The sequence below is a fragment of the Molossus molossus genome, unplaced genomic scaffold, assembly GCF_014108415.1.
Source record: "Molossus molossus isolate mMolMol1 unplaced genomic scaffold, mMolMol1.p scaffold_m16_p_19, whole genome shotgun sequence".
NCBI lineage: Eukaryota > Metazoa > Chordata > Mammalia > Chiroptera > Molossidae > Molossus > Molossus molossus.
Window position 1 is genome coordinate 26,852,089 of NW_023425354.1, and position 71,419 is coordinate 26,923,507.

Sequence of the window (71,419 nt, forward strand, 5' to 3'; positions counted from 1 at the left end):
ACTGGGGATCAGGCCCGCAACCTGGGCATGTGCCCTGACTGGGAATTGAACCAGTGACCTCTTGGTGCATGGGTCGATGCTCAACCACTGAGACACATTAGCCGGGCCTTTCTTTTAAAAAAATATTTTTATTGATTTTTTTAGAGAGAAAGGAAGGGAGAGAGAATGAGAAACATCCATGTCTGCCTCCCATGTGCCCCCACGAGGGACTGAGCCTGCAACCCAGGCATGTACCCTGACTAGGAATTGAACCGGGACCTCTCAGTCCATGGGATGACACTCAATCCACTAAGCCACACCGGCCATGCTACCCTCCCCATTTTTATCTGCTATTTCTGTCCCTCAACCTCTTCCAAAGCACACTCTTATAAGACATCATTAACTTGGGCTTTGATTACACCTTAACCGTTAGGTCCCGTAGCTCTGTTCTCCGTTTGCAAGAAGACTTCCCTTATCTTTGTGTCCTCAAATTGCTTTCATGGATGGCTATCTCTTTCTCCATCAGAGTAGGAGACCCCTGAAAACAGACTCTCTCCCCCAGCAGTTTGAGAGTTCCCTGAGGGGGAGAGAGAGAATGTCTTCATTAATCTTGTAGATCTCTCAAAGGAAGGAGTTGTCTTCTATTTTTGTAATCCTGGTTCTATACTAGTTCTGCACTCTATGGGTGCTCAGTAAATGTTGATGGACTGAGTGAACAATAGACTTAGTCCCCTGGAGTGTCATATTCTTTCTTTCCACAGCAAGAAAGTAATAACATTAGACAGAGCAGGCTGGATCCCTTAATATGATTACCTGGGATTTGTGGGCTGGTGACTCCCCCAACTTTATTGGGTACATTCATCTCCACAGAATAGATATTCCCAGAGACCACTAACACTGCCGGCCACTAATTGCCCCGACCCTGTTAATCATAGCTGAAGCTGCTGTCTCCAGCCCGACATGGGGGAACCCTGCTGTGGCAGTGGGTTATACTGAGATAAGTATATTCTAAACCCAACTCAACAGTGTTGAACTTGTTCTGTATGGTATCTGTATTTAAGATAGCCTACCACGAGCCAATGTATGACCTTAGCAAGTTGTTTTTTAAAACCTTTTTAATAATATAAGAACCTGAGATATAATTCACGTAGCATACAATTCTCCCATTGGAAGTATAAATTCAGTGGTTTTTAGTAGTTCACAGAGTTGTGCAACCATCTCCACAGCACATTTCACTTTCCATTTCCCTCGATCCCTGGCCTTAGGAAAACACGAGTCACTTTTGTGTCTATAGAATATTTGCCTGTTCTGGGCATTTCATATAAATGGAATCATACAATAGATGGTTTTTTTGTGTCTGACTTCTTTCACTTAGCATGTTTTCAAGGCTCATCCATGTTAGGACATATATCAGTACTTCATTCCTTTTTATTGCTAAATAATATCCCATTGTATAAATATACCATTTTTATTTATCCATTCATAAACTGATGGACATTTAGGTTGTTTTCATTTTTATTTATTTTATTTTCTGTTATCCTCACCCGAGGACACTTTTCCATTTTTTTGTTCAGATAGAGTGGAAGGGAAAGAGAGGAAGAGAGAAACATCGATGTGAAAGGGCACATCCAGTGACTGCCACCCGCACGACCCAACCAGGGCTGGGGACAAACTGCAACCAAGGTACGTGCCCTTAGCGGGAACCGAACCGGGTCTCTCGGGACCGTAGGCCAATGCTGTAACCGCTGAGCCAAACCGGCCAGGGTAGTTGTTTCCATTTTCAGCAAGTGATTTCTTTCAACTTATTCGTCTATAAAAATTTGAACTACATTCTAAACTGTGAAGTACTACATGTATGTGAGGACATTATTTTCAGATTTATATGAGATAACTAAGGGGAGGACTGGGGCCAGTGTGGCTTCCCTGAGCGTGTGGCCTATTGTTGTTTATCTCAGGGGAATTAGGTATCATTTTGGGTTTGATCTCTATGTTAAGTCCATTTTGCTTTTTTCCTAGGTGATGGACTGTCTCACTTAGCCCCAGCCTATCATCAATATTTGTTGCGGGGAGACCAGGTTAGAGAATGCTTAGCTCAGAGTAATCCATTGCTACTGTAGAAAATCATAGGAGAACGATATTTAAACATTAAGGCAATTTCATTTCATCTCAGTTTTTAGCAAGGACAGGGAAAAGGGCTGAAGCTACAGGTGTTCTTAGGGGCCTAGGTTTACCGAATATCTCTCTAATTCTCCTTTTTCTGATTTTAGGTTAACTTTTCCCCACCATTCACACTCAGTGTGCTAGGATGACGTTTTCCTACTGCGCATCAAGTAAGTATGTTATGGTAATATAAAAATATTTTAATGTTAGACCAAGAGAAAATAAATTAGGAAGGAAAATTTGCCATAGAAGAAATTGTCTTCTATGTACATACAAAGATTTTAAAATCTAATTTAGATATAAATACTATTTTGCTCCCATAACTTCCTGCTATCTTTTTTCTTTTTTTAAATCTTCACCTGAGGATATTTTCCCATTTACCATCAGACAGAGTGGGAGAGAGGGAGAGAAAAATACATCAACTGGTTGCCTCCCGCATGACCTGACCAGGGCAGGGGACGAACCACAACCAAGACACGTACCCTTAACCAGAATCGAACTCACGACTCATTGGTCCACGGGCCGATGCTCTAACCGCTGAACCAAACCGGCCAGGGCTTGCAGATATTTTACAGCTATAAAACATGTGGGTGCCAGAGGTGTGGAGGGGAACGGCTGTGTGAGAAGTAGATTATGTAAGAATGATCATTTCCTTTACTACTAGTAGTTGCCTGGAGCATAATCCCCCTTCAAAGCCTTAGTAAGAGCAGCTGGGGATAATGAACAGTGGTTAAAGATGTTTTATTTCACATCCAGCGAAAAGAATCATTAACACCTCAACTTTTTCTTAATGGAGCCTTTGGAAGGGCTGCTGCTGCTGTTGACTATCATGGTAAACCCTCGGTGGAGGCGGGGGCAAAGGGTTGGTAAGTCACCAGAAAATGGTAGTCAGATTTGAATTGTGTGCAATACTGCTCCTCTCCAGGCACGTGCTTAATCAAGAGCTGACTAGTACAGAATGAGTGAAACTGCAATTCTTCACTGGAACGATCTGGGGAGCTACAGAAATTTTGCAGGAGGAAGGGTATGTGCTAGAAAACCTACACTATCATCTCCCCATTACATTTCTATTCTAGAGTTAGTCTTAATGTCACATCTGACTCTTAAGGGGTAAAAAGCTTATGAGCCCCAGAGACATCTTATTGAAATGATGATACAGAAGAAGTGATAGTATACGTAACTCCATCTTCATTTTTTTAAAAATTGATTTTAGAGAGAGAAGAAGGGAGAGGAAGAGAGAGATAGAAACATCAACAAGAGAAAGAACATCAATTGGCCGCCTCCTGCATGCTCCCCACTGGGGGTTTGGCCCACAACCTGGGCATGTGCTCCAATCGGGGGTCGAACCAGCGACCTCTTGGTGCATGGGTCAGTGCTCAACCACTGGGCCACAGTGGCCGGGCTCCATCTTCATTTTATCAAGGGAGAAATAAAGGCAAACAGCTGTGACTGGGACAACATAGTTCGGGGGCATAATTCCAATCATATCAGGGAAAACCCCAGAAGGAATGCAGCTCTAGTTGGCTCATCCTTATCCACCACATCACATTTCTCATCATTCAAAACTTTAAGTAAAAGTCTCTATAGTGACCTGCAGGTTGATTGCCTGGGAGTCATTTCTATTTGTTCAGTCTCTGAGCAAATAGAGAGAAACATGGGGAGAGAAACATGGAACTATACTTTCTTATAGTTCAATTAGTCTGGATGGAGAGAATTGAACTTAGTTCACAAAAGTGCCAAATTCCAGCCTGGCTGGTGTGGCTCAGTGGTTGAGCATCAACCCATGCACCAAAAGGTCACTGGTTCGATTCCTGGTCAGAGCCAGGATGTGGGCCCAATCCCCAGTGGGGAGCATGCAGGAGGTGGCCAATCAGTGTTCTCTCTCATTGATGTTTCTCTTTCTCTCTCTCTAAAAGTTAATAAAGAATTTTTTTTTTAAAGTGCCAAATTCCATACTGCCTGACCCCTTTCAAAAAATGCATGAAAAGTTAGAGCACAAAGTCAGGGTTCTAGATTTGTCAGACTCATGCTTCATCACCTCTTCTTCACCTCAAAATAACTGCCAGGAAACTATTCTGTTGACTAGTTAAGACAGGTAAGCAGAAATCATTGTTGAGGTCCATAATTCCCATAAACCTTTTTACTACACTTTTCTCACAAGCTTAAAAATAAAAGACCATAAATTCAAGGTTTATTTTAAATTACCGAAGTTTCTGAAAAAGAGGACTTTATTTTTAGTATTAAAGAAATTAACATTAGTTCTCATTGTTCTGACTCATCCATGCTGAAACTCACCAGCTTGGAAAGTTGCAAACCCATACAGTCTCCAATAGCTCCTACTAACTGCAAAAAAGGACTTACAACAATAAAATCTATGTGCATAGGAAAGATCCAAGAGTAGAAAATGCCAATCAGAGGCAGCCAGAGCAAAAGAAGGCTTTCTGTAATTGAAATAATATTTCATGTCCATGATTCAGGAATAAGATGCTTCTATTAGGAGCTGAGAAATCAAGATGAGAAACCTTTGCTATCCAAATTGGATGCCTGAGTTCTCTGCCATGACATTTTTGAATAGTCTAAATGCAATCAGCTGGAGATAGGCCTGAAGAGGAGGAGAAAGAAATTCTCAACCTCTGGTCAATCTCCAGCCCCAAGGGTAGGACTGAGGACCGAGTACAAATATACTCAAGGCCTGACCTTGAATAGCTGTAGGACAACTTGGAAAACTAATCACTTTGTACTTTAGTCAGGCCTGTTGTGAAGAGCCGGTCACTTCCATCCCAGGGCCCTTGCACCAGAGACCCTTGGGAGAAGGGGCTTCGTGGATAAGAGGCTGACACAGCTAGCCTTATATGATTAAAAAGGTGTTAACCCACCCAGATGGAAGTAACAGCCCTCCAGGGGTGGGGAACGCCTGGCCTGCGGGCTGTATAAGGCCTGCAAAATCAATACCAGTTAACATCGCACGCCTCACCAAATTAGCCTGACCAAACAGAGCAGGCTAATTTTTAAGTTGGTAATTTTGTCTGGCCTGCAAATGATGTTATAAATATCCAAAGGGCCCTTGGCAGAGAAAAGGTTCCACACCCCCGCTAGATTATTGACATGATTCTACCTTTAGGGCAGCAGAATTGAGTAAATCCCTAATTTCAGGGTAGGCAGGATCTTGTGTCATAACTCATAGTAGAAGCTATAGGTTCTACTCTGTAAAATCTATGTATATAGATCCAAGAGGCTCAAAGAGGCTCAGACACTTATAGACTGTGGCAGAACACATGGTCTTCAAAGATTTGCTTTTCTTTTGCTGAGAAACTCTTGTCACAAATTGGACAATTCAAATAAAGGGTCTGAACGAGCTGCTGCTCCAAGGTGTGATCAAAAATGTCATCAGCAAAGTCTGACTTGCAGGTGGCGCATTTCTTGACGGAGAGCTGGGAGGAAGAACAAAGAGGTCAGTAAAAACGTAAGCTGTGTGTGGCAGAGACTGTGTCTGTCTACTTTCCACTATCCTCAGCATCTAGCATAATGGTTGGCACATGGTAGGTGCTCAAGATATAGAGGACGAATGAACAAGTTCACATTTGGAGGGACTCACTGGGGCTTCCTCTAACCCCAGGACTGAAAGGACCTAATATTGCTGAGCAGTCAAATAGCTTCCAGCCTGGATGGGGCACTGGACATACCTTGTTTGGCTAGCTGCCTAGTGCACACCCCCTTCCTAATCCTGCTACTAAACTCAACTCACAATGGAGATCTTGAGCAGGATGTTGACGGATAAACTGTGCTTTCCTCTCCCACCTCAACAGGCTTGTCGTCCAGCTTTAGGCTCGGAACGAACTGACCCAGCTGACTTCCGGAGTTACCAAATGAACCACTTTCCTTATGGTTCCCCCATGAAATGGAGCAGGAAGGGACATTTTATCAAGGATTTGATGTGGTTACTCTCATGATTCAAAATACTTACCAGGCTGGGGGCAGAACTTTCTTGGATTCCTGAGGGTAAGAAAGAAAGATTTCATTCAATGAAAAAACATCATCCCTGGATCTCCAAATGTGTCCTCGCGGTTGTTTTCTGTAACCCTCATTGTTCCCTTTTCCCCACTGCCTCTGACTCTCTCTCTTTTATAAACCATTTACTTCTGATAGAGGGGATCTAGGTCAATGATAAGGGAAAAAAGGAAAAAATAATGACATGGCCTTTTCAATAGCCATGTATGTTACATAATCAAAAACAACCTATTTCCAGTGGGTGGAAACTGAGATTTTAATAAAAACAATAACAATTTCACAAGGGAACAGCCTGAGAATAGATTTTAAGACTGAATCCACATAGTTATTTTTCAAATAAAGGGCTTACAAATATTTTTAAAAGAAAAAATTAACTTGTACCCCCTGCCTGTGGCAAAGAACTGATTGTGACTCTTGAGAGAACGTGATTGCTTTGAACTGTCCAAAAAAGCAAATGAGGTCTCAGATCACTTTTGAAGACAAAAGAGGAAAAGTTCCCTGTTTGCAAGGACATCTGACCTCTGGTCCACGAGTGATGAGCGTGGTTCTCATTCCTGTTTCCTGTCCTCCAAAATACTCAGGGGTCTCTGTAGAGCACCTCCTGCTCCCCTCGGTCAGGCCATTGGATGGCTGCTGTTAACTCCCAGTACTGGCTGGCATCACCCGCCTCTTGTGCTTCCATTTCCAAACCTTAACTAGCTTCCTCAGCTTTGTATGTGTATATCTTCTACACGGAGACATTTCCCTGATTTATACATCTGGAATATAGCCACGGGACTCAATTTGTGTCTCTGCCTCTAGGAGAATGATCTGATTTGCGTCTTCTAGATTCAGATTTATTTCTCAATTAACACTTCTCGCCTGGCAATCTTTCTATTGGGTCCTCAGCTTCTGCCCAGCAAGTCTTAACAATGAGACTGGTCTTAATTAGCATCTCAGACACAGAAAAATTTAGTGGGGAAAGGGACGTAGGCAGGGTTCTTTCAGCTTGAATGGCAAAGTTGTCTTACCAGAATATGGGTTTCCGTAGACAAGTCCTGGGTTTTGTCCTGTACCTCCTTGGTCTGAAGCAGGTGCCTGACATGGCAGGGAGTCAAAGTCCAGACCCATGTAACTCATTAATCTGCTGTTCTCCCTCTTCAAAAGCTAAGGATAGAAGATTTATAGCAACATATTAAAAGAAAAGAACAAAGAATGGCCACAAAAAAACTGGCAAAAGGGTGCCCATTACAGGTAGTTCTTCTTTTAAAAAAACTTTTTTTTTTTTTGCATTTATCTTTAGATAGAATGGGAGGGAGAGAGAGAGAGAGAAACATCGATGTGAGAGAGACACATCGACTGGTCGCCACCCATACAACCCCAACCAGGGCAGGGGACAAACTGCAACTGAGGTACGTGCCCTTAGTGGGAACCGAACCTGGGACTCTCTGGTCCGTGGGCCAACGCTCTAACCGCTGAGCCAAACCAGCCAGGGCCATTTTATTTTCTTTATTGATATTATAGAAAGAGAGGAAGGGAGAGGGAGAGAGAGATAGAAACATTGATGGGAGAGAACATCGACTGGCTGCCTCCTGCATGCCCCCCACTGGGGATTGGGCCCACAACCTGGGCATGTGTCCTGACCGGGAATTGAACTGGCGACCTTTTGGTGCCTGGGTCAACGCTCAACCACTGAACCACACTGGCCAGGCCAGGTAGTTCTTAATTAACAGTGTTGCAGTGGAAGAGCCCAGGAAATGATAAATCATGATTCTTCAAAAGGAGAAGCAGCAGCCTCTGTACTTTGAAGACCTGAAGGTTCTTAGTATCTGAATTTAAATACATACCAAATTTTGTTTAGATTAATGTAAAAAGAATTTAAAATCTCTAAATACTTACCAACTGAAGGAGGTACAAAAATTGTATGCAGATATGAGGCTCTTAGGAGCTATGTTAAGATTGAAATTGTACTTTATTGAGAACAAAATGCTTCTTTTTAGTCTCCTTACTAGAACAATTTTCTTACACAATGTAAATATTCATCTGATATAATTTTCCCTTCTTCATGTTTTATCCTATGGATATACCAATAGAGAGAATGAGAGGGAGAAGGAAGAGAGGAAGGGAGGGGATGAGAGAGAGAATAAGCTACAAGGTGGACAGACAGCAATGAAAGTTCTTTAGCCCTGGAGGGTTTGGCTCAGCGGTTAGAGCATCGGCCTGCGGTCCACAGAGACCGGGTTTGGTTCCCGCTAAGGGCATGTACCTTGGCTGCAGTTTGTCCCCGGCTCTGGTTGGGTCATGCAGGTGGTGGCCACTCGATGTGTCCCTTTCACGTTGATGTTTCTCTCTCTCTCTTCCTCTCTCTCCCTCCCACTCTATCTGAATAAAAAATGGAAAAATGTCCTCGGGTGAGGATAAAAAAAAAAGATAATAATAATAAATAAAAGAAGTTCTTTAAAGAGAAAATTAGTATACTGCCCCTCCACATCTTAAGAGGACTTTACTATAGTTCTTAAAAAAGCTTTTAAATATTAGACCTTTTCCTTCTTGTGGTAAATTATGTGCACACTCCCTCTCTACCCGTGCCTGGCCCCATCAGACTATCCCAGGAAATTAGGGATTTCAAAGGCAAAGTATATACTTGTCTAAATCAAGAGGATGAGAACAACAGGGCCAGAAAAAGACCCCAAATGCCTTCTACAATACGGAAATACACTGGCCTAAATAGTAAAATCAAAAGTAGAAACGATCACTTGGAGGCATAGCCCATAGGGGTTACAGAGAGGGTGGAGATGGGGAACTGCTGGAGGTGTAGACCTAGAAGGAGTAGCTAAAACGCATGGACACCTACCCACACTTCAATGCTAGGTCCCAAGGGCATGAGAATGACTTCAAGTGCAACCATTTTATTTTATTTTTTATTTTTATTTTTTTTATCCTCACCCGAGGACATTTTTTTTTTTCCATTTTTTGTTCAGAAAGAGTGGGAGGGAGGGAGAGAGAAACATTGACGTGAAAGGGACACATCGAGTGGCTGCCACCCGCACAACCAACCAGGGCCGGGGACAAACTGCAACCAAGGTACGTGCCTTTGGTGGGAACCGAACCCAGGACTCTCTGGTCTGCGGGCCAATGCTCTAACCGCTGAGTCAAACCGGACAGGGCCAAGTGCAGCCATTTTAATTGCTCTCATCATCTCAACTAATCAATTAATAACAACTTGTGTTTAACACACAGCAGAAAATAAATATCGGTTGGACGAATAAATGAACCGCTGAATGAATGAATGAATGAATGAATGAATGAATGAATGCACGCACAGCATTTATTAGGAGCCTACCATGGGTCCAGCACTGTACAGACCACCACTTCTGCTCCTGGTTTGGCAGCAGAGAAAAAAGCAAAAGTTGTGTTGGTCTGGCTGGTGTGGCTCAGTGGTTGAGCATTGATCCATGCAACCAAAAGGTCGCTGGTTCGATTCTTGGTCAGGACACATGCCCAGGTTGTGGGCCCCATCCCCAGTGGGGGCATGCAGGAGGTGGCCAACCGATGTTCTCTCTCATCAATGTTTCTATCTCTCTCTCCCTCTCACTTCCTCTTTCTTAAAAATCAACAAAGGGAAAAAAAAAATTGTGCTGAATAAAAGGGGTTCCTCAGCTAGCATAAAAGACAACACTTACAACAGTAGTGAAGATAAAAGCAAAAGTGGTAAGTTAGATCTTTATCAGAGGTGTTCCTTTCAGGTTGACTACTGCCATGCCATAAGTTTGCCACACAACACAGAGAGGATCTGTGGTAGATTAGCAAACCAGATTACGTTCCTTTGTTTAGGAGCCACTGCCTCCCCACTGTCCCAGAAGAGGCTCTTTTATTTAACATGTCATCACCATACTCCGGGGTCAACCTGCTCCCTCCCCTTAAAATCTTGGGGGTTTCTACCCTCATTTACATACTTACATCATTTTCTCTTTCCATTCTCTCTTTCTCTCTCTGTAGAACATTACATATAATCTTGTTCTCACTCAGTTTTTTTGACAGGTCAAAGTTCTGGTCCTGTTAACAATAAAACAAATTAGGATTAGGATCACATATGGCAATCTGGATCCAAGGCGAGGTAAAACAAGGAGACCCCAGAGGCTCTGGCTTTCCGAAGTGTGGGGAGGGAGGAAGGGAACTGGGGTGGGGAGGAGTGGCACTATGGAGGGGATGCCACTAACAGAAAAGGGACGTAACAAAATGCCTGAAGGCCTGGGCTGGCATCCAGATGCTAGTTTCTTCTGGTTTAGCTAGGAGTATAAGTGACCAAAGAGAGAAAAAGTCATTTGGGGGGAAACATCAAGACTGATGTATCAGCCAGCTGGTGTGGCTCACTGGCTGAGTGTCGACCCATGCACCAAGAGGTCACAGGTTCGGTTCCTGGTCAGAGCACATACCCAAATTGTGAGCCTAATCCCTGGTGGGGGGTATGCAGGAGGTGGCCAATAGATGTTCTCTCTCATGGATGTTTCTATCTCTCTCTCCATCTCTCTTCTTCTCTCTCTAAAATCAATAAAGAGCCCTGGCCAGTTTTCCTCAGTGGTTAGAGCGTCGGCCTACAGTCCAGAGAGACCCGGGTTCGGTTCCCGCTAAGGGCGCGTACCTTGGTTGCAGTTTGTCCCTGGCCCTGGTTGGTCGTGCGGGTGGCAGCCACTCAATGTGTCCCTTTCACGTGGATGTTTCTCTCTCCCTCTCTCTCCCTTCCACTCTACCTGAACAAAAAATGGAAAATGTCCTCGGGTGAGGATAAAAAAAAAAATTAAAATCAACAAAGAAAAAAATATTTTTAAAAAGTCTGATTTATCAGAGTTAGGGATAGATGGAGCCTTGTTTAACCCCACCCAACCATGGAAACAATCATCTTTGTCTTTTCTGTTGTTTTTGTTAATCCTCACCCGAGGATATTTTTCCATTGATTTTTAGATAGAGTGAGAGGGAGGGAGACATAGAGAGAGGGAGAAACAGAGAAACAATGATGTGAGAGAGAGACATTGATTGGTTGCTTCCCACATGACTCTGACCAGGGCTGGGGATTGAACCTATAACCCAGGTACATGTCCTTGATTAAGAATCGAACCTGTAACCCTTCAGTCTGTGGGCCGAAGCTCTAACCAAACAGGACAGGGCTCACCTTTGTCTTGAATAAACATCTCAGTCAATGCAGCCTGAAACTCTCAGGGTTAGGCTGGCGTGACTCCCTCCCAGTGTGAGGACAGGCATCTGGACTCAAGTTACACTGAGGCAGAAAGAACCCTGGAAGGCATTATCCAAGGCTACCCGGAGCCCCCACTGGGATCTTGGGCTTCCCAGCATGATAGGTTGACCTGATTAGTTTCATGAACCCAAACTCCTAGGATGCTTCAGAGCTGTCATCTCCTACCTACCTACACGCACATTTGCATACCTCACAAAAACACTTATGCTAATCCTACTAATTGTGTTTTTTCCGCCAACATATTTTATTTGAACGTTGGTGCCTAAACTGCTGTGCACTTCTAGCGGACCCTGAGGTGGTGGTAACGTGAGAGGGGCTACCCGATGACAGTGCTGACCGCAGGCTCCTGCTCACTCTTCTGGTCCCACTTCACGTCCTCAAAAGGCGGAAATAAGAAAGGGCTTTCTGAATGTGTACAGAAACCTGCTCAATGGCTACAAAAATCTTCCCAGAGACCAGGGGCTGAGCTGGGGCCTATGTTGCTGGGGATTCCCAGGCTGGTTTCTGGCTGCACACTCTAGCCCTCCTCTTTTTAGCAGAAAGATATATTTCTCTTCTTAATAAGATATACAATCCTCTGGGTTGTCTAAGAACCAAACACCTTTGCAACCCTTGCTTCCTGGGCCCCTTATCTGTCACCACCAGTGCAGCAGCCCTCAGTTGCCTGATCTGTCTTTGTACTTCTCTAAGAAACAGGCTTCCCTGTCCTCTACCTTTGCCTTGAGCTGATCCACCTCTTGTACTAACTGCTCCTCCACCGCTGTTTTTTTGTTCCCACGCTCCTGAAGTATAAGATACATAGTCCTCATAGTTAGGGGCCTTTTGGATGCATGAGGAATAAAGAATTGCTATCAGCCAGGGAGCCCCTGGATCTTGCAAATCACTCCATGAAAATCAAGCAGTCTCATACCTGCCTTGAGAAGATTCAAACCTCTCCAGATTATTTAAAACACTTTGCTACATTAAGAGGCCACAAACTCAAATATGTCTATCGAGAGGAGCCAAGCAAGTAATATAATTGAATGAGGGAGCTGAATGCAATGAAACAGTGAAGACAGCAGACAAGTGGAGAACACGTGACCCACCTAAAGGGTGCAGCAGCTACTCAGCTCCAGATTGGGCTCAGATCCTCTCATTTTTCAATAGAAGATGGAATATAATTTTTAATGGGAAATATTCCCAATTTTAAGTATTGATAATTAATTCAGTTTTTTAAAAAGCACCATCTGGGCCAAATACAACATTTCTGTGGGCTAAACTTAACCTATGAGCTAGTGACTTACAAACTTTGTTCTACTCTTTATTATATTAGGCTAAAATATACAGTATTTTATATATAGTAGATACTCAATAATTGACTGAATAATGACTGACTGAATGATGTATGTATCATATGAGTTACAAACCTAGTAATTGGATAGCTCCAGACATCAAGATTTCTCATGCTCTTATATCAATTCAGAAAATGGGGCTCCCTAGGCACCTGTCATCATCACGAGGCCTCCTTCCCAACAATATATTATAGAAAATTATTAGTCAGTTAGGCTATCATTACCATTTTACTATAGCTCAGAATAATTAATGATCACTACTGCTAATGTTATATTAATTGTAACAAAATTTTTGACTGCTATAATATTTTCCAGTAGTAGAGCTCAACTTTATAATCATTTGATGCCTACGCAATAACACTTTAAGAAGGGGTTCCTAGCCCAAGACTCTATTTACTACTACAACCTGTCATGAGGCTTAACTTCCAATATTCTTTTTTGTTGTTGTTAATCCTCACCCAAGGATATTTTTCCATTGATGTTTTGATAGAGTCAGAGGGAGGGAGGCAGAGAAAGAGAGACAATGATGTGAGAGAGACACATTGATTGGTCACTTTCCACACTACCCTGACTGGGGCCGGGAATTGAACCTGCAACCCAGGTATGTGCCCCTGACTGAGAATCAAGTCCTCGACCCTTTGGTCCATGGGTCAAGGCTCTAACCACTGAGAAAAACTGGTCAGGGCACTTCCTTTTTCTTCTTAAATATGTTTTTATTGATTTTTTTTTAAGAAAGAAAGGCAGAAAGAGATAGAAACATCAATGTGAGAGAGAAACTTTGATTGGCTGCCTCCTGCATGCTCCCCACAGGGGACAGAGCCTGCAACCCAGATACGTGCCCTGACCAGGAATCCAACCAGGACCTCAGTCCATGGGACGACGCTCAATCCACTGAGCCACACCAGCGAGGCCCAATGTTCTTTTATCACTCATCACACATTAGAAATACCTACCTCTCTTAAACATTTTGTACATGGAAAATTCTCTATTCTGTGTAGAATGCAAAATGTCCAGAGGTAAGTGCTATTCTCATCCGCCTCATTTATCCTGTCCATCACCTGAGTATAGACCCTACCCCTTCCTTTCTGTAGGCTCCCTCCCACATAGCCAGCCAAAGACAGACATGCCATTAACTCTTGCTCTTTCTTCATTGCAGTAGCTTCTTTCTGCTTTAGATCTTCCAGTGTCTGCTTGAGCTTCTGCTGGTGCTCCCTCTGCACAAAAACAGATTTCAGTACCACTGTTAGAAACACGCACGCATGCACGCACGCGGGAACGGCCTGCCCAGCTAATGAGCAAGCAGGATGCAGAGAGAGAAGCAAGTCTTCTCTTATTAGTTTCTGAGAACAGCCATGAGATACCACATTTCAGATGGCTTCCTCTGAGAGCCAGTGATATCCAGGTACATGATAAAGAGAAGAAAGAACAATGTATATATTTTCTCCTAAATGACAAAAAATATTATTTTCTTTCATGACTCTACCTCTTCAGTTAAACTGACAAAGAGCTGGCCATTTTCCTTTTTCAGATATTCCAACTTCTCTGTCTTATCTTGATCTCTCTGAACAAGCTTCTCCATTTCTTTTTCTTGAGTTGACAGCTGGGCCTAAAGCAAAAAGAGCAAATACAACCAAGATATAAAAGAAGAAAAACTAACTAGGAATAATGCTTTTTAATGTGCAGTAACATAAAGAAATGTGTGTTGCATAACAACCTCCAACTGCCAAATCTCCTTTGGGACTTCTTCGCTTTTCAGCTCTACCTTGCACCCCGAGAATCTAAGACTCAACTGAGTAAAACTTGACAAACTACTCTTTAAAGCCTTGCCCGGCTGGTGTGGCTCAGTGGTTGAGTATGGACCCATGCACCAAGAGGTAGCCAGGTCGATTCCCAGTCAGGACACATGCCCAGGTTGTGGGCCAAATTCTCAGTGGGGACATGCAGAAGGTGGCCAGTCAATGTTCTCTCTCATCGATATTTCTATCTCTCTCTCCCTCTCCCTTCCCCTCTCTCTAAAATCAATAAAGGAAAAAAAATTTTTTTTAAATAAATAAGTAACATAAAAGCAATCAATAAAATAAAGCCCTTCTTTAAGGCACAGCTTCCTAAAAAGAGAGTTCTGATATCTGCTTTATATTCCAGGCTTCTGAGTAAGATTTTGCTTGAAAAGATTTTGTAGTTAAAAGAAAAATGTTTGACAACCATTGATATAGATGACAGTCATCCTTCTTAGGAGCACATTATAAATATAAACTAAACAAACTATTCAGTTCCTGTGGACTGGGACTATAAAAAAGGGTGGTGGTAGAGGGAGGGGTGTTAAGAATAGAAAACATACTCTGAAACTTTAGTCTGATGCTTTGAAAGGTACCCATTAGGCGTTCACTACAATGAAATGCATCTTCCTGGGCCACCAGAGTTGTGGTGGCAAAACTAAGAAAATATACTTGGGCAAAGATTTGCCATTACCCACCTGAAGCTGATCCACTCTGACTCCCATCTTCCCATTTTCTGAGGACATCTTCTGGTTTTGTTCTTTCAGTCTGCGGAGGTGGAGATGACTGTGTGAAATGCATGCTGATGCCTGCTGGCTCCCCCGGGCCTTACGTGATTTAAGGCAGCCTTGGCCCTAAGCCTGCAGATTTATTTTACAATCCACTAGTCTCTTCTTCAGTCCTGTTGTGGCTTCCTGACCTCAAAGCGCAGGTATTTTGATACTTAATGGTAATACTTGAATTCAGGTCATTTCTCTTTACCATTCTGACACTAATTCTCTAACCTAGAATCAAAGAGCTCATGACTCAAAGGGGAGAACCACACCTATCAATGTCATGATAGGAAGACGAAGTCTAACAAATCCTAGAAATCTAGTCTGGGCCGACCTACGGGTGCCTATAATACAGCAGTCACTCCCATCCCAGGATCACACTCACTGGAGCAGTTCTGCCTCCCAACGGTCCTTCTGCTCTTTCACTTTCTGTTCCAGCTTCTTGTTGATGCTCTTCAAGGTTTCCAGCTCCTCCTAGGGATGGAAATGTCAAAGGGACAGACCATTTCTAAGACAGTTTTAGTATTTCAGGCAGCTGACAAATATTTATTGAGCACATTTCAGGCATAACACGACACAACAGTGAATGAAATATCCAAGTAAAAGGGTTTTCATATTCAAATATTCTTCTTTTTTTTTCATCCTCACGCGAGGACATTTTTGCATTTATCTTCAGATAGAGTGGGAGGGAGAGAGGGAGGAAGACAGAGAGAGAAACATTGATGTGAGAGAGACACACTAAGTGGCTGCCACCCACACGACCCCAACAGGGGCTGGGGACACACTGCAACCGAGGTACATGCCCTTAGGGGGAACAAACCCAGGACTCTCTGGACCACAGGCTGACGCTCTAACTGCTGAGCCAAACCGGCCAGGGCTCAGATATTCTTAATATGTTCTTTCCATATTAAAAATGTATCTACTTTAATTTCTCTCGCACTGGAGCATATATTTGCCCATTAATTCATTAAACAAATATTTAATGAGCTCCTATTACACACCAGTTACTTTTCCAGCATTGCAGACACAGCAGTGGATAAAATAAAGTTGCTTTTCTCCTAGGAATGTTCTGTCCAATAAATTCAGAAAGCCACATATGTAATTAAAAAATGTTAGTAGTCACATTAAAGTAAAAAGAAACATGAAATTAATTTTACTAATAGTACATTGAACCCAATATATCTAAAATATTGTTTCAATATGTAAACAATTAAAAAGTTTTCCTTTTTTTCAGACTAAGTCTTCAAAATCCAGTATATATATTATGCTTATAGCATATCAAATATACCACATTTCACATGTGGCTAGTGCCCACCATATTTGTCCTAAACATTTCTTTTTCTTTCTCAATTTCATCCTGAACTGAATCAATTCTTGTGTGTAAATAACAACTATCTGCTTTTAGCTCCAAGATGTAAAACATTTTATAGATTTTTCTTAAACCTTTTTTTTTTCTATTTAAAAAACCGTAGTAACATAACATAAAATTTACTGTCTTAACCATTTTGAGTGTACAGTTCAACGGCATAAAGAACATTCAGCCCAGCTGGTGTGGCACAGTGGTTGAGCACTGACCATGTACCAAGAGGTCGCTGGTTTAATTCCCAGTCAAGGCACATGCCCAGATTGTGGGCCCATCCCCAGTGCGGGGCATGCAGTAGACGGCCAGTTGATGTTCTCTCTCATCGATGTTTCTCTCTCTCCCTCTCTCCTTCTCCCTCTCTAAAAATAAATAAATAAAATAAAGTTATAAACAAACAAACAAACAAACAACAAAAAATTCACATTGTTGTACATCCATCTCCACAACTTTTTCATATTGCAAACTGAAGCTCTGGACCCATTAAATCCTGACTCTCCATTTCCCCCCTCTCCAGCTCCTGGCAACCACCATTCTACTTTCTGTCTCTATGAAGCTGACTACTCTAAGTGCCTTATGTAAGTGGAATCATATGGTATCCATCTCTCCATGTCTGACCCATGTTACTCAGCATAATGTCCAGGTAATCCACGTTACAGCATGTGTCAGAATTTTGTTCCCTTTTAAAGCTGAACAATATTCCATTGTATGTACATGCCACGGCATGTCTATCCATCTATCCATCACTGGATACCTGGGCTGCCTCCCCTCTTTGGCTATGGCCAAAAATGCTGTTATGGACATGGGTACTAGTATCTCTTTGAAGAAACAGGTATTATCAACCCTCTTTTTATAAGGAGGGAAACCGAGGTTCATCAGAGATGTTAAGAAATTTCTTCTGGCTCATCAAACAGTAAGTGGGAGAACTAGCCTGTGTGACTCCAAAGACAAGGTTCCTAACCACTGCATGATCCTGTCTCTAAGATATAGGATTTTTAACATTAAAAATATCTGAGTTTAAATCCCAGCTTGTTCCAAAGCCACAAACTGTGACATTGAGCAAGTCAATTAACCTCTCTGAGCTTCGGGTCTGTTTTAAGAATTAAGTTAAGCAATGTGCTTAATTATAGTGCCTGGCACAGAGTAGGTGCTGAATAAATATTGGCTTTTGTTTTCATTATAATGACTGGTAGCAAGTATGTAGGTAAGCTAACCCAAGAACCCAGAGCCTCCGATTCCTTGGCTAGAACCTGGCAGATAGGCTGTAAGGCTCCTGGCCGGATGCTGGCTCTTGACAGCCCAGTGGTGAGTTATACTTATGCCACCTCTGTCTGTTCTCTCACTGCTTGGAACAGGCCAAGTCTGCAGCCTGGACCTGTCACCTACACTCCTATTCATCAACCTAGGGCCGAGGACATCTCAGGCACTTGAGTGACAGCAAGCTGTAGAGAACAGAGCACTGTCTGGGAGTCAAGAGAAGTGAGTCCTAACCCAGTGTGATCACTAAGCTTCCCCTCTCCTCTGGGCCTCAGTTTCCTCACCTGTGGATCAAGGGCTTTCTTCATAGGTGGTGATTGCTATGGTCTGTGTGTTCTGGAAACTTCCAAGCTATGACCTCGGTGTAATTAGTTTACAGTCTTTAGAGATAACTCTTCACTTCAGCTTCTAGCTTTATCAACTCTCACTCACCACCTGCTGATTTGAAGAGCAGTTGCAAAGAGTTTGGATAACTCGCCTGGCTGGTGTGGCTCAGTGGTTGAGGGTCGACCCACGCACCAAGAGGTTGCTGGCTCAATTCCCAGGCAGGACACATGCCCAGGTTGTGGGCCAAATCCCCAATGAGAAGCGTGCAGGAGGAGGCCAACTGATGTTCTCTCTCATCGATGTTTCTATCCCTCTCTCTCTCTCATTTCCTCTCTCTCTAAAATCAATAAAAAATTTTTTTAAAAGCCCTGGCCAGTTTGGCTCAGCCGTTAGAGCGTCGGCCCGCAGACCAGAGAGTTGTGGGTTTGCTTCCCGCTAAAGGCACGTACCTTGGTTGCGGTTTGTCCCTGGCCCTAGTTGGGGTCATGTGGGTGGCAGCCAGTCAATGTGTCTATCTCACATCAATGCTTCTCTCTCTCTCTTCCTCCCCCTCTCCCTCCTGCTCTATCTGAGGATAAATGCAAAAGTGTCCTTGGGTGAGGATAGAAAAAAAAAAGAGTTTGGATAACTCACAACCTCACCTTATTACTGTCTTGTCTCTTAATGCCCACATTCTAGTTAATCAAAGCAAATTCTTTTGAATTATAAATAGGCAATGGGAAGAAGTAGTCAGACTGCCAGGGTCTGAATCTTGGCTCCATCACTGATTAGTTGTATAAGAGATTAGTTAACCCCATTAAAGCCTCAGGCAACTCATCTATAAAATTGGGATAATAATAGTATATAGTCCAAAGGTTTGCCATGAAGTTTAAATAAAATAATTCACATAAAATTTTTAACACGGTGCCTATTCAAAGATATAAATATAAGGGAGTGAGATCTCAAGCAAAACAGAAAATGGTGCTGGCTAAGAGGCACCATCCAATTCTGATCTCCATACTCCAAATTCACCTTTAACCAGCAGCCATACCTGCTTCTTTTGGAGCTCAGCCTGCATGTCTGAGTTCTGCTTCTGGAGGCTGACACAGCTGTCCTTCAGCTCCTGGTTTTCTTTGCAAAGCTCACTGTTGTGCTGCTTAATTTCTTCCACCTCACCCTGTGAAAGAGCATCCCATAAACTCTTATTTGACCCTTTATAGCTCAATGAATATTCAAATCCCTCTAACAGAAAATTCCCATAGCCTGGGCTAGTGAGGATCTGGCTGATTCCCATGCATTGCAGTGACATCTGTCTACTCCAAATGGGAGTAGCCCCTCAGTATGTAAGGAAGATAGTAATAGAGGTATGTCTGTATAAACTGTAGCACTGAGCCTGCCCTTACCAAGAAGAAAGATAAACAAAACTAAGGCCAAAAAAGTGAAAAGGGGGAATGACAGGAGAATGTAGAATCTCCTTGCAAACACTTAGTATTGTTTGTCTCTTATGGACTTAGCTCCTTGAGGCCAGGGGCAGTGTTTTAATTGCTTCTTCATTGCATCCCTAGTGCCTACCATTGTGCTGGATGGACAGTAGTTATCCTGTTAAGTAACTGAGTAAGTTAATGAATCTAATACTCATGCATGACAGGCTCTATGTCAGAACTGAGAGATAGAAGAAGAATATTTGGTGTCTCTCTCCTCAAAGGAGCTTATCAATTTACTATGATGTTAAAATGTACAAATGACAAAAATTAAGTAACTGGAAAAATTAAGGAACTAACTGAATGTCAACTGAGTTATAGTAGCTTTAGAGAAAGGAGAAATCACTGATGGTTCTTGTTAACACTCCTAAGACATTCTGAAGTGGGTCTGAGTGAGTATTGTATAAATTCTCAATAGTATCTGTTAGACATTCAATAAAGGCTTCTTGACACAAATTCCACCCTATCCTGGAATTGCTACTCTTACTGGCAGGAAGGGATGGAGGTGAGATGTTAACAGACCTGTGTGGTAACAACCAGGATGTCCTCCTCATTTTCTGGACGGAACTGGAAAGGGATACTTGCTCCCCGGACCACACCATCCTGATCCACATAGCAGAACTGGTAATACTCATCATCCTTGGGCAGGTAATAAGCTGAAAACACAATATGATTTGTAATCCAAAATCAGGTCTATCCAGAAAACTAAAAATCTGGAAGTCTTTTATCTGCTTCCAGAAAGTATAAGCTCAAGGAAACAAATTAGTCATGGCTGCTAACTGTCTTCCACACCTTTGAGCCAGTATTTTTCTTACCTTTGAATTGGACTTCCTGCTGTTCAGTCGATTTGCTGTTTAGGTCACTGGGCAAAGTAACCCACATGAAGGTGTAATACTCACGGGTTGTCTTCCATCCCACCTGCAATGACAAGAGGCTCTCGTTCAGCATCTGAAAGTGCTCAGGGGAAAAGCCTCATTTGGGCTATGTCTTCTCAAAATTTACTTACTTTTTATTTATGCTGAAAAGATAATAGAACGAGTTCATTATGACAAGATCCACTAACCACGGACCAAATCTTGTTTTTTGACGTATAACAACCATTTGTTGTAAAATGTCTAATACAACTAAAAACTGGCGCCAAAACAGCTGTCTATGAAGGAAACAAAAGCTGGCCACTCAACATCCAGGACAAGGGTTCCAAACACTGCATCTCCAGGTCAGACACAGAACCGAAAGTGACTGGAAAAAGCTCTAGGACTATGAACCTTGATCCTGCATCTTCTTCAAAGTTATTCTCCGAACTTCTTAATCAGAAAGCACTTTTGATCTGCCCTCTCCCTTGGTCTGTCCGCGCCTGTGACTAGTTCAGTCTTATCACCTATACCAACCTGGTTATACTACCGCCTTTTTTAAAAAAAGTATTTTTTGAATAATGTACATGTTGGGGGTGGAGGCGCAAGAGGCCCCTTTAGATTATAAGGCACCAGATAACTGAGTCCAGTCTTTTCTTCAGTGTTTTTCTTAACACACACTTACTGAAGGCTTTTTTGGTGCTAAAAATAACAACAATCTGGTAGTCATAAAGGCCTCTTCTAGGTATTGAACGCAATAAGTCACAAGATATAAGGGTACTGTAAAATATGCTCGGAGCAGACAGCTGGCTAAGTGGAGAATATTCTCATTAACTGTGAAGAGGAGTAAAAAACGGTTCAGATCGTATCTGGAAGATAAGAGCACACCAGAGAATAGAGAGGGGGCCATTGTGTCTTCAAGGGGAGAACACTCAGCAAATGAGAAGTGAAATTACATTTATTGCCACATTTTGACTCTGCCTGAGCCCAGTGGGAAGGAAGAGAACTAAAAATAAATTCCATTTGTATATATTAAGGAACTGGAGCAGGGTCGAAAAGGCTACACCGAAAGCTCATCAGAACACACGGGGATGTGGCAGTGTCTCGTTAGTACACACCCCACCGCTGTCAGCAGCTCGGAGCCACTGCAGCATGCGGTGGGGCAGGGAGCAGGACTTTTATGGAGCCTTCATTCACATCCTGGAGTTTCTTAATGTACTGTGACCAAAATATCATCTGGAAAAGCCTAAGAATTACTGCTGCCTTGGAACGAGGTACGGAGCACAGGGCTATACGCTGAAGGGAGGAAAGCTGACTCCCACCCGCTTTAGGCTCGATCACTGGTGGTAGCTTTTGCTCTGCTGAGATGATGTAGCATACTGCACATTCAAAAACATTTCACGAGTGCCTGCTTGGTGCCAGGAAGTACCAGTGTTAGGGTTGAGTGACTTGAGGAATATGACTACGAATGCACTGAGAGAATACTGGGAGAGCTTTAGAAGTGAGATACAAAAGACAAAACTTTACAGTCAACTTTTAATCCTCTAATTTACCGTCTGTTGTTCAAAGGAACAGAGGAGGAGCAGGGGTTTGGATGTCAACAAACTTGCTTTACCCCTTACTCACTGGAAGACCTTGGGAAAGTCACTATCTTGAGTATATTCATTGTATTCATCTGTGCACAGAGATAATACTACTTACATCAGGGGGCTGCTGTGCTGTTAGGATTAAATTAGAACACACATGCACACAACCTCATCAAAGGCCTAGCACACTGTGTATTCTCAAAAAGTTTGTGCTCTTTCTCTGTTAGTCTTAGAACTTTCAGGCGTCAGGATAGGTGTTCAAATCAATAGCTTTATGGACAATAAACATTAGAAGTCATTCTTTGGATTAACCATTTCCTTATTGAGAGACAGCAATACCTCTGAAATGTATGAAGCATTTCAAATGTAGATGCATTTTTTAAAATGTTTTTAGCTCCTGGACGGTTTGGCTCAACAGTTAGAGCATCAGCCCGTGGACCAGAGAGTCCTGGGTTCGGTTCCCACTAAGGGCATGTACCTCGGTTGCAGTTTGTCCCCAGCCCTGGTTGGGGTCGTGTGGGTGGCAACCATCCGATGTCTCTCTCTCACATCGATGTTTCTCTCTCTCTTTTCCCCTCTCTCTCCCTCCCATTCTATCTGAAGATAAATACAAAAACGTCCTCGGGTGAGGATTAAAAAAAAAATGTTTTTAAACATTTGTGTCTAGAAAGTTTGACTTTTACTTTGTTTATGGGCTAGTCCTCACTGGGAGTTGCTAAGTTCTTGGGGAATACAACCAGCATAAGCTAAACAGAAACAACAAAAAAGTTACAAATTACACTACAAACTCTAATACTTTTTGAATCCTCTTTTTTATTTTTATTAAAAAAAATTTTTTTCTTTATTGATTTTAGAGCAAGAGAAAGAGAGATAGAAACATCGATGAGAGAGAACATCGATTGGCCGCCTCCTGCATGCCCCCCACTGGGGATTGGGCCCACAACCTGGGCATGTATTTTGACTGGGAATCGAACCAGTGAACTCTTGGTGCATGGGTCGACACTCAACCACTGAGCCACAACGGCAAGGCAAATCCTCCTCTTTTTTATTATCTATACCTGCACCATCCAATATGATAGCCATTAGCCACATAAGGCTATTTCATTTTAAATTAGTTAAAATTAAAATCCAGTTAGTCAGCCATACTAACCACATTTTAAGTGATCAGTAGCCACATGTGGCTAGAGGTTACTATACTGGACACTGAAGGTACAGCACTATCGCAGTAAGTTCTACTGGACAGTGTTGCTACCTGTGGGGAAGGTTTCTGTGTTAGGACATCTTTTGGTTTAATGTTTAAGCATCCTTGCAGTCTCAGGAGTTGTCATGCTACCTGCCAGTGTCCCTCTGGTTGTCTGTCCCTGCCTTGAAACACCAGCTGCCATGGCTGCAGCCATTAGGTTGGAATTTCAAACAATTAAGGAAAAGTAACTTAATGAGGGATGCAAATAAGAACCAGCTCCTTCACAGTGCAGTCAAGAATGATGTCTGAGTTCACGATGAACAGCATTGGCAAACAAGCAAATGACATACTGAGGTGTCAAAACAAAGGTCACAGACGCTGGAACTCAGTAGTATAAATTACTTAAACTTGACCTTTATTTCCTATTTATGCAAATAGGAAGATTTGTCATTATGGTGTGTGTGACAGAGAAAGACACAGATGAGAGGAGAAGCTGAGACTGAGAGTAAGTTGACCGTAATAAAAAAGTACAATTTCTGTACTTGAACTGACAGGGTGATCAGACATTAGAGGAGGTCTGTGAGGGAGCTCATAAACCTTCTGTTCTTGAAAATTTTGACAAAGGAGTAAGACACACTCATTCAGGAACAAACCTCTTGGATGCAGGATTCAAACCAGGTCACTTCTCAACAGCCTTTCCAGATTTTTTATACTAAAACAAATTAAACACTCTATATAGTAGGAAAAGAAAGTGTAAAGTCACAGAAATTATGTAAGGGGACAATCATCTCAGCAAGTCACAGATGAGCACTTCAAAATAGGATTATTAAAAAAAATTTACATTTGGTCTTTGAAAGCATAATAAATGGGGATTGTATAATTTGCCATCTTATTTTTGCTCAAGTCCCACAGCACATGTTGGCATGTGAAGGGAGAAGTGCTGCAGGGAGCTTAGTTTCGGACTTTATTTATTTATTAAAAAAAATTTTTTTTTTCTTTATTGATTTTAGAGAGAGAGGAAGGGAAAAGCAGGGAGAGATGGAAACATAGATGAGAGAGAACATCAACTGGCCACCTCCTGCATGCCCCCCACTGGGGATCAGGCCCACAACCTGAACATGTGCCCTGACCGGGAATTGAACTGGTGACCTCTTGGTGCGTAGGTCGACGCTCAACCACCGAGCCACACCAGCGGGGCTTAGTTTAGGACTTCAAAATAGGCCCGACATAACATGCAAAATGTTTATAATACACAGTAATGAAGATTCACCTCTAGTTTCCAGTCACTTGGTACTAAATTAACTACTTACTCTAAAGATTCCAATCCAGTCCTTTCGACGGGGAACGAAATGCTGGGTGAGGGTGTAATAGCAAATGATATCACCTCCGGGAACGTAGAACTTCTCCACACTGTTAAAGATGACCTGAGAGAAATGGCAATGATCCAGCAAGACAGCTGATGTGGGGGGGTCTTCTAGTGTCTCTTCCATGGTGGGTCCTGTTATGAGATATGAGATAGAACAAGGCTCAGAAAGGATGGCCTGAAATGGTGGACATTTCTGGGCTCTCATCCAGGGAACATTCTGTTCGAGACAAGTCAGGAAAAGCAAAAAAGGCCTGACTAGTACTGAGATCATATAACTTGCTTTCGGTTTCACTATGACCCATTCTGGATTCCTAGCTTTCTATGCTAGGAATTTTCCAAGAATATCTTTGGCATCTTCACCACAGGCACCCTTATTCTTTGCTCGTGGCCAGTTTGTTCACATTCTTCTAAATGCCTCAAATAAGTAAGGCAGCCTGGAGGAGAGGAGCCTGAGCTTGGAATTGTAAGATGTAGATTCTAGATTTTTCATCCCAATAAGCCCTGTGACTTTCGGAAGAACAATTTCTCTAGATTTCAACTTCTCCGTTCAATTCCATTTACTATCCCGAAATCGTCAGGCCCTTCCATATAGTAAGGCACTCTGCTGGGAGCTGGGGCTGGGTGCAGGAAGAAAGACAGGAATGAGAGGAGACTATGTGACATGCGATGGTGACAAGTGTGGGCTCTGAAATCAGAATGGTGGAATTCAAATTCCAGCTTCACCACCTATTAAATGCATGACCTTGGGCAATTTACTTCATCAACTGGTCTCTACACCTGTTTCCTAATCTGTAAAATGGGGCTAATCACATCTACCTCATTCAGTTTTATGTGACCATGAATTTAAATAATGTAAAGTGTCCAGTCCTGAAATCAGTACTTGCCATAGAGTAGGCACTTCACACAAGGTAGACGTGTTGAATGACAGAGTAAAGTACTTAGCACATAGTTTACACAAAGAAAGGTTTAACAGATGTTAGTATTACTATTGTCATGGGTTTTTTTTCCTCCTGACACAGTGTTTGCCTTCAAAATGGGTCCCAACCCAATATGGAAGTTAGATGAGTAAACAAGGGACAGCCAAATGGATGGTTTAAATACAAAATATCTTAGATTCAAAAGAGGGCGAGATGCGACTAGTTAGAAAACAAAGAAAATTTCGGGGAGTAAGTAGAATCCTAGGTAAGCCCCTCAAAGAAGATTATGATTTTGACAAATGGGTTTGGGGTGAGGCAAGTCCAGGGATGAAACAGCACACATAAAAGCAAAGAAACAGGAAAATGCAGCCCATGTTTGGAGGACAGCAAGCGAGTCTGAATTCCTATCTATAAAATGGGGATAATACACTTTCTAGGTCTCAGTACAGATAAAATGTGATCAAGGATGGGAAACAATTTGGGAGGTAAAAATAACACATAAAAGAAACAAACAGTCTTTTGAATTGTTGAGACTTGATACTTCCTACCCCTCAAAAGTTACATGCCCCAACTTCTAAAGGCCTTCCTGGTCTAACAGGTAGTGAGTCCATGATTCTCAACCCAGAATTTCACTGGGAAATGAAAACAGTATTACAGCTCTGCACAGTAGATGAGAAAGAGCTGTGCTTATGCAAACACTGCATGATCCCTTACAAATTCAGCTGTTGGAACATGTTGGAAGATTGTATACATGCATACACATAATTTAAAATAAGTACAATGAAAAACAAAAAAAAACAACACAGTAGTTCTTCTAGCCCTGCCCCACCCAATTTATTTCCTGGTTTTATTTTGAACTCGAAGCAACCAGGCCTCTTCCAACTCCCTCCAGAAGCCAGTTTTTTCAGAGAAAAGGCAAGGGAACTTTGAGGCACTGGACTACTTATTCCTGGGACTGACTTTATTAACTAAGGGGGAAAAAAAATGTATTGGCTTTCTGGTTTGTGACACAGTTTAACCACATCCTCAACCTCAAACCTCAGATCAGTTTTTCTAAGGGAGAGAGATCACATTGCAGTCTAGAAAGACTTGTTCCTTACCATAAGCTGTTGCCTGTGTGAGCTCTTAGATGTTTGGGGAGGGAGAGCAGGAAGGTTTTTCAGCCTTTGACCCCTATCTTCCCTAAGGTCCTGAGCATATCCCCTCTGTCCTGAGCCTGGAGCACCATTTCATCTGAGCATGTAAAATAACTTAATCTGTCCTTTGACTAAGGATCTGAAGAACACTCAGGTAAGAGTGACTTTAGGACTTCAGTGAACCTAAGGACCATACTCCCTGTTCTTGTCCTTTATAACACGATCACCATTGTATACACAACATAATGCCTAGCTGTGGTGATTGCTGATTGAGTATTCACTGAATAAATGACTTTATAAGATATGTATGTAATTCTTCAAAAAATGAAAGAAAAGGACTCTAGGTAAACAGTGGTGTGACTGGTGGTGGGACCAATTCTTTTTTTTTTTTAGTTCTGCTCTTAATTTGTTGGATACCCTTGGAGAAGTGGCTGTTTCCCAGCTTTCTCTTTTCTAAAATAGGGTAAGGAGATGATAATCTCCAAGTGCTGCATCAATTCTTGGTATGGTTGGTTCAGCTGGTAGAGCTGGTTCAAGTGGCATGATGCCAAAAAAAAAAAAAAACAGAAGGCACAGATTTGATTTCCTGAAGGAACCATAAAATTCACAGTCCATTACCCACTTTCCACATACTCAAGCTCTGGCAAGCTGCTTTGCAAATGGATGCTACTATGAAAGACAAGACCAGCCAAGGGCGTGGAGGCTTGGTACAGCCTCTCTTTCCTTACTAAGAAAAACAATTTATATGTTAGCTCATGAACAGAAGGACACTGAAGAAAGGTCGGCATATATGTTCAAAATGACACAGACACTCATGTCAAAGCTTGAGTATATAGCCAGTGGACACTTTATCTCTTTTCTTTCACCTGAAACCTAATCATCTGTCCGGAAAAGTCAACAACAGGCTTGGTTCCTTGCTTATCAAAAATGGAAGAGTTCATGAAGTTCCACATTTCAGTGATCTCATCACCTTCCCAGGAGGACCCAGAGGGCTCCAATGGCACTCTAGGTCCTCAGAACTCAATCATTCTTGAAATAAAAACTCTCCTCTGCCAAGACTGGGAAAGGAGCTGAGGAGGCAGGCAGAGCAGAAAAGAGCAGTGGCTGCTTCCCTTGTCTGCTTCTTACCAAAGCTGAGGATGGGAAAGGCCATGGGCAAACCTAGAGCATGACCGTGCCAGTCTGAGCTGGGCCAGTGAGAATACCTCATTCAACTGTTCCTGGAAGGAAGGTATCTATCTACTGTTTTTTTTTTTGGTTAATCCTCACCTGAGGATTTTTTTCCATTGATTTTTAAAGCCACGTGGAAGGAGGTGGGGGAGGGGGAGAGAAAGAGAGAAACATTGATGTGAGAGAGACACCTTGATTGATTGCCTCCCACATGTGCCCTTGAACAGGAATTGAATCTTTGACCCTTTGGTGTGTGGGCTGATGCAGTAATCACTGAACAACCAGCCAGAGCTCTACTCATTTTTTAGGTCAGTGATCCTTAAAGCCTTTCTCCCTCCCACTGATAAAACCCCCTGGGAGAGCCCTGGCCGGTTTGTCTCAGCGGTTAGAGCGTCGGCCTGCGGTCCAGAGAGACCCGGGTTCAGTTCCCGCTAAGGGCGAGTACCTCAGTTGCAGTTTGTCCCCAGCCTTGGTTGGTCATGCGGGTGGCAACCACTCGATGTGTCCCTTTCACGTCAATGTTTCTCTCTCTTTTTCTCTCCCTCCCACTCTATCTGTACAAAAAATGGAAAAATGTCCTCGGGTGAGGATGAAAAAAAAAAACCCTGGGAGAAATGGGTAGCTACCTTTCTGAGAAAGCAATCTAGAAATGACTTTTTGTAGAGGGGAGTGGGAAGGATGTGGAAGGACATTAGAACCATTTACGTATCGATTTCCTCCTCCTTTTACCACTCTTTCCACTATTGAACCTGTCCACCATTCAGTTCTAATTCTGGCAATATCCATAGAGGCAAAGAAGGGAGAAGAAATACAAGAGCAAAAGTAAGTTTTAGAAGCCCAGAGAGCTACTGAGTCATGAAAAAGCAGTGGAATGAATTAGGGCCCCTGGAAATTGTGGGATGGTATTCCACCAATTCTTTACTCCTATCCTCAAGTCACATACAGGGCCACAAACAGGGATTTAAAAAAACAAACCAGCAAGCATGGGAAAGTAACACAGATTCTACAAATTGTCACAGGCATTCTTTTGGACTCTAACATGATTGTTACTTTTTTTTTTTTGGCTCAGTTTCCAAAACAATTAGGGTCCTCAGAGGAGGTGACAACAGGCAATGCATTTTATTTTATTTTATTTTTTTATTTTTTTATCCTCACCTGAGGACATTCTTCCATTTTTTGTTCAGGTAGAGTGGGAGGGAGAGAGAGGAACAGAGAGAGAGAGAGAGAAACATCGATGTGAAAGGGACACATCGAGTGGCTGCCACCCGCACGACCAACCAGGGCCGGGGACAAACTGCAACCGAGGTACATGCCCTTAGCGGGAACCGAACCCGGGTCTCTCAGGACCGCAGGCCGACACTCTAACCGCTGAGCCAAACCGGCCAGGGCCAGGCAATGCATTTTAAAATGAGTTCCCTGAACTGGCTCCTGGCTTCTAAGAAAATCTGACACATTTTCATCTAATGGGCTTTTCAAGCAGATTCTCTTATGTGCCCTGAAGAAAACGAACAATAGCCAGTTCTACTTTTGCTTATTGTGAGTGAATCTGTAAACTACACTGATAGGCTTTTAGCAGAAACATTTAAAAATGTTGTAAAGCTTCTTGGTTCAGATTCTAACTGCAAATATTCAACTCAGCAATTTTCCTAAAGATGTCTCCTCATGTATGCTGAACCACAAATAAGAAATAACTTTATTAAAAAGAACTAGAATCCTACCTTAAAAAATGCCCAACTATTTACATAGTAGTAGACATATGTTTCAAGAGAAATGAAAGCTATCAGTAGTTTCTCTGGATTAGTTCACAGAAGGAAACCAAATGCCTCCACAGTCAAGAGAGAAATGCAAATCCATTCTGCATTTGGGAAACGTAAAAACAAAGACAAATAAAAACCAAACCCACATGAATCTAATTTCTTCATTCTTCTGATTACATAACTTTCTAAATGATTAGCAATGAGCAAATGGATGAACCGATTTGAGTCCCACTCCTCCCTGGCCCAGGAAGAGATGCTTCCACAGAAATACCCTTAGAGAAGAACACTGACAATAGATACAATGGGTTTGTAGATGACCTCAGACAGGAAACAAAAGTCCAGACAAGAAAAAGTTAAAGGAGTTCATCACTACCAAACCGTTATTATATGAAATGATGAAGGGTCTTTTTGAAGAAAAAGATAAAATGTATGAACAAACAAAATGGCAATGAATACTATCTATCAACAATGGAATCTACAAACAAAATGAACAGGTAGTACAGAAACATTCTCATAGATACAGAGAACATTTTGTTGGTTGCCAGTTGGGAGGGGGACTGGGGGAATGGGTGAAAAAGGTGAAGGGATTAAGAAACACAAATTCATTGCTAGACTGACAAACCTCAAAGGGAAAGGGGTTGGGGGAGTGGGAAGAAATAAACCAAAGAACTTATATGCATAACCAATGGACACAGACAATAGTATGGGAAAAGGTGGGAGGGGGGCGGGAGTGGGGAGGAGGGGGTCAATGGGGGAAAAATGTGGAACATCTGTAATACATTCTACATCCAACAATAAAGATTTGGGAAAAAAAAAAAAAAAAAGACACAGTCACTGGTCCTCAATTATTAAGCCACTTGCATAATTCAATTTTTCCAAGTTCATTATAGTTCCTTATCTAGAATCTTTCAGAGTACCTTAGAAAATTGTATATCCCTAGGAGGCTTTAAATAGTACTCATTAACAACTGTCTGGATTGGCTGTACAGCTCTTTCTAAGTGGGCCCCTCATTCCACACCCCATACCACCGGTGCCAGCAGAAACTAGGGAAAGAGAAAAATAGTTCTGGGACATGAGGTGGAGGCAACCAGAAAGAACTGTGAAAAGCTCAAAGCTGTGTACTAAATCTCTATTTTACTTTACTGGGATTTACACTTTTTCCCTGAAAGGGATGACTATGCTAACCCATGAAGTGACAAGGGTAGTGATAGTGTTCGGCGTGTGTGGAAATGGGACTAGGCTAGGAGTCAAGGCACCTTATTAGTTCTGCCACTAACAAGCTCTGAGATCGTGACCAAGTCACACTACCTCCTTTTAGGTCTCAATTTCATCAATAAAATGCACAGATCAAGCTAGAAAATTTCTTAGAATTTTCTAGCTATAATAATGATCCTGAGTGGAAGAAAAAAAAAAAGGAATCAAAAGAGTTCATTTTCACTGTCTCTCTTTTCATCTAAGAAAATAAAGAAGCATGGCATTATATCAGTAAGCACTGTCATGTCACACATCTGGACTGAAACTACTCTGGTGTGATAGGGTAATACTTATATGTATTAAATATTTTCCTAAAACCGATTCCAGTGTTGTTATTTAGGGGGGAAAGATTATTGCCACAAAAAGTGATTATTATTAAAAGTAAACTCTTTGAGTAATGTCACTCTCCTCCTTATCATATTTGAAATAAAAGCAAAGTCCTTTTGTATTAATAAATAAATAAATAAGCACTGTCGATTTTTTTTAAAGAGCCCTAGATGTACTATCAGACTTGAAAGATAATACGACTTGTTAGTGCTGTGGAACTCTTACTGACCACCTTTCTCAGCGTCCTTTCCACCCCACAGCTGTCATATCTGCTAAAGGGTAGAGTTTCAGGTAGAGTCCTTCTGAAAACACTCATGAAAGTGAGTCACCTGGATGTCCCTTAATCATGTGCTCTACACTATCTACAAAGACCTACTGCATAAGCAGTCCTTTGCTTTAGAAGGTTTTTGCAATAGTGGAGATAAGTAATAATATATAACAGGTCCTCAAATAACGTCGTCTTGTTCAATGTCGTTTAGTTCTAATGTAGATGAGGTGCTGTAGGAACTTAACTCTTATTTAAGTCTATTAGCCTCTGGTAAAACTGGCTTGCCTATACGTTTGGGTTCAAGTTGCAGAACCTATGACAATGTTAAGTGAGGATTTACTGTATGGCATCTGTATTCTTCCACTCAGCCCTCACCGCGGCCACTTGTTGCATCAGGAGCAAAGAATCCAAGTGATTAAAAAAGTTAACAAGCCCGGGAGAAGCTGAAATTACAATGTGAGTGGGAACATTAGCCCTCAAACTGAATTGTCCTGAGGGTGGCAGTGGGAGGGGCTATGGGAGATCGCTGTAAAGAAGCAGGTCATACCCTCCAGTGTCTCCTTCTTCTCGGATGCCTAGACCGCCTCCTCCAATTACAGAGGCCCCATCTGAAGGAAGGGAGCGTCAGGGATCAAGCCTACTCATAAACAGGGAAATGAGGCCCAAAGAGAAAGTAACTTGCCTAGGGTGACTGCAGGGCCCACCTGCCCCTCCAAGCAATCGACGACAAGGGTTAACGAACCACTAGGACCTCCGCCCGAGGGAGGGGGTGTGATGCCGTGACGTCAAGACCCTCACTCGCGTCAGAGGGACCCTTCTGCCCAAGGAGTTTTCCACCCGGCCACAAGCACTGAAGCCCTGCCTTGCTAGGGAGAAAACTGTCCCTGACGCTCCAAGGCCGAGAGAGCTCCAGGGGCTCCCTGACGCCACTCCCACTTACTGTCTCCCTAGAAAGATGGAAGGAGGTGAAAACCGAAACCGGTAGCACCTTTACCACTCATAGTACTTTATCAAGACTATAAGTCTGATTGTAGGGAACCCGAGGGCCCAACTGCCACTAATTGACCTCCTTCACTCCAGGGACTCACCAGGGGTAGCAGCCGGCAGCGACACAACAGCAACAGGATGGGGCAGGGAGCAGGGGCGGAGCGAAAAACCCAGGGGAGAGCTGATCCCTTCTGATCCCGCCCACACGTCACAATGGTCAGCAGGCCCCGCCCCCCGCAGTGTTTGCTGGAACTTGCAGTGTTCAGGTGACTGGGTGCCGGGAGTCCTCAGCGGTCTCACCCCAAAGAGACGATTTCTTCCTCTAAAACAAACCGTTGACTTACCTTAAAAAAAAAAATCAAACTTTATTTCCATTTTAAATGAGAAAGCTCCATACCTGTGAATAGCCATCTTCATTTTTCTCCTGCCTCCACATGGCACTTTACTAAGAGTCTTATAAATGGGAGTTCCTCTGGCATTTAATAGCGCCTCCCTAAAGGCGACTCAACAGTCTCCCTGGGTGCACCAGATTTTGTGTTTTATCATTCTCTTTATTTCTTCTTCTTTTTATTTTATTTTATTATTTTTTTTTTTTTGCTTTTTTTTTTAAAATTATTATTATTATTTTTTTTATCCTCACCCGAGGACATTTTTCCTTTTTTTTTTTTTTTGTACAGATAGAGTGGGAGGGAGAGAGAGGAAGAGACAGAGAGAGAGAAACATCGACGTGAAGGGACACATCGAGTGGCTGCCACCGCACGACCAACCAGGGCCGGGGACAAACTGCAACCGAAGTACGTGCCCTTAGCGGGAACCGAACCTGGGTCTCTCCGGACCGCAGGCCGATGCTCTAACCGCTGAGCCAAACCGGCCAGGGCTCTTCTTCTTTTTAATCCTCACCTACAGACATGCTTAGAGAGAGGAAGACAGAGAGAGAGAGAGAGAAACATCGATGTGAGAGAAAACATCCATTTTGCCTTCTGTATGTGCCCTGACTGGGAATTGAATTGGCAATTCTTTGGTATAGAGGACGATGTTCAACCCACTGAGCCATTGGGGGTGGGCATCATTTTCTTCCTATAAAGAAATTATTATTTAGCATTAACTCTGTTGAGGTAGTCCTCTTCCCAACTGCTGTAAGAATAAACTGAGAAAGAATCCTGCTAAGTTACCTTAGAGAGAATTTCCATTCTTGATATCTGAACAATCTCTGGCCTACCTTCAGCAAGAATCCTAAACTAGCTTAGCAAGAATCCCTCCTACCCTTGGTGTCTCTTTTAGTAATTTTTTTTATATTAAAATTTTTATTTATTAATTTTAGAGAGAGAGAGGAAGGAAAAGAAAAACATCCATTTATTGTTCCACTTATTTATGCACTCATTGGTTGATTCTTTTGTGTGTGTGTGTGTGTGTGTGTGTGTGTGTGTGTGTGTGGTACGTGCCCCTAGCGGGAACCGAACCCGGGATTCTCTGGTCCACAGGCCAACGCTCAACCGCTGAGCCAAACTGGCCAGGGCTCATTGGTTGATTCTTGTATGTGCCCTGATCAGTGATGGGACTGGCAACATTGGTGTATCAGGACTATCGGGATGTTGCTCTAACCAACTGAGCTAACTGGCAAGGGCTCCTTTCAATAATTTTTTACCCACTTTTCCTTGTTATATTTGGAATTGAGTATAATCTTTTCCCCCTATTGTAATGTTCCTATTTGCAGTAGTCCTGGATAAAGTCTTTCTTACCATTTTAACAAGTGTCGGAATAGTTATTTCTTTAACACTGTACATGCTATCTGTGAAGGGTTAAATTCAGAAGTGTCCCTCCTTCAAGGAGTAGCGTCTGTCTAAATCTGGAAAGAAACTTTCTGTCATCTAACCAGAGAAGTTATGCCCCTGAAGTCACTTTAGGTTTCAGGCAGGAGATTGAGCATTCCTAATTCTGCCTTCTCACAAGACAGGTGACATTCAATGAGGTGAATGGATGGTGAGAAATAAGTAAACAAGGGAGTGGGGCTTCTGTTGAAAGTTTAAATCACCTTCTGAGTTACCAAAATAATACTCTTTCACTTTACTTTATTTATTTATTATTATTTTCTTTTATCCTTGCCCGAGTACATTTTTATATTTATCTTCAGACAGAGTGGGAGGGAGAGAAAGAAAATATCGATATGAGAGAGACGCATCGACTGGTTGCCACCCACACGACCCCAACCGGGGCTGGGGACAAACTGCAACCGAGGTACATGCCCTTAGCAGGAACCGAACCTGGAACCCTCTGGTTCGCAGGCCAGTGCTCTCACTGCTGAGCGAAACCAGCCAGGGCTACGCTTTCATTTTAAACTCTGTCTGCCGGGATAAGTGCTGTCAGTATCCTGGATACATTTTCTTTAATTTTACTTATTAGCTTTTAAAAAATCACTGAGAAGTGACACCTCCTACACTCACACAGCTTACTGTCTACATTAACACAAATATTTTATGACACTCTTGCCTGGTAATTAAAAATGTAGATACATTTATTGTTCCTTTTACAAGCTTTCTAAGAGAACCATCAATTCTTCAATAGAAAACATTACATGACAGTTCTGTACATTCCAAGACTCTTAGGACCCCTGGTCTCAAACTCTTTGCTTTGCAGTGTCCACCAATCCTAAACTATTATATCATGACCGTACCAATTCTTAATCAACTCCTGTCCTGTGCCCCCTCCCAACCCCAAGCTAAACCTTAAAGTTCCAATCAGCCCTGGCCAATACCTCAGTTGGTTAGAGCATTGTTCCGATACACCATGGTTGTGGGTTCGATCCCTGGTCAGGGCACATACAAGAATCAACCAATGAATGTATAAATAAGTGGGATGACAAGTCGATATTTCTATCTCTCTCTCTCAAATCAATGAAAAAAAGTCTCAATCAATACCATGACTTTGTGCGCATTCACTGTCCAGAGGAGGGGACCAAGGGTTGAGGGTGGGGGGATGGTGGAGGGAAGAGATAAACCACAGAACTTATATGCATGTATGTGTGACCAATGGACACAGACAACAATGCGGGGGGGGGGGGGGTAGGTCAGGAGGAGGGTGTCAATGGGGGAAAAAGGAGAAACATCTGTAACAAAAATAACTTAATAAAAATTGCCCCCCCCAAAAAATACCATGACCTTGTCCTGCCACCTCTGAGCCAGCACTACAGCTCTGTGAGGTCGTGTTCTTCTTTTGTCTTAGCAGCAAATTGTTGATATTTTGGGGAACTAAACTTGACAACATAGAATTAAAAAAAGATTAGTCTGATTTATTTCCAATAGAAGTGTCAAGGGAAGACTGCAAGTACAATCCTTTTATAACAGAATATTGAAAGAATGGGACTTGATATTCAGACCTAGAGAGAAAATTTCCCACTCCTATCTTCTAGTTATAATGGCAAACAAAGACTGGGGGTATTTACTCTGTGCCTGTACAGTGGATTATCTCATTTAATCTTTATAAGGAGAGCACTTTTATTATCCCCATTTGACAGATGAGAGAATTGAGGCTTAGAGACATGAAGTTACTTGGTCAAGCTCACACAGTGAATAAGTGCCATCAGAAGGCTATGAACCTAGTATTCTGACTCAAGTGACTGCACTCTTTTTTATTGATTTTTTTTAAAAGATAGGTAGATAGATAGAGAGAAACACTGATGTGAGAGAGAAGCATTGATCATCAGCTACCTCCCGCATGCTCCCCCATATGTGCCCCAACTGGAAAATGAACTACAACCTGGGTATGTGCCCTGACCAGGAATTGAACCTGCCACCTTTTGGTGTATAGGACAACAACCAACTAAGCCACACCAGCCAGGGCACTGACTACATTCTTAATCACTGCACTCACCATATTTTTCATGAGATTTCAGTAATCCATAAGGAAAGACAAGTGGTTAAACGAGTAATATCACACGATATTGGCTTTAGGAGAGGAATTTACACAGTACTAAGATAGCACAGAATTTTTCCTAGGGGCAAGAAGGAAGGTTTCATAAAAGATGTATTAAAGAAAAAATTATTCTGAAGCATGTTAAAATGGAAAGAAAAACTTCATTCAAGACTATTGTAGCCCTGGCCAGTTTAGCTCAGTGGTTAGAGCTTCGGCCCGCGGACCAAAGAGTTCCGTGTTCGGTTCCCGCTAAGGACATGTACCTCGGTTACAGTTTGTCCCCAGCCCCGATTGGGGTCGTGTGGGTGGCAGCCACTAGATGTGTCTCTCATATCAATGTTTCTCTCTCTTCCTCCCTCTCTCCCTCCCGCTCTATCTGAAGATAAATGCAAAAAAAAAAAAAAAAAAAATCCTCAGGTGAGGATTAAAAAAAAAAAAGACTATTGTAGTAGGAACATTACAATAGGGGAGAGAGAGTGTGCTCAACTCCAAATACAATAAGGACAAGTTGAGATTTACAGACATCAATCTAAGTGAAGGGTGGGTGGTCAGTGGAGAAAAAATTATCCCTCTGACCTGGCTGGTGTGGCTCAGTGGATTGAGCATTGTCCCATGGACTGAGAGGTCCTGGTTCCATTCCTGATCAGGGCACATGCCCAGGTTGTGGGCTCCATCCCCAGTAGGATTTGTGCAGGAGGCAGCCAATCAATGTTTCTCTCTCACATCAATGTTTCTATCTCTCTCCCCCAACCTCTCTCTAAAAAAATCAATAAAAATATATTTAAAAAAAAATTACCCCTCTGCCTGGGGGATTCTTGCTAAACCGACTTGGTAGGATTGTTGCTAAACTGACTTGGTAGGATTCTTGCTGAAGGCAGGTGAGGGATTGATCAGATATCAAAGGTGGAGGATTCTCTCTAAAGGGTTTTTAGTAAAATTGCACTTGGCAGAGACAGACACAGAAGCCCAAGGTTGAGGCCTAGATAAGAAAAGGTCTCAGAAAGAGCCTAACTAAAGTTTGGTCAAAGAGAGAGTCAGTGTCAGAGGTGACATTTATTTTATTTGAATTATAAGCTTGGCGAGCAGAAAAAAGGCCGGGAGGGAAATGTGAGATGGAAGGAGGGCTCACCTAGAGCTGGGTTGTCAGGTAGAATTCTTTGCAATGATGGACCTGTTCAATACCTGTGCTCACTGACCCAGTAACTACTAATGCCTATGGACATGTGGCCATTGCAACTGAATTGGTTGTTTATCGAATTTAAATTTAAATAGCCATGTGTGCTCGTTGTCCTGGCTAGTGCAGATCTACAGCATCTGGGTAACAGGGATGAGGACTCTGGGAAGGAGGCGAAAGGAGCATTGGGAGGCAGCCGGGGAGAAGGTGCCCAAGCAGCAGCTGCTACTTTCCCCTTTCCCCCGAGCCCCAGTGCTGCCCAGTCCTGCCCAGCAGCAATGACTTTGGCCTTTGGATTCTCAACTGCACTGAAAAAGAAGGTGAGAGTAATGTTATCTTTGAAAATTGCTGTCTCTATCATCACCGGACTTTGCAATTTTATGATTTTCGAAGTCCAGATAGTTTCTATGCCCGGGTTGGAGAAAGAAGAGGACTGAACAATCAATGGGAAGGAGATGACTAATCAGCTTGAGATACCATTGGGCTTTTACCTGTATTCAGGTCAAATATGGTTTTTATCAACTTCAGGAGAAACGGGGGCCAGGTGTGCCTCACACTAATCACATTTCTAAAATGTGCCGAGCAAACCAAATCACCTAGTAAACACCTTAGGGAATCTTAATATTTAAAGATGCTTTGCAATAGTCCCTTTAAAAATTTGGGAGGGATAGCTTTGTTTTAAAAAATTACATTAAAGCCCTGGCTGGTGTGGCTGAATGGGTGGAGTGTCGGCCAGAGCACTGAAGGGTCACAGCTTCGATGCCCTGCCTGGTCAGGGCACATGCAGCAGGCAACCAATCTCACACAGATTTCTCTCTCTCTCCCTCCCTCCCTTTCACTCCCTCTAAAATCAATGGAAAACATATCCTTGGGTGAGGATTAAGAACAACAAAATTACATGAAATAAACCAAAAAAATTCCATAATCCCACCCATGTTTTCAAGACTGTTGCCTGTAGCCCTGACCGGTTTGGCTCAGCGGGTAGAGCGTCGGCCTGCGGTCCGGTCCTGAGAGACCCGGGTTCAGTTCCTGCTAAGGGCACGTACCTCGGTTGCAGTTTGTCCCCGGCCCTGGTTGGTTGTGCGGGTGGCAGCCACTCGAAGTGTCCCTTTCACGTCCATGTTTCTCTCTGTCTCCCCCTCCCACTCTATCGGAACAAAATATCGAAAAATGTCCTCGGGTGAGGATAAAAACAAAACAAAACAAAAAAACTGTTGCCTGTAGAGAAAAATGTGTCTGTTGAACACCCCTTCTTTAATTAGCTGATTCAAAATCAATTCTATGGGAATTATTTGACAACTCTGTAAATTGTACATAATTGATAGACAAGCAATTTTTGTTTGGTCTGAAACAGGTTTGATTGTTTTCCCTCTTTCTTGTGAAGAAACCAGTTTTGCCTCCATTTGCAATTCCTTTCAACATTCCTTTTTCAGACAAACTGTGTTGCTTTTTTTTTTTTAAGGAGCTGAATTTTCTGACTAGTTCCCTCATTGAATGAGTTAAATAAAATCTTTAACACATTTATTTATTTATTTTTATTCCTCACCCAAGGATACTTTTCTATTTATCATCAGATAGAGTGTAAGGGAGGGAGGGAGAGAAAGAGACAGATAGAAATATCAGTGTGATAGAGTCACATCAACTGGTTGCCTTCCACAGGACTCTACCAGGGCAAGGGCTACCGAATGCAAGGTAAGTGCCCTTGGCTGGAATCAAACCAGCGACTCATTGGTCTGCGGGCCGTCGCTCTAACCACTGGGCAAAACTGGTCAGGGCACATTTATTGTTGTATTTGTATGAGAGTCATGGTTTTACCTTTTTTTTTCTTTTTTAATCCTCACCCGAGGACATTTTTTGATATTTTGTTCAGATAGAGTGGGAGGGAGAGAGAAAGAAGGAAACATCAATGTGAAAGGGACACATTGAGTGGCTGCCTCCTGCACCACCCAACCAGGGCTGGGGACAAACTGCAACCAACGTACGTGCCCTTAGTGGGACCTGAACCCAGGTCTCTCCGGACCACAGGCTGATGCTCTAACCGCTGAGCCAAACCGGCCAGGGCATGTTTTACCTTTTCTGAAGATTCTTTTAACAGTTCTTTCAGCTTTTTATGTATACAAATACATGTTTGACATAATTACAGTGATAGCCTTTATAAAATATTTCTTCTCTTACTTCTCTGAGGTAAAAAACTTTAATATTGCTATAAAACTTCATAATTATTAGTTTCCTTTTTCTTGTAATAAATGAGTGTACCATAATTTATTTTGCCATTCTCTAACCATTAAGATATTCATTAAATATTTTTAAAAGCAAAGACTCTGCATGTATTTAATTGCTTTGCAAGTCTGAATTTGACCCTATATTACTATTTTTACCATATAAAATGATATCAATGTATAAGTAAGATGACTCCACACTACACACCCATTTTACACACATAAAAATGGTTTGAGCCACCAAAAAGAAGTGCTAGTGGGATGTGGATGCTCCAAGCACTTAGAAGAAAAATAGAGGCAACTTTGACAGCAGAGGATCTTTTAGCTACTCGTAGTAAATGTATTAGTGCATGTGTCCCTGTGTCTCCCAGGGCACCCAGCAAACTGCTTTGCACACAGGGAGTGCTCAAGCAATGTGCCTGTTATTTCACCTGCAGTCAGGGCTCTTTCTATGGAACCTGTTTCTAAGAGCCATCCACACTCAGAAAAGGATGCTCTATGAACAACCATGATCGGCTCCTTTCAGAGAAAGCTGTTTCCCCCAGAAGGCAGAGGCAAGGTGAAAAAAGACAAGATAGAAACAGAAGCCTGGAAGCTCCATTGCTGGTGGCCAAGCAGCCCCATCCACAAGGGGCTCTCTCAGACCCATCAGGTAAAGGTCAAATGGAGAATACAAAGAGGTGCTGGGCAGCAATTTCTGTTTCTATTTCCCCAGTGACAGTAATAAGAGTGTGTGAAGGAAGAAGTAATGAGCTCTATGAATCCACTTCAAGGCCTTAGCCAAGCCACCATGCTTTTCTGAGCCTCACTTTCCTTATCTGAAAATAAGAGAAATACCTGGGGTCTCTAAGATCTCTTCTGATTTAACAAGGCTCCCGAGTCTGTGATTCTATACACTTCTACAACAGTCCCTCATACATTGCAGGCTTAAAGCCAAAAAAAAAAAAAAAAATCTAAGCATCTTTGCCTCACTTCCGCTCCCTACCCCAACCTTGGTACACATACCAAGACTTTCTATTGACTGGCACAGGATGAAAGGGCTTCCAGGAGGGGCCTCGCTTCAGGGGAGCAGAGCAGGGCTCTCTCTTTTTCATTAACTACTTAAAGAGACTCAAACTGAGAAACAAAGTCTGTGTGTCAACTGTAAAACCTTCTGAGGATTTTGTTACTCTTACTATTTACTTATTTCGTCAGGTGGGTGCCTAAGGTACAAAAACACAGTGAAAACAAGAGTTTAGACCTGCCCTCCCCACCCCCATACATTCTTGCCTTTGAGTTGGAACTCAGAAGAGGGGACACAGTCCAAATTTTTTGACAACTGGAAGGACCCTCCGACACTGCTTCAACCTTTCACATCTGGGTTCAAAAAAGCTCTGTGATTGCCATGTTTCTGGTTTGCCTGGAATAATCACGGAAGCTCTCTGGTTCCCTGGCTGTCCTTCCCTGGCTCTGGAGGGGATGCCTGATAGGGGTTCAGGCCTGCTTTGCTCTATAGTGGGGGCAGCTCTACTGTTCACTCTGTGTTTGTTTCTGTCGTCACCCCTGGAAGGACAGCAGTGCCAGGCTCTGGCCTATTAGCTCCCACTGTAGCCAGTCCTCTCATAAATAACTGGTTGTCAGGGATTTTAATGGAAACCCTCTGGAAACCGTAAATCTTTGCCACTCCCTCTGGCATCCTCTCCCTCATTTCCATCACAATATCACTCCTGAGGGACCAGAGACCAAAGCAAGAGCTTGGCAGAGCAGATTGGTAGGACACTAGGGAAAGAAAAAGTCGGGATGGGGGAGGGGAACAGAGCTGGGACAGTTGGTCTTAGGGAAGCATCTGCTGGGTGGCCGGGTGATGATGGTCATCAGGGCTCCCAGGGCCCTGGAGAGGGGGGCAGGGCAAGATAGCCCAGGGCCACCTGGAAGAAAGGAAAAAGGAAAGAGGACAGGATAGTAGAGGTTTCTGGAGGAGCAGCAGATGGGCCAGTGATTCCACCTCTGCCCTCCAGGATGAATTTAAGCACCACGTGGAAGGCTTTCAGTGTTGGCTTGAGACTAAGCCACACCTGTGCCTCTAGCCCGCTGTCTGGGCAGATCAGCAGGCAACAGGCAGTGTCCTGTGTCAGGAGGAAACATTTTCCTCTACCAATTTAGGTTCAAAAAATAATGTTTATTCATATGCATGAGAACACTTAGTAACTCTCCAAGTAGCTACAGATAAAGGTTTATACATCAGCTTAATAAGGGGGGGGGGTGGAGGTAGGGCTTCAAAGGATGGCAGGCTGTAATGAGACTTGCTCACCCAATTTTTTTGGAATGTCCGTGTAGAGATAGTCTGAAATTAAGACTTTCTAATAAAGGGAGTCATCATGGGTAGTCATGTCCTAGGCCGGTATCTTCCCTGACAACGGTCAATCTGTATCTTAACTAAACCTGTGTATTGTCTTTTTGCTTCTAGAATAACACACCTTTGGAACATCAGGGTAATTTCCTTTTTTCCAGACCCCTCAGGGCACAAACACTGCACCTGAGCGGAGACCACAAAACCCCTTTGTTATTGTTATCGTGTTAATTGTTAACTATACCTGCCTATATAAAAGAAGTATGTGTCCCTGGCTGGTGTGGCTCAGTGGTTGAGCATCGACCCATGCACCAAGAGGTCGCCATCCATTCCCAGTCAGGACACATGCCCAGGTTGTGGGCCAAGTCCCCAGTGGGGGGTGTGCAGGAGGCGGCCAATCTATGTTCTCTCTCATTGATGTTTCTCTCTCTCTAAAATCAATAAAGAAACAAGCAAAAATAAAAAATAATAATAATAAAAGAAGTATGTGTCTATTCATTTTATTTTTTAGCCAATCCCAGAGAATTCCCCACTTTGCTTTCTCCCACCTCATGTAACCCCTCACGGTCTTCCCCTTTGATTCTGATGTACAAAATAAGTGGTGAAACTGCCCCTTTCCAGAGTATTTTCTCAATTCTTTGAGATTTTGCTTTCTGGTAACCGTCAGTTTGGCTCAAATAAATTCATAAAGATTTTCTAAGGTTTGGATGTTCCTTACATCGACACAGGTAGAAAGGGAAGGAAACCACAATTATTTGAAACTAGTCACTACTCTGATTCCCCACCTGTCTGAGGACAGTCAACAGTTGCTGTGAGAAGCCGAGACCCCTCCCTGCCCCCAGCCTTGGGAGTCGTCGTGATTAGAAAAGGCTGAGCAGTCCATTATAGGTTTACAGTTAAAGAAGCTAAGCCTCAGAGAGGTCATGTCAACTGCCTGAGATTACAGAGGCAATAATGTGCCTCAGATCTTGACTTGCGTTCCAATCCAATGCTGTCCGTGCAGCGCCTCCTGCTCTCCCGACGACCTAGGTATAAGGCGTCCCTCCATCCGCGCAGCCCCCGGCGCTGGAGCTCCGAAGCCAGACGGTTCGGCTCGGCGCCTGCGCACGGCGCCCCGACGGCGCGGCCAGGGCGGCCGGGGCGGGGGCGGTGAGGCCCCCGCGGAGGCGGAGCAGTAGTCTAGCTCCGCCTCCGGGAGCCGGCCCAGCGTCCTCGGCGTCTCCCGGGACAACCTCGGGCGCTTCCCTCTCAGAGCGCAGGGGCGGTTAATTGGAATCGGGAAGGAGGTGAGGGGGCGCATGGCAGCCCACCTCAGGGGCCAATCGAAGGCCTAGAAAGCCCTATATGCAAATATGAGGGCCGGGCGGACCCCAAAGTAGGAAGAGCGCGGGTTGGGGTTAGGGGTTGTCTGGCAGCCAATGGGAGCGTGTCTCAACCCTTCGAGGACGGGGTCCGCAAGTGTGCTTGCCAGCGACCAGGGCCCGCAGAGCTGGGGCGAGACGGGGGAGTAAGAATCGAGGGTAAGAGCTCCCCAAAGCCAGGTGCTGGCCCCAGATCGCGGCCTCTCAGTGCCTCCCCCCTGAAAACATGGTTCTCCACGCCCCTGATGTCCCCCACGGGGCTTAGTTCCCCAGGGCTATTCCCCTGCCCTCCCTGCTAGCATTCTACTGCCAAAGCCACTTACCCTCTCGGTCTCTGCGCCCCCTCGGCTCCTTAGCCTCTCTCGGCCGGTCTCAGTAACGCTCGCTCTCTTCTCCGCCCCAGACTCGAGCTTACCGCGAAAATACCCCCATTCCCTTTTCTCATCCTAAAGACCCCGATGCCAGGACTTTGCCCGTACACCGCCCCTTCTTACCCAGCCCCATACGCCCTCCTGTCCTCACATATCTCCGTCCTCACTTTCTGCCCTCCCTCCATTTCCCAAACCCGGTGCCCGCTAGGGAGCTGTCCCTTAGATACTAGAGGTCCCTGGGAATCGCACCACTCTCTCCGCCTCCTCTTTCCCCATCATTACATCCTTCTCTTGATCACCTTTCTTCCTTTTTTCTGGGGACACTTTCTAGAAAGACACTTCCAGTTTTCATGGCTTGCACAGCACTCTGCAAATGCTCGCACCCCTTTCCCCTATCTTTCTCTCTCACTTCCAGTAGTTATTTCTCACCTCATTGAAAGAAAGTTCTGGGCTTGAGGAAAGTTCTCGGTTGGGATTTGAATCCTAGGAAAAATGTAACTTATATATGGGGATGAGTGGGAAGGGCACTAACACTGACTAAGCACTGGTATGTGGCAGGCACTTTTATTTTATTTTTATTTTTGGTACGTGCCCCTAGCCGCTAGGGCCCAGCAGGAACTGAACCCAAGACTCTCAGGTCCGCAGGCCGATGCTCCAACCGCTGAGCCAAACCAGCCTGGGCCTGTGGCATGCACTTTTAATTTGTATACCAGTCCTATCATCATTTTCATTTCACAATATAGCCCTTAATTTGAACCACACACTGCTTTGCCAAATATTATTTAATCTTTAAAACAACCCCATACAATGAATTTTATCTTCATTTTACTTATGAGGAAACTGAGGTACAAGAGGCTCAGTTCCTCATCCACAGTCACCCTTCTAGTAAGTGGTAAAGACAGGTTGGATCCAGGTCCATTTGTCTTTGCTAGTAATCCACTGAGTACTGTGGACAAAATGGCTGGGCATGAGGTTGTTCTGAAACTTGTATCATCCAATCTTGCAGAATTCCTCAGTTTCTAGCAGAATAAAAGATGGCATCTGAGTCAGCAAGTTTCTTATTGTTCCCAGTGAATGTGGCCAGCCAGTCTCAGCACTTATTTTATTTTTTAAATTAATTCATTTATTTAAAAATTATAGTTGACATACACTATTATATTAGTTTCAGGTGTACAACATAGTGATTCTACATTTATATACCTTATGAAGTGATCACCATGATAAGTCTAGTACTCATCTACCACCACACAGAGTTATTATGATATTATTGATTATATTTCCTATGCTATACATTAGTCTCAACACTTCTTATTGGCAAAGCCTTGTGTAGTTGGGTGCCTCCATCCCTCTTTTGTTAGCCCATGTTTTTCTACTGATGCCTTCAAGCCCTGCTTGAAATCAAAGGGTGGCTAGGATGAAAAGCCTAAAAGTCATAAAAGGCATCTTACTTGATCCTGTGGGCATCAAAGCTCAAAGCACTTTTCTAGATAACGAAGTTTTTAGTCTTCTTGGTGATCCTGTAATCACAGAGAAGATAGGGAATGAGGGAGTCCCCCTTATCTGTGGAGGATATGTTCCAAGATCCCCCGGTGGATGCCTGAAACCGCAAATGGTACCAAACTCTATATGTACTATGTTTTTTCTTCTACATACATACTTATGATAAAGTTTAATTTATAAATTAGGCACAGGAAGAGCTAAACAACAACTGATAATAAATAAACTGATAAAATAGAATGATTATAACAATATAATGTAATAAAATTATATAAATGTGGTCTCTCTCACAAAATATCTTATTGTAGCCCTGGTCGATTTGGCTCAGCAGTTGGAGCATCCGACCAGAGAGTCCCGGGTTTGGTTCCTGCTTAGGGCACCTACCTCAGTTGCAGTTTGTCCCCGGCCCCGGTAGAGGTCGTGTGGGTGGCAGCCAGTCGATGTGTCTCTCTCGCATGGATGTTTCTTTCTCTTCCTCCTTCTCTCCCTCCCACTCTATCTGAATATAAATGCAAAAAAAAAAAAAAAAATGTCCTTGGGTGAGGATAAAAAGAAAAAATCTTACTGTACTGTACTCACCCTTCTTGTGATGATGTGAAATGATAAAATGCCTACACGATGAGATGAAATGAGGTGAATGATGTAGGCATTGTGACGTAGTGTTAGACTGTACAGGCATTTTGATGATCCCTCAGAAAGAGGATCATAGAACAATGACAATGTTGATGGTTGGGTGTCAGGAGCAGATGATGTCGAGGGTTGGGGAAATTTAATATTTTTAGATCTCAGTGGACTGTGGAAAGCAAAACCATGAATAATGGGGGACCTATGTACTTGGCATCTTAGGATATACTGTGTCCAAGAGGCAAACCTGAAAGCAAGTCTGTAAGCAGACCTCTCACTTCCACATCTCCCACCACAATCCTCTTCAGCCTTTCCAAGAGCTAGCCACTGGAAGCCTGCAGAGGGATGCTTCTAGTAGGGGAAGGAGGACTAAGATGGAAGGGGAAGGGGGGAAAACCTATTATTTGAGGGAATAGAAGGAAGTCACAGGCAGACACAGTAGGAGAGCTCTTCAGTGCCATATGTATTTCTGCAGACTGAAAGAAAAAGTCTAGGCTATGAAGGTCATGATGAAAAGACTTGGCTAAAACTTGAAACATGTTTCCCTATTGTTCTTAATCAAATGATTATTTTCTCCCGTTTACAGGACACTGTATTCATTCAGCCTTGCAAAAGAAAGCACTAAACATTTTCTACCCTTTTGCACCACCTCCAGGGGCAAGAAGAGTAGTCAACAAGTATTGTCCAGAAATAACCTGCAGTGTTTGCATGGAGCCATCCCACTGCTCATTTCCTCCCCCTGGTGGCCATTGAAGGTCATTTTCATGCAGTCTAACCAGGCTTTGGTTGGCAGCCTCTGGCTTGGAAGACACCAAGCTCAAACCCTATTCTAAAATGGAAGAAAAATCAAGGTTTTTTTTTGTTTGTTTGTTTTTAACTGTGTTAACTATCCTATTTGGAAAGGTGAACTGAATGTGTCTTGTGTCATTAGGAAATACTTAAATGGTATTTATTGTATTTGCTGTATTGGTAGCCCAACGTAGTCTTCTTTTAAAACTCCCCATAGTATTTGGTCCATATTGCCTGCCAATTAACCCAGCATAATGGAAAGATACGTAGAAGGGCAGGGAGCCGGGACTTCAGTCCTGGCTCTACTGACTTGCTCTCTGGCTTTGTGCGAGTTAAAACCTCCTCTAAAAATCAAACAGGTTGAGCCCTGGCTGGTTTGGCTCAGCAGTTGGAGCGTCAACTTGCGGACGTTCCTGCTAGGGGCATGTACAAAAAAAAAATCAAACAGGTTGAACTAGACACTCTCCAAGGTCCCTTCCAGCTGTAATATTCAGGATTCAATAAGAGCTTAGAAAATGTTCTAGTTACACTACAAGTAAGAGCCCCGGTACAATGTTGACACTGGTAAAAAGAAGGAAAAGAAACAGAGTGAAAATAAATACCAAGTAGAAACGATAGAGCTGTTCTCGGGTACGGAAAATTTGGGAGACCCAGGCCCTCGTTGGAGATGGGAATTTAGAAGTATTTGGCTTTAAGGAAACTCATCTGTAATAGATCGAAAATAACATCTATGATATGAGTGATGATGATGAGATAGTATGTATATAAAATGCTTTCCTATAATGCCTATTAGTTGGTAAGTAGGTTGTAAATAGTAGCTACTGTTATAAATAAATAGAACTAAGTGTTTTAAGTGCCCACTTTATGAAAGGACCCGAGGTTTATACTTTAAAAGAAAAATTATTTATTTAATACTCATAGCAATATTTCTGTTACATAGATGAGGAAAATGAACCTTAGAAAGGCAAAATTAGTTCATGCATTTATTCGTTCTTCTAGTTCATTAATTCAATAAGCATATGACCTTCTGCTATGTGCCAGACACTGTGATAGGAGCTGAGAATTCACAGACGTGGGCTCTCCCCTCAGGGAGTTCAGTCCAGGGCCTCACAGCTGGTAATGATAGATAGTATTTAGTGAGCACCTACTATGTTCCAGGTACTGTTCTATGCACATTGTATTGACTCAAATGAATTAACTTATTGAATTCCCATAACTGGGAAAAACCATTTGACAAATGAAGAAACTAAGGCAGAGGGATGGTAAGTAAACAGCCTGAGGTCCCACAAGCAGGAAGTGACAAAGCTGGGATTTAAGTTGAGGCAGACAGACTCCAGAATCTGAGTTCTTAGCCACTTCACTAGGGCTACCTTTTAGCAAGTGATTTAAAGTCACATCTCTGATTGCAGAGGCCCTTACACCAGGATGCATGTATGTCTCCAAATGCCCCCTTCAGACTGCGTTTTCTTTAGGCTTTGTCCTTTGAATCTATGGCCTCACCTCCTTTGATTCTTCAAGGCTAAAGATTCCTTTTGACTTTATCAGAAAACAGGAGAGAAGGTGGGACACCCCCTTTCCCCCATTAGCAGGGAGTAAGTAAGTAGTTGCCGAGGCTGGGAAAGAAAATCTGGTAGCATCAAATAAGGTTCACACCTGAACAGACTGAGAGGGTTCTGGCTTTAGCCAGGTCAGATCTAATTCTTGTTCTGAAAATGAGGGCATTAAAATGTTTTTGGACTATTTGAGAAAGCAGCTTTTGTTCTAACTCCTTGCTGCTTGGAGGCTAGGTACATCCAGATGTCTGTGGGGCCAGGCATGTAGCCAAGTGAGAGAAGTCACCTGGGTATACTAACATGTTTCCTCTCTCTTAATGCTACTACAAGGAAAACAATAGCACAAGGGCAACTGTTACTTGGCTCTTGTATCAGAGAGACAATAGGGAATGATAGGGACTGGGGCAGACTCAGAAAATGTCTGAAGAGGAAGCCATTCCTTTGCTCTGGTTGATTGATGACATGAAGCAATGGGGACCTATTTTCTGAAAGGAATGGTAATCTAGATTTTTATGGAAAAAAAAAAAAAACCTACATTTTTTACTACTATTTAACAACTATAGCAACAATGAGACACTATTGTGGGCCGAGTAAATGTTTCTGCAGGCTAGACTCAGGATGCACGCCTCAGTAGGCAAGCTTTGGGCAAGATCCTCTCTTTCAGGAGACTTTGGAGAGAAGCTGGCAGTATTTAGTGTCTGGGATGAAGCAGGGAGGAGAACTAGGGGAGAAAGCCAGGAGACCAAAGACGAAGCAAAAACAGTCACATGTGACAATGACTGTTGTGCTGTATGTGCCTGAGGCTCTCCCTTGCAAGAGTAAACAGAATTTGACCGTTTTTTTTTTTTTGTTCTTCTCTTTGAGGCAGACAAATATAAGCAGTCATGACTTGTTCTTACTACTTGGGCAAGGATATGAAAAAGGGCAAAGCCAGCCCACAACTTCAGAGGCCAAATCCAGGGTCAGTTTTCTCTCCTCGAGTTAACATTAACCTTTAGGTAAACGGGGCCGCCACTCCTCAAGGGCTTGGTAAACAGGAGCCTTGCGGAGGGCTAGGGGCGTGGAGCTGGCTGTGTACCTGGAAAGAAGGGAGCAGCCCAAGGTCAAGATTGCATGTAACTTAGCCCTCTTGAACTTTGCCAAGAATGTGCCTGTTCACCGGGGAAACCGACTCTCAAGGCCCATGTTGCATCAGTGGTACTGAGCACAGCTCTTTCTCCCCCGGCTCAGGGGTCACCACAGAGGGACTTGGATGTAAGTGGCAGTCCTCTTCAGCAAGAGAAACAAGTGGCAATCCTTGGCTGACTTAATAGTTCTGCCTTCCTCTTATGGGTGGTATGAGCATTCAGTGAGATGGTATCTGTGACAATTCTTTGAAAAGTTCACATATGGGTTTATTATTAAGTTATTCATAGGTTAGGGCCCTCAAAATTTTGTGTGGGAAAGGAGCAGAGAGAGGTGGAAGGGTGTAGTAATGTTAAAAACGTGGCCATGAGGTGTAAAAGTTGTCTAGAATGAGCAAGCCTGGGTACAGAGGAGAGGTGAGTCCCAAGAGACAGTGTGACTCCGGTGAGCCTGCTGTAATTGCATATTGTTGATTGTAGTCCAAACTGTTGGGATCCCTCTGGGAAATGACATGGTGATATAAAAAAAATAAATACATAACATACATAAGCTACAGAATTTTTTTTTTTTTTATCCTCACCTGAGGACATTTTTCAATTTTTTGTTCAGGTAGAGTGGGAGGGAGAGAGGAGCAGAGAGAGAGAGAAACATCGATGTGAAAGGGACACATTGAGTGGCTGCCACCTGCACTACCAACCAGGGCCGGGGACAGACTGCAACCGAGGTACGTGCCCTTAGTGGGAACCAAACCCGGGTCTCTCTGGACCGCAGGTCGACGCTCTAACCGCTGAGCCAAACCGGCCAGGGCTAAGCTACAGAATTTTCATAGTCATTAACATAGTAATCTTGGTTCTGGATTTATATCTTACGAAAATAACCCTAAAGCCTTCTGTACATGAAAGTGTGCATTTTAGAGCTACTTATATAATGATAAAATTGGAAACAACTTACATTGTTAATAGGGCAATAGCTGGTTAAATTAAAACACACTCAATGGGGTATTATTTACACAGCCATTAAAAACTAGAAATAAGTCAACTTGGCCACAACCAAAAGGATGTTGATACGATATTAAGTGGGCAAAAAGCAGATACAAAATTCTTTATATGTTATGGTTACAGTGATATAAGAATAATCATGCTTAGAAATCAAGAATAAAAGAGAATACACAAAAAGGCCAAAGTTGCCGTGTCAGGGTAGAAAAGCTAAAGGTAATTTCTCCCTCTACCCTTTCTTAAACTTTCTGTAATGTTATAGTATTTGAAGAATAGTGATAATAAATTAGAATACATTATAATAAAGATATTATTGCTATTTTTTCAAAAAGTCGGAGAGTATGTGAGGGAAGAACAGGTAGTAAGTGGCAAGAGGACAGCAGGCATCAAAGGAGAGGGACTCAAGTGGTGAGGTCGGCAGGGTTTCGGAGGTGAGGGGATGAGGGGAGAACACCAGAAACAGGCTTGATGGCCATGGAAGTCTTGGATGTGAAGGGGATATAAATCAGGTAATTGAGCCTGGGCAGTTCTGGGTTACCCAGAGGCAAACTAAGCACATTCCTAAGGATTAGTGAAGCAGGGGTATTAAAAAACATTTTAAAAATAATTTGATATTTGAAATTCAAGCAAACATCCAAGAAGTAATCATGGGGGGTGGAAGAATGAGAACTTGACTGGACTTCCTTATAGGTACTTCATGGTTGGTCTTGTTTCTACTTAGAATGGGATGGTGGGGGTCTCTGAAGCTCTGCCTTGGGCCCTGGGCTTGAATCTTGTTCAGCCGTTCAGTCGCCTGCAAGTCAGTTCTGCACTCCATGAGCTCGTGCTGCTTCCTTTCGGGCCAGAGACTGCACGCGGGAGGTGTCCTGCAGTGCCGAAACTGTGAACAGACCTCCTCAAAGCGCCTCTCTGCACCCACTGAGACCGACTCCCTCAGCCGTCTCCGACACTCACTCACTTTAGTAATGAGATTGTTTACCAGGTGGTGCCATGCGTAGCATCTCAGTCTGTTCCTGAAAACCCAGGAGGGTACAACCAAGGCCAGGGTTGGCTGAGTGAGTCCCTCAGGTTATAGTCAGGGGCAAAAAACCTTGCACCAACCGTGGAGATAGGGTGGTATTTTATAGACTGCAACCTGTTGCTTGGTCTCAGGGTGCTGATGGACCACCCCCATGAGCAAGGGAGGGGGTCCCCCTGCAGGTGGATCCAAGTAATTGCCGCTTTCTCTGCCCTCTTTCCAGGGGGGGCCAATATTTCCCCAGAGTCTTCTCCCAGTCCCAGGAGATGCTCCAGCATCAGCCTTTGGAAGGCAAGGAAGAAACAGAGTCAGAAGAGAGGGAGGACAGTTCCGCAGCAGAGCTGAAAGAAATCGTCACCCTGGCTTTAGTAAGAGAGAACACCGCGGAGAAAAACGGGCTTCAGGATGGCCAGCAGCAAGGCAAGACGAAGAGGAAGAAAAAGAGGTTAGGATTGAAAGATGGGGGATGGGGATCCATGTTGGCAAGAGCAGAAGGGTCCTGGGAGGAAGGGGGCCTTGACTGCTAATGGTGGGGAAAGGAGAAACTGTCAACATCACACCACCTTTGGTTCATATAAAAAAAAAACCCTCACTTTTAATGATCTGTTTTATAGAATGAAATAATGGTGCATGTAATCTAAAATCACACCTTGCTCTAATCTTCATTCTATTTATGTTCAGACTGCCTTTTATTTTTAAAAATTGTGTGTGGCAGGTTAGGTTTCGTGCCTCCCCACTTGGGACGGGGTGTTCCTGTGTGTAGTCTCTTGTTCCGGCAGGTGTGTCTGTCTCTGTCTTGCTGCTTTTCCTTTTCTCTTTTCCAGATGATTGGTGATCAATCTATCCAGCTGCCGATATGAGAGTGGTGAGCATCTGCATTCAAGGAATCTGCGATAAGGACCCACTGGATTCCCACAAAAGGCTGGGAAGGGTCATGCTTATGTATTTCTGAGGGTGAAATAGAGTTCCAAATCCTGTTCTTTGCTTCTCAGCTCATTTAACTATGTGAGGAGGTTGGAAAGCTCATTCCGAGAAAGTACAGATTTGACCGAAATGATTTGTACTTCAATTATTCATAGTTCTTGTATATGGTTATTAGGGGGTGTGGTTGTAGAGAAGGCAGCTATTGCTACAATCAGTGACTCTTTTAATTAATTAATTGATTTGTAATCCTCACCTGAGGATATTTTTCCATTAATTTAAAAAAAAAAAATTTTTCCTTTATTGATTTTTAGAGCGAGAGGGAGGGGAAAGGGAGAGAGAAACATTGATGAGAGAGAACATCAATTGGCTGCCTTCTACATGCCCCCCACTGGGGATCGGGCCCATAACCTGGGCATGTGCCCTGACCAGGAATCGCACTGGGGACCTCTTGGTGCATGGGTCAAGGCTCAACCACTGAGCAACACCGGCCAGGCATTTTTCCATTGATTTCTGGATAGAGTGGAAGAGAGGGAGGGAGAAAGAGAGAGAAACATCGATGTGAGAGAGACATGGATTGGCTGCCTTGCACACAACCCCAGCTAGGGGCCGGGGATTGAACCTGCAACTCAGGTATGTGCCCTTGACCATGAATCAAACACGCAACCCTTTGGTCCATGGGCCGATGCTCTAAATGCTGAGCTAAACTAGCCAGGGCCAATGACTCTTTTTAGAGCACAAGTTCCAAACTGGCTGTCCCTGAGCTGGAGATGACCTGCAGACCTACTTTGTACGACAGAGCAGAGTGTTGTCGTTATTTTAATTTCAAATTTGGATGCTTTCAGCTGGTCCCCATTCTCCTGGTCACTACAGGCACTTTCTTTCCAGGCTTTTGAAGGCATTTATTTGATTTTGTGTTGGAATCAGCACCGTTATCAGTACTAACAAGGACGGGAAGAAGGATGTGACAGCATACATGTGGTTTTGAATTACATTGTGTACTTTTTTTCTGTTAATTTACCTTACAATTAAGCTAGGCTCTGGCTGATGTTAAGGATTTAGGTTTATAGTCCCTGAACATTCAGTGCTTTGTGTTGGGGGGAAAGCCAGAGGTCTACTTCCTGACAAGGGGAAACCAGGGTGGATACAACATTCATCCCAGATAACCCTCTGTGGGGTTATGGGGCACAGGCTCTGTTCCTTAATAGCTTTCAACTCTGTTCCTTCCTCGACAATGATGTGTCCAGGCAGGGCGAGATGGCTTAGTCCCAAGGAGCCTAGATGTCTCACTTCAGTGCTTGGTCTGGGAGCCCCTAGAAACCTAACCTCCTCACTTTATGCTCCTGTCCCACTTCCTGGGCTGACAGGCCTTTCTTCTCTAACCCCACGGCAGTGCGGAGGGCCGCTCGACAGTTTGGCCTTCGAGAGGGAGGGGAAAACGACGACTGGACTCTCTACTGGACTGACTACTCAGTGTCGCTGGAGCGAGTGATGGAAATGAAAAGTTACCAGGTACCTAGGTCAGAGCTGGTCCTCAGCGTAAGTGTGCCACCTACCCTGTGGGGCCCCCACTGTCCCCCGAGGGGATCTCTTGGGTACGCTCATGTCTCGTTGTTCATGAATTCCGACTTCCTTTGCAGAAAATCAATCACTTCCCAGGGATGAGTGAAATCTGCCGCAAGGACTTGCTGGCCAGGAATATGAGCCGCATGTTGAAGCTGTTCCCTAAAGATTTCCACTTTTTCCCTCGGACCTGGTGCCTTCCTGCTGAGTGAGTACCTAGCTGTGCTCCTTCACCACTCCCCACCCCAGTTCCACGTTCCATAGGCTCTCCCCTCTCTCCTGTTCAGGAAGAGAAGGGATGTAGGGTGTGGCCAAGGTTGAGAAAACACTAGGCTCTGCCTATAAAATTAGGGGACATTTAGGGGCTGGGTGCCTTGAAGCCTGTGCCTGCTGTTGGGATGAGAATTTGTTCTGACCTTCAAAGCTGTTGATTTTGAATTTGTTCCAACCTTTTAACTGTGCAGTTTGTGAAAATTTAAGGACCATAGGACTTCTGCAGAGAGGGCGGTAATGGTTAATGCCCAGGTTAGGAGCAGGGAGGAATGCCCACCCTCTGTCCCAGGACAGTGCCATGGATGGCGGTCAGCCTTTCCCCATCTCTGGTCTCTCTTTATCCACCTTGAAACTGGACATCCATTCCTGGTACATAAACAACTCTGGACCACCCACCAAGAAACAGGAGAAATGTGAGATCACATGAACATGACCTGGGCACAATCTGGTGTTTGAGATGAGGTGGAGGGGGCAGAGAGTGTCACCATCAGAATTATGCTCACATGGCAGGGGCTCGAGAGAAATCCTTCTCCCCTCTTTGCCCAGTGCTTTCCCGAACCAAGAGCGCCAGGGTTCCCAGACTTTCCTCGCTTGTCTGGAACAACTTTTGCGGCTTAGCAGCAACTTAGAAGGAAATGTGTTTGCCATGAGGTCAACAGGTGCCTCCAGACTTCATAGCCACTGAGGACCATTGAGTTAAGTGACTTCTCCAGTGGTCACAAGGCTCCTTTGAGTTAAAATGCAAAACAAGAAACATAGCAAGACTGAGATCTCTAGTCCACTAAATTTCTTTCTTTCCTCTGAATATACTTTCTTCAAAGTATGTTCAAAGATGGTATTTGTTCTCCCACACTCTGGCTGGAGTGGAGATGTTGCAGATGAGGCCAGAGTGGGGCGAGAGACTGACTGATCGAAGGTCACGTCATGGACCTGGCCCACACTCAGAACTCCAAGCCTCCCCGCTGCAAACCCAGGAAAGCACACTCCTTGGCCATGGCTGACTTTATGGGCTGTGCAGTATGCGTCAGCGCCCTGCACGCATTGTGTCATGTACACCATAGGTGTCATTATCTGCATTGTGCAGATGATGGAATTGAGGCTTACAGAGGTCAAGTCCTTGCAAAGGGTGGCACACTGGTAAGTGGTGTCGCCTCGATTTAAATCCAGGCCTGAATTCTCTCCAAAGCCCATCTTCTCCCCATTGTGTGTGCGTTACTGCTCTCCTATCATCAGACCTCTGGGCGTCTGTCAACTCCAAGGCTTTTGACACATTAGATCGTTGTTGTTTTTTTTTTAAATAAAGAGCTAGCCTTCTTTTCTTCTGTTCCCTAACTAAAAGTATATCTTGTTCCCTCCCTGTTCTGGTAGCTGGGGAGATTTGCAGAACTACAGCAGGTCAAGAAAAAATAAGACATACATCTGTAAGCCGGATTCGGGCTGCCAAGGGAGAGGTATATTCATCACCCGGACGGTGAAAGAAATCAAACCAGGGGAGGACATGATCTGTCAGCTCTATATTTCAAAGGTACTTCCTCATTGTGGTTATTTATCCCACAGCAACCTCAGGCTGTAACTCCACGGGACTGAATGTGAAACGAGGGAATGCAGGGTAGGGGTGTGGGTGAAGTCGAGTTCTGTCTTCTGCCTTGGACTTTGTCAGACTGAGCCTTCTGATCAGGGATGTGACATGTGCCTGGGCCAGAGTGTCCTTCATCCCTGCACCCCTGTCCAGTGGTCTGGTCTTATCAGGCTGGAACCTTGCTTCCAACAGACAATAGCTGGGTGAGCATCTTTGGTGTGTGGAGGCCCCAGCTCATTGAGGAGAGGAGAGTAGTCCTGGAGAGAGAATGGTAATCAGCTTTACTCCATGACTGGAGGCCAGAGGTCACAGTGGTTTAGCCCATTGCAGGAAGGGAGCCCTTAGAAGTGTCCATGCAGGTCAGCATTGCAGGGAGAACTATAGAACTATTACAGAACTACAATAATAATATAGCCCTGGATAGTGACAACATGTTCTTTTAAATAATATTTTTTTCTTTATTGATTATAGACAGAGAGGGAAAGAGAGAGAGAAACATCGATGAGAGAGACCATGATTAGCTACCTCCTGCATGACCCCCACTGGGGATTGGTCCCATAACCTGGGCATGTGCCCTGACCTGGAATCGAACCTGCGGCCTTTTGGAGCATGGGTTAACACTCAACCACCGAGCCACACCAGCCGGGCGACAACATGTTCTTTGTCACAGGACTTTTTAATGTTATTTTGTTTAGTAAACAGGAGTTCTCTTGGAGGTATTTCCTCATGCCATTAGATAGAATAGGAAACTGAGGCACAGTGGTTTAGTGACTTCCAAAAGGTCATGTGGCAGGTCACTGAGCTCAAATCCCCTGCTCCTGGTCCCCAGCCTTGGCCAAGTCTGCACTCTGTAGTAAGAGGCAATGTTGGAGCTGACGCCGTGAAAACTAGACAGGGCACTAATGATCCTCAAGTCCAAATTCCTCCTCCGATGCTTGTGTGACTTCTGTTCTCTCCTCCAGCCCTTTATCATTGATGGGTTCAAGTTTGACCTACGGATTTATGTGCTAATGACATCCTGTGACCCTCTCAGGATTTTTGCATATAATGAAGGACTGGCCCGCTTCGCCACGACCTCTTACTCCCACCCTTGCACCGACAACCTGGTGAGCTCAGGGGACATGCCACCTTACCTTCCTCCCTTAGTGTATAAAAAAAATTCCTGCCTAAATCCACGTTCACAAACACTGTGGATTTGGCTGCCATTTGCTGAACATCTACCCTGTGCTGGGTTGCATATATTCTTTCCCTTAGCCCTCCCAAGAACCCTCAGAAATAGGGATGATCACCTTTTTTTTTTTAATGGAGAGGAGATGAAAACCCAGAGTATTGGGACTTGTCCAAGGTCACAGAGCTAGGAAGAGGTCAGGATGGGCTCAAGGCCTGACCTGTCTGACTGCAAAGCCTGTGCCACAGTTCCACACCCCTGAAGTGTCCCTCAGGCAGGGCACCACCCCATCTCAGGAGGAACTGGAGTTTCTTATACTCCGGCTGTAGGATACCCCTTCCACTTCTGTTTTGCCAGTTTCAGTAAGCTGTGAGACTTCCCCTTTCTTCTCCATCTCTTTAAGCCCCAGGGGCCTCGGGAGGAAGTGGGAGGCCTGCCCTTCCTCTGACCCCACAGATTATGTCTCTTCCTCCAGGATAACATCTGCATGCACCTGACTAATTATTCCATTAATAAGCACAGTTCCAATTTCATTCGCGACGCACACTCTGGCAGCAAGAGGTAAGCAAGTGGCGTCACTTCTTTTCTTCCCCCGCCGGTCTCGGAGCTGCTCTCTGGGATCTACCCAAACTCTGGCAGTCCCCATCGGTGTTTCCATCTTGGGTCACATGCTCTCAGAAAATATTTCTCTGCCTCTAAACCTAGAGCAGACTCCTTAGTCTCTGCCCTCTGGATGTTAATCATTAAAAGAAGGCCACATCGTAAACCCCAGGAGGATGGGAGGAGGAGAGATAAACATGAACTGTTTCCCCAGCAGGGTACACACACACACACACACACCAAAACATACTCTTGGTACAGTTGGCCCTTCTGACATTTCCAAACCAACAGATATGTACTGGTTGTTGGTCTTCCATGGGAAAGGGACATGCCAGGCCGTTGTTCCTACGCTGTGGTTCCCTGGGGTGTTGCTCCAACAGAGATTGTCAAATGATGTATCACGACGTCTATCTAGCTGGCTTTCAGATTCCCCAGGAGAGGGAGGAAAATGAGAGGAATGCATGACTCTCTTCCCAAGCAGCTTTTATCTGCATGCGAGCGTCTAAACCTGTCTCATTTGAGTTTTAAGGAAAAGGGGGACTGAAGAATGTGAACATGACCAGACAAAGTGGAAAGAAAAAGGAAGTATTTATGGAGGCTTCCTGTGTGTTAAGCCTGAACTGGGTGCTTTGTATGCAGTTTTTTCCCCATTGAATCTTTGCAACACTATGGCAGAGGCATTATAATCTACCCTTTGTGGGTGGAGAACTATGAGTTAGGTGCCATCTCCGTTTTACAGGTGAGGAAACCAAGTCTCTGAGAGGTAAAGGAAGTTGTCCAAGGTCACGCAGTTCTAAATGCTCCAGCGGGATAAGTAGGGAGGTCTGTCAGAGTCCAAGGCACACGCTCCGTCTCCTGCACCAGATTCAAAGGGCTGATAAACAGGCAACCTGTTTGGCTTCAGAGCATCAGAAGGGCACGGTGCATGGGGAAATTTCACGACACCCTCCGTGGCAGAGTTCCAAAGAGCAAATGGAAAAGTACTAGGTTGAGCCTGCTTGAAGAGGACGTGTCGGCTGGGTGGAGGTAATCTCCCTTGTTCAGGAGGTGCCAGCCACCAGTCTTGCCCAGAGCCCTGCTGCCTCGTCTCCCCACTGGACTGCGGGCACCAGCTGAGCCTCCTGTGCTGCTCTAGCCTGCGAGGCTGCCAGTCCCGCTCTGGCTTCACCAGCTGAGGCACCTTGGGGATTCCCTCCATTTCTCTGAGCCTCCATATTTTGTCTTTATTTTTTATTTTTTTTAATCCTCACCCGAGGATGTTTTTCCATTTTTTGTACAGATAGAGTGGGAGGGAGAGAGAGGAAGGGAGAGAGAGAGAGAAACATCGACGTGAAGGGACACATCGAGTGGCTGCCACCCGCACGACCAACCAGGGCCGGGGACAAACTGCAACCGAAGTACGCGCCCTTAGCGGGAACCGAACCCGGGTCTCTCCGGACCGCAGGCCGACGCTTTAACCGCTGAGCCAAACTGGCCAGGGCCATATTTTGTCTTTAAAATGAAGGTGATGAGACTCCTGATATCCTGTGCCTTGCTCACCTCACAGGGACACTGTGAAACTCAAATGACCTGTGATAGCAACATGGACAGTGTTTGTGGTTAATGTTATTTTTTCTTAGTCTAAGGGCATGTCATCAAAGGATCCCTGTTTGCCTCCTCTTACGAGAACTGACACTCAACAACAAGCTGTGCTGGGGGTCCTCGGGCCATGATGGGGGTGTTATGGGGTGCCAGGACTAAGGTGACGTGTGGAGGATTGTTCTGCTGCCCTACATTCCTCCCCTCTCTCGCTCCCTCCTTCTCCTTACCCCTCTCTGACCCCGGGCCTGGCCTCAGCCCTCTGCTCTTCTTTGCCCACCCTCTCTGCTGGAGCTCATCTGCTCTCCGGGCGCCCAGCCTGTCCTCGCCCAGCTTGGCCTCTGTCCTCTGAGCTCCAGGCCCAGCTCTTCTCAGTGGCATCTGGATGGCTCCCTGTTGCCTCCAACTGCGCGTTTCCCAGCAAGGCTGTGTTCTCTCCTTGCTCCCACCCCGGCTCTCCAAACTGGCTCCTCTGCCCAACTTGCCCGTCCCTGTCTTCTAATCTGCAACCTTAGAGTTTGAGGTCGTCTTGGATGTTTCCTTTTCCAGCGAGTCATTGACTCGTGCACATATCTCCTTCAAATGTCCCCGTGTCCCTTCCTTTCCACCAGGCACAGACCTCGCTTCAGCTTCAGACGCAGGGCTGCATTGACCTCTTTGTTCTTTCCCTAGCTCCAGGTCCCTCTGTTTACCCTTTCTGTACCCCCATTTTCTCATCTGTAAAATGACATACGATAAGAATGCTGGCTAGCCAGCCGCACAGACCTGCCATAAGAATCTACTGAGAGGATGTGTCTGAATGGGCTTCAGAAGCAATAACCCCTATGCAAGCGGATGCTGTTATTACTGTACGTTCCGTGGACTCGTCACTTCCACTCTCAGCAGCCAGCGTGCTCCCAGGTGCCTGGAGCATCAAGTTCAAACTCCTCTGCTCAATCTGCTATAATTTGACCAGACCCTACTTTCCACTATTGTTACTATTACACTCATAGTCAACATTTTATTTCTTCAGCACTTGCTGTATGCCAGGCCCTGCTGTAAGACGTTTACATACCTCAACCCAGCCAACCCTCACGAAAACAATATATTATTATCATCCTGATTTTGTATATTAAGAAATATGTGCAAAAAGGTTAAGTAACTGGCCTAAGATGGGACACTGGAAGTGGCAGAGCTGGAGTGAAAACTCCCGAGGCCGTACCTTAACCACTAGGAGCCCCTGGCGTCCCGTCTGATCCATGGCTTCTCCAGGACACCCCTTTGCTCACATTTGCGATACAGGCCTTGCTGCCTCCCACCGCGCTGCCTTTGCTCAGCTGCAACCCAGAACATGGGAGAACATGCTGGAAGGCCCTTGTTTCACTAAGGTTCCATGTTGCCTTCTCTGATGGGTTCTAGGTTCTGGGTCCAGCCACATAGCCACGGTAGTGTGGGCGAAACCCACCTTCTCTGTGGGCATCTGTTTTCTCACTTGTCAGGTGGGAGGATTGGGTTCCATCTTGAAGGACAAGCCTGTGACATCAGTGTAACCACCCACAGTGCCCCCTCCATCTCTGGACTCCTACCACCCTTACTGTCAACATCAGCTGGAGCCTCTATCTGCCCTTTGCTTGGTACACATGTTTGTTTGTGTCCCCAGCTGTACTCGAGCTCCTTGAGGGTTAGAATGGTGCCCTGGCCTTCTGGGAGCTTCCCTCCCTCCCTCTTCCTTTCACCTTTCTTCTTCCTCTTCCCCATCTTTTGAGACAATCTGCTTTTCACACTGACTACCTCCCTGTTCCTCCTCCCCCTGCTTGAGGCCGGCTGCGCCCCTGGTCAGCCCTCCACCAGGCTGCAAGCTCAGTAGGAGCTGTGAAGGCGACAGACCGACTGGAGACCTGGCGGGCCTCGGGGCAGAGACCAGGTCCTCTTCATCTTTCTGGCGCCCGGCACATAGCTGGTGTGGTAAATCGAATTGACTAATTCTACTGTATTATAAAATTACAATATATATTCACCGTGATGTGCCTGTATCATCCAGAAGAGGGTATGTTATGATTCGTAATGTCTGTTGCAAGAAGGCAAGGAAGTGCACAACCTATTTGGGGAAAACTCATTTCTTAGTTTGGCAAATTAAATACACGTTTTGCACTTGAAAGGACTGGTTTCAAACTATCAGGAAAGTTTGTGTATGTGTGACGCTCCATTTCCTGACAATGGCCGGTAGTGGGTGTGGGTCTCTATATTAGTGGTTTTTGCCTACCTGTCTCTTTTTTTTTTATTCCTCACCTGAGGATATTTTTCCATTTGTCTTCAGATAGAGTGGGAGGGAGGGAGAGAGAGAGAAAGACAAAAACGTGAGAGAGACATGCCGGCTGGCTGCCTCCCACAGGTCCCCGACCAGGGCTGGGGACTGAACTGCAACCGAGGTATGTGCCTTTGACCAGAATCAAACCCGCAACTCTGGTCCGAGGGCCAATGCTCTAACTGCTGAGCAGCACCAGCCGGGCCACTTATCTATCTTTATACAGATGCATCCTTGGTTGTTTCATGTGTGTTGACTCCCCAGATGGTCCTTAGGCTTCCCATGACAGAGGTGGCAGTTTCTTAGGATCCCCTCAATGTATGAGCTTGGCATGCACAGCAGGCTCTTAGCACACGTGCACTGGCCGGCCCTGCACCCTCCTCTCTGACTCCACTGGCTGGGTCCCGTTGAGCTCTGAGTTGCCGGGGTGAGCCGCTTCTCTCATCTTCTCATTCTCCTCTTTGATCTTCACTCCCCTGTCTCTCCTCTTCCCATTTCCCGCTTCCCACGTCCGCTTTCTGTGCACAGGTGTGTGCATTCGAAGGGGTGGGTGTCTGTCCTCCTCGTTGCCTCCTGGGCCTGTCAGATTCTCTCTCTCTGAACTGCCTAGCGTGGAGCTGTTTCCTCACAAACCTCTCCACACAGGGTGGACATCCCCTGACCTCGGTGATGGGGTGACCAGCCATCCCGACTGGCCTGCAAGTGGGGGTTTTCAGTTCTGAAATCAGGACCATCCTGGTTCATAATTCTCTCTGTGGAAATGCCCCGGGGCTGCCTTTTCTATGTGGACAATCTTAAAACTAGATTGAAACTAGATTCCGTCCCCAGAATCCCCTCAGATGCTGAAGTGGAATGCAGGTAGTGGGGTGTTTTTTAAAAAAATCTGTCTGTTGATATGAGAGAGAGATAGAAAGAGAGAGAAACATTGACTCGTTGTTCCATCTATCCATGCGTTCATTGGTTGACCCTTGTATGTGCCCTGACTAGGGATGGAACCCACAACCTTGGCATATCAGGATGATGCTCTAACCAACTGAGCTACCCAGCCAGGGTGGTAGTTGTGTTATTAAAGGCTCCCTAAGTACTTCTAATGAACACCAAATCTGAGAAATTACCACCAAAGCAAAAGCATGATGTAAGGTATTGGTTTTTTATTTTTATTTATTTATTTAAAATATATTTCCATTGGTTTTTAGGGAGAGAGGAAAGGAGAGAGAGAGATGGAATCATTGATGTGAGAGACACATCGATCAGCTGCCTCCTGCACACCCCCCACTGGGGATCGTGCCCGCAACCCGGGCATGTGCCCTGACTGGGAATCGAGCTGGGACTTCTCAGTCCCTGGGACGACACTCAATCCACTGATCCACACCAGCCGGGTGTTTTGTTTTTTTGTTTTTTTAAAATTCATCCACTAAGCTTTCCACCCAGGATACTCAGTCCCTGCCCAAGCCCACGGGTGTGTTCTGGGTCACAGTGGAAGTACTCAGACAGGTCTTACATGTCATTACATCTGTGCCCACTCCAGGGCTGTGGAGGCTTCAGGAGTATGGCCCTGAGGCTCCCGCTGGCCCCTCCTGAGCTGACCTAGTCCTGGTGTCACCTTCGCTCCTGGGTGTCCATGCCTGTAGGCTCTGGCACCTTATTTTCTCCAGAAGTTTCTGGTTTCCAGCATCTCATGGCCTTACGTGACCAGAGGTGGGCTGCCCAGCCTCATGGCCCGTGGTTCTCCTCCAGGAAGCTCTCCACCTTCAACATGTACATGGAGAGCCACGGCTACGATGTGGAGCAGATATGGAGAGATATTGAGGACGTCATCATCAAGACAATCGTCTCGGCCTACCCCGTCATCAAGCACAACTACCACACCTGCTTCCCCAACCACATGCTCAATAGTGCCTGCTTTGAAGTCCTGGGCTTCGACATTTTGTTGGACCGCAAACTCAAGCCCTGGCTGCTGGAGGTAGGGAGTTTGGGGTGGGGGGTGGAAACTGGCCCCTGTTATTGGGGTCAGCCAGCTTCAGGCTCATCTCTCCGCTCTCCCAGCTCAGCTAGATCTTTTGAATCAACAAGCATGCCAGTTCCTACACGGTGCTTGCTGGCCGGGCCTGCTCCCTTAGCTGCAAAGTGGCCACCAGAGGGGGGTAGACGGCTGGGATTGGAGAATTCCTTGGGCCTTTTCAAGGTCCACCCAGACTTGGAAACTGATGATCTCAGGCACAGTGATTCTCAAGACAGATCTACCTTTGTAACAGAGTCGTCTCCCAGAAAGGGAAAAATCTTCATCACAGCTGGGGTGACGATGTTGAAGATCAGATGGGAGCTGTCAGGCCTGGCTCTCAGGGGCCTGGACCACTCAGTTCCAAGTGCTAACAGCATGGCCAGTGTCTATGGCCACAGGAATGGGTGGGAGCCACCTTGATTTTCCTGCCTCCCCCAGACCCACACGGTGGTGGGAGGAGGAGGAAGAGCTTCTGGGTGGCTGTCTGTTCTCCAGATTGGACTTGTGCTCGCAGCCCTCTCTAGTGGTTATCAGTACGCACGCGGGGGGGGGGGGGGGGGGTGCAAGTCAGAGGTGCTAGTGCCAGCTGCCAATGCCAGGGTCAGCCTTCGGAGCGGGGAAGCCAGAACTGCAGATCAGGTTCCTGGGGCCTTGTCTTTCCTCCACTCCCAGTCCTTGTTCCCAGGTGCGGGCGGGAAGGAGACTATGGCTGTTTGGAGCTCTTACCTAAAGAGCAGAATTAACTGCCAGGAGCAAGCCTGCAGAAACTGCTAGAAATCGTCAAATGTCACATAACACCTCTGAACAAGATGGGTTTTTCTGTGAGCGGGAATGTTCTCCCTTCTCTTGTCTGTCTCCTCCGCAAGCCCGGTCAGGACCTTGAATGCATCCTTTCTACTCTCTACCTCCCCACCTGGCCCTTTCCATCTGCTCTAGGCACACGAGAGGACACCGCACGCCAGATGGAGGGGAAACCAAAGATGGGGCACTCCCTGATGCCTCTCTAGAAGAAAGGGCTAAAATAAAAGCTAGTTAAACTAGAGGGGTTCCACTTCCTCCTCGCCTCGCTGTGGCTACAGCCCACGGTGGGCTTGAGTAGTTCCCGGAGGTGGCATTTTGGCCTCACTCTCTGCTTCACTCTGGACAGCCCAGCTTCCCGCTGCCGTCTCGCCCTCACAGGTCAACCACTCTCCAAGCTTTTCCACGGACTCCGGCTTGGATAAAGAGGTGAAGGACAGTCTGCTGTATGACACCTTGGTCCTGATCAACCTGGGAAGCTGTGACAAAAAGAAAGTCTTAGAGGAGGAGAGGCAACGGGGACAGTTCCTACAGCAATGTCGTTCTAGGGAGATCAGGTATAGTAGCATCCCTCGTCCCCTGGGGACCCCATTTTTTATGACTTTGCTGTCCCAGTAAGACGGGCCTGTCCTGGTTCAAGTTACAATTCAACAGCCTACTAGTTATGTGACCTTTATGTCACTTTCCTGAGCCTCAGTGTTCTTTCTGTGAAATGGACCTGATGATACATAAAGTTATCAGGGAGAATGAAATAAGGTATGTGTATAAAAGGCTTATCATAATACCTGGCACTATAATTTGTGTTTGAGACTATTAAGAATCTTACCTAGCCCTGGCCGGGTGGCTCAGTTGGTTGGAGCATTGTCCTGTACACCTGCGGGTTTGATTCCCAGTCAGGGCACTTACCGTTGAGGGTTTGATCCTGGTTGGGGCACGTACAGGAGGCAACTGATCGATGTTTCTCTCTCATATCAATGTTTCTCTTTCTCTCCCCCCTTCCCCTCTCTAAAAATCAATAAAAACATATCCTTAAGTGAGGATTTAAAATTGGATTAGACAGAAAAGAATCTTGCCTGGAGTTGGTGGGGGTGGAGTCAGCTCTTACAAATGATCATCGTACTTGGAAAATTGGTTTATATTTGTGGAATGTGGCAATTTGAATCGTTTTACTGTGAATATTTCTTTGTTCCTGTTTTAGGAGATTTAAGTTATGGACATAAATATATATAAAGGATATAAGCTTATTAATATAATTGGAAGAATCAGAGATTACCGATACAAAAAGCCAAACCATCCCTTTATTTTTACAAAAGAAAGAATTGTCTGTCCTACTGCCTGCTGCCGTGCCGGCAGGAGCTAGCGTGTCCCTGCTCCTGCTCCTGCTGGGACACACTGCCCTGCACAGGCCTTCGTCCGCACAGGAGCCGCTGAGCCCGGGCAGGGAGATGCCCGTGTCGCTCTTCCGACCCCACTGTGGCCCCTGCCCTCCTCGTGTGTGGAGTCAGCCCTGTCCTTTGAGATTAAACTTTGGAACTGGGCAAAAGCACCCATGTTTGGATGGCACTGTGTCTCTCAGAGTACTTCCATGTGTGCTGTCTTCTCTCGGGGAGGGTATAGGCAGGAGGGGTGTTGTGTGGTCCTGTTTGGGGAGCTGAGGAGACGAGACTCTGGAAGGGGAGCTGACTTGTACTGGGTCACCTTGGTGCTAAGTGGCAGGTCCGGACCCAGAGCCCAGAGGGTGTGTGGCCTGGGATGCCCAGATGCCTTCCACAGTGCCAGCTTTCTCTAACTCCTCGAGGAGGGGGCAGCGCCCGCTAGGCTGCAGCGAGGGCCCTCTCCGGGAGCCTTCTCCTCGCCTTGACTGGGCCCTGGATAGCTAGCTCAGTGGCTCTCGGTTTCCTTGCTGTAAAAGGGGCTTATCATTCCTCCCTGCCTGACCTCCACCCCACCCCCTGGGGGGCTGTGAGGAAGAATGAGATCATCACAGCTCATAAAAACTCATCCAGCTCATCCAAGAAACCCTCAGACCTAGCAAAACACAAACTGTCCTTTTCCAGAGAATGACAGGGTCGTAGGGGCTGGGACTGGGCAGGTGGCGGCAGTCTGCGTTGTCAGAATGAAGCCAAGAGGGAAATGGGTTTCCTGGTTTGATGAGCTGTAGGAAAAGATGTCGGCTGTCCCAGAAGGGCTAGACTCCTTTCCGGGAAACATTTAGGAAATACCGATTGACCCCTGTTGTGTTCAAGGCCCCCACCCGGCCCTAGAGGACATCCAGCTTGGCCACATTCCTTCCAAGCCACGTCCCAGCGCAGCCCTGTGTTCTGCTTGCCAATAGGATCAAGGAAGTCAAGGGTTTCCAGGCCTTGAGTCTAGAGAAAACGGAGAAGTATGAGAAAGAGAACTGTGGAGGGTTCCGTCTGATTTATCCCAGTCTGAATTCGGACAAGTATGAGAAGTTCTTCCAGGACAACAACTCTCTCTTCCAGAACACTGTTGCCTCCAGGGCCCGGGAACTGTACGCCCGGTAGGCAGGCGCCCTCGAGGCGGGTGGGGTATTGGGGGGATTGCGCTTGACCTGCTGGGTGACTGGCCTGGGACTGCCAAGGGGGATCTGTGAGCTTCAGGCCCCAACCTTGACGTTGCCAGGGAAACATTTGCTTCAGTCTCATAAGGACCAGGAATTGTAAGATTCCCTTGTGTGGGGTGTCGTTAAGTAGACATGTGACTGTTTCTAGAAACTCACCCCTGAGACGGGCACCCCCCCACCCCACTCCAGAATGCCCAGCCCCCCCAGAGCTGCTTCCTGGATTCACACAGGAATATACTCTAAGAGCCGGAAGGGACTCATCCCATCCACCTCATTTTATGGAAAGGAAGGCAGAGCAGAGAAGACATCATGTGGAGACGATGACAGAAGAGGGACTACAGTTCCTCTCTCCTGACGCATGTGACTACGTTATTTCCATAACATTATTGGCCAGAGAAGCCCAGGATAAAGTGGTCCAGTGTGGAGCCCCTGACTTTGGCCTCCCGCCCAGACCCTCTACAGCAGTTGCCCTGCCCGGGATCTGTCCTACTGGGAGGCGGGAGAGACAGAGGTGCGGGGGAGCGGGGTGGAGCCCCTTCCTACACGTCTCTCCTTGGGTGCTATTCCCCAGACTGGGAATGGGGAGGTTGGAGGGATGACTCTCCACCTCCTATTCTGTGATCTTCAATTGTTTGTGCAGACTGGACACGCTGGGGGAGGCGACACGGAGCTCTCTGCTCTGCCCAGTCTTGTCCACCCCTCCAGGAGAATGCCCTCATTCGAAGCCCGTCCCCAACCTGCATGACACTCCCTGTTTCTCAATGGGCAGGCAAATGATCCAGAAGCTGAGACTAAAACAGGAGAAAAAATCCTTCCAAAGGAAAGAGAAGAAGGTCGAGATGCAGGGGGAATCGGCAGGCGAGCACGCGAGAGGCAAGGGCGCGAAAAGCTGGCAACAGACACCACGGCAGAGATGCAAGGCCGCCGCCATCCACCCCTCCAAACAAGTAAACCTGGAAGGGAGGGGCGCGCCTGTGCCCAGCACTCTCCCCCGGCTGGGGCCAATTCTTGGGGGGGTGCTGAGGAGACCACTACTCAGAGCCCAGACACACTGAAGGAATGGGGCTGTGTGGAAGGCTGGGCCGCAGGAGGGGAGCCTGGAAGTCACAAGGAGCCCAGCGTCCTTCAGAGGATCCCTCCATCCAGGCAGTGAAGACGCTCACTGGTCTGTCCTTTTTGCCTCCTTCAGTAGGAGTTAGCAGCTGGGAGGGCGAGCACAATCCCCGCGTAGGGAGCGGGCTCCAGGACCACATGTCCTCATGGTCCCCAGCTCCAGTTCGGATTGTAACACTCCCTTCCAGGAGGCCACAGAGAAGAGCTTCTGGGAGGCAGGACCCTCAGGACATTACATGGGGTGACTGACCACAGCTAGGTCCGTCCAGCTTCTTCTCTGTTCAAAGTGTGGGCCAGCTCTGCCTGTGGGCCAACTGTCCTGTGATCTGAGTCTCTGGGTTCCACCTTCTCTGCCTGGCTCTCTCTATAGCCTCAGTGGAGAGATTCAGTTGATGTTTCAGTCCATCTCCTTCTGAAAGTCTCACCCAAAGGGACAGGGTTAGAGCAGGTTGTTGTTTTTTTTTCATAACTTTGTTGGGGTCATAGACCCTTTGGATAGCTGATAAAAATTATGGCATGTCTTGCCATAATGTACACAAAGACAGAGTTTTAAAACTGTAGTTGTAAGTGGTTCAAAGACCCCAATGAAACCATCCGTGAGCTCTCTAGGAGCCCCCGAACCCCAGGTTAAGAGTCCCAGATTAGCGAGACTTTGATACCAATTGCCTTCCTTCTCCTCATCTCCTTTGCACCTGCTCTTGGGTGCAGATGATTCTGCAAGTGGACAGAGCTGAGTTCCTACGAGCTGTGTGTTTGGTTTCCTCCTTTCCAATCCCTCCAGCTATTGACACTAGTGTCCTGCACACCTGACTTGCTCTTGAATGTCAGAGATGCAAAGAAAACTGAGGCAGAGATCAGCCCTCACCAGGAGGTCCCCAAGAAGAAGGATGGCCCTGCTCCCCCTGAGCATTCCTGTCCTGTACCAGACCTGAGGAATTCAGGCTTTCTCAGCTGCTCTGGGCTGGAGCTCAGTAAACCCATCTCCAGAATCAAGGAAGCCAAGTCTACCTCTGCAGTGAACATGCTCACTGGCACTGTGGTAAGTGGAGTGGTCTCCCTCCCAGAGGGCTGAGCTCGGGAGGCGGTGGCGGGAGTCTTGCTTTCTGGTCCCTTCTCTGCCCCCAACTTCCTACTGGCCCTTTGAGTGAGCCAGTTAACCTCTCTGGGCCTTGATTTCTCCACTTGTGAACCCCAAATTGTGGAATGGCATAGCTGCTAGGAGTAGAGACTGATACTTTCAGGGCTTTCAGGGTTTTTAGTAAGGCCGTCCTATGCACTCCCTCTTTTCAGGCAGGGCACCCCCTGCTGGGGAGGCTGTAACAAACTACCACAAACTTGGTGGCTTAAAACACAAATTTATTCTCTTAAGTTCTGAAGGCTAGAAGTCTGAAAACAAAGTGTCAGTAGGACCGTGCTTTATCTGAAGGCTCCCTAAGGAGGATTCTCCCTTGCTTCTTGCTAGATACGAGTGGTTGCTGACAATCTTTGGCATTCTTTGGCTTGTGGCAGCATAATTCCAATCTCCGTCTCTGTTGTCGCATAGACTTTTCCTCTTTGTTTCTCTCTGTACCGCAGGCCGACGCTCCAACCGCTGAGCCAAACCGGCCAGGGCTGTTTCGCCTCTGTATATCTTCAGATGGCTTTCTTATAAGAAATTAAATTTAGGGCTAACCCTAATCCAGTATGACCTCATTAAAAAAAGAAAAGTTTTTATTGATTTCAGAGAGAGGAAAGGAGAAGGAGAGAGAGAAACATCAATGAGAGAGAAACATTGATTAGCTGCCTCCTGCATGCCCCCTACTGAGGATTGAGCCTACAACCTGGGCATGTGCCCTGACCAGGAATCAACTGGTGACCTCCTGGTGCACGGGTTGATGTTCAGCCACTGAGCCACATAGACCGGGCAGGTATGACCTTATTTTAACTTAACTAATTTTATCTGCCAATACCCTTTCTCCAAATAAGGTCACATTCTGAGGTTGTAGGTGTATATGAATTAGAAGGAGAGGCACTCTTAAACCCAGTACACCACCTAAACAGTGTTTCTCAAACATTATTAATGTATGGACACATTTTCTTTTCTTTCTTTCTTTTTTTTAATCTTCACCTGAGGACATTTTTCCATTTTTTTGCTCAGATAGAGTGGGAGGGAGAGAGAGGAAGAGAGAGAGAGAGAAACATCGACGTGAAAGGGACACATCGAGTGGCTGCCACCCGCACGACCAACCAGGGCCAGGGACAAACTGCAACCGAGGTACGCGCCCTTAGCGGGAACTGAACCCAGGTGTCTCTGGACCGCAGGCTGATGCTCTAACCGCTGCGCCAAACCTGCCAGGGCTAGACACATTTTCAAGGAAAGAAAACTCAGATCCCCATTGTATACTTTATTTATTTTTGTTTGTTTTTATCCTCACCCGAGGACACTTTTTCCATTTTTTGCTCAGATAGAGTGGGAGGAAGAGAGAGAGAGAGAGAAACATCGACGTGAAAGGGACACATCGAGTGGCTGCCACCAACACGACCCAACCAGGGCCAGGGACAAACCACAACCGAGGTACATGCCCTTTGCGGGAACCGAACCTGGGTCTCCCTGGACCACAGGCTGATGCTCTAACCGCTGAGCCAAACTGGCCTGGGCCATTTAAATTATTTTTATAAATACATACAAGCATAAAACTAGATATAAAATATTAATACTTATAACTCCTATGCAACTACAAAGCCAAAACAAAACAAATAAGGCCAATAAAATTTGCATCAAAATATTAATTTAGCCTGGCTGGTGTAGCCCAGTAGTTAAGCATCGACTCATGCACCAAGAGGTTGAGGGTTCGATTCCCAGTCAGGGCACATGCCCAGGTTGTGGGCCAAATCCCGAGTCGAGAGTATGCAGGAGACGGCTGATCAATGTTCTCTCTCATCGATGTTTTTATCTCTCTCCTCTCCCTTCCTCTCTCTCTAAAATCAATAAAGAAAAAAAATTTTTTTTAATTAATTTAATGTGGCAATTGATTTTCTATTTTTACAGACACTAAGTTGCCACATGAATGTGATCCTGATAGTTCTAGCACAGGTTCTTTAGTGTTCATCTTAGTTAGGCCAACCAAGGGCTATGTGATGATTCTACTGTAACTACTGGAAAATTTTCAGCATCTTTGGGCCTTTGCTTGGTCCAAGTACAGTATAGATTAATGCAATGTTTTTCAAATTTCTAACAACAGCTCATAGTAGAGATCCATTTTATTTTGCAGTCAATCACATACATACAGAACTAGAAAAAAACTTCTAAAACAATGCTTAGTCATACTAAATATGGTGACTCATTTGATATTTTTTTTAATTCTGTGCTATTCTTTTAAAAATATCAGTTACAACCCACTAAATTAATTTCCTGACCTGCTAATAGGTTTACAACCCATGTTTGGATTAGCACCTTTGAGAGAGTGTGCTTTGGGCTTCATAGCACTGGATTTGACAACGATTGCTTGGATATGACACCAAAAGCAATGGCAACAAAAGTAAAA

At 45.0% G+C, this 71,419-nt stretch overlaps 2 protein-coding genes across 2 annotated transcripts in view; one reads left to right on the top strand and one right to left on the bottom strand.

Annotated features, from left to right (window-relative positions):
* Positions 1-5,145: 5,145 nt before the first annotated feature.
* On the bottom strand, positions 5,146-32,615 carry CALCOCO2 (calcium binding and coiled-coil domain 2). Its single transcript, XM_036269354.1, has 13 exons — positions 32,567-32,615; positions 24,594-24,781; positions 20,479-20,581; positions 20,186-20,319; positions 19,234-19,359; positions 15,645-15,733; positions 15,185-15,254; positions 14,195-14,317; positions 13,839-13,925; positions 10,087-10,182; positions 7,158-7,293; positions 6,104-6,132; positions 5,146-5,570 (listed from the first exon to the last, which is right to left on the bottom strand). The coding sequence occupies exons 2-13, from the start codon at positions 24,771-24,773 to the stop codon at positions 5,394-5,396; spliced, it is 1,350 nt and encodes a 449-aa protein (XP_036125247.1). The 5' UTR covers positions 24,774-24,781; positions 32,567-32,615; the 3' UTR covers positions 5,146-5,393.
* A 19,141-nt stretch (positions 32,616-51,756) lies between these two features.
* TTLL6 (tubulin tyrosine ligase like 6) overlaps positions 51,757-71,419 on the top strand; it is a 23,724-nt gene continuing 4,061 nt past the window's right edge. The window contains exons 1-11 of the mRNA XM_036269072.1: positions 51,757-51,874; positions 53,744-53,862; positions 53,991-54,121; positions 55,555-55,711; positions 56,728-56,871; positions 57,409-57,494; positions 63,133-63,358; positions 64,577-64,752; positions 66,531-66,719; positions 67,552-67,729; positions 68,677-68,934. Of these exons, the coding sequence (XP_036124965.1) occupies positions 51,835-51,874; positions 53,744-53,862; positions 53,991-54,121; positions 55,555-55,711; positions 56,728-56,871; positions 57,409-57,494; positions 63,133-63,358; positions 64,577-64,752; positions 66,531-66,719; positions 67,552-67,729; positions 68,677-68,934 (1,704 nt within the window). The 5' untranslated portion in view covers positions 51,757-51,834. The remainder of the gene's footprint in view (positions 51,875-53,743; positions 53,863-53,990; positions 54,122-55,554; positions 55,712-56,727; positions 56,872-57,408; positions 57,495-63,132; positions 63,359-64,576; positions 64,753-66,530; positions 66,720-67,551; positions 67,730-68,676; positions 68,935-71,419) is intronic.

Excerpts from the sequence above, each read along its gene's own strand:
- CALCOCO2 (XM_036269354.1), bottom strand. The coding sequence starts at position 24,773 with ATGGAAGAGACACTAGAAGACCCCCCCACATCAGCTGTCTTGCTGGAT. Across the intron at positions 15,255-15,644 it reads TGGGAGGCAGAACTGCTCCA|ACTGAAAGAACAAAACCAGA; the intron begins GTGAGTGTGATC and ends CCACCTCCGCAG. Across the intron at positions 13,926-14,194 it reads TTGTCAGTTTAACTGAAGAG|AGGGAGCACCAGCAGAAGCT; the intron begins GTAGAGTCATGA and ends GTTTTTGTGCAG.